The sequence below is a fragment of the Lissotriton helveticus genome, chromosome 12 (genome assembly GCF_964261635.1).
Source record: "Lissotriton helveticus chromosome 12, aLisHel1.1, whole genome shotgun sequence".
Taxonomy (NCBI): domain Eukaryota; kingdom Metazoa; phylum Chordata; class Amphibia; order Caudata; family Salamandridae; genus Lissotriton; species Lissotriton helveticus.
The window spans coordinates 806,630,195-806,702,283 of NC_136073.1; the positions used below are offsets into that span (position 1 = coordinate 806,630,195).

The 72,089-nt window shown below is 46.0% G+C and overlaps 1 protein-coding gene across 1 annotated transcript; it reads right to left on the reverse strand.

Moving 5' to 3' along the window:
- Window positions 1-5,197: 5,197 nt before the first annotated feature.
- Window positions 5,198-52,872, reverse strand: VPS72 (vacuolar protein sorting 72 homolog). Its single transcript, XM_078668305.1, has 6 exons — window positions 52,642-52,872; window positions 42,155-42,307; window positions 40,473-40,596; window positions 30,019-30,195; window positions 8,118-8,262; window positions 5,198-6,881 (listed from the first exon to the last, which is right to left on the reverse strand). Exons 1-6 carry the CDS (start codon window positions 52,756-52,758, stop codon window positions 6,500-6,502), a joined length of 1,098 nt encoding a protein of 365 aa, XP_078524431.1. The 5' UTR covers window positions 52,759-52,872; the 3' UTR covers window positions 5,198-6,499.
- Window positions 52,873-72,089: the final 19,217 nt, after the last annotated feature.

The window sequence follows — 72,089 nt, forward strand, 5'->3', positions numbered from 1 at the left end:
TTGTGGAAGGTTGAGTGAAAAGACAGTTGAATGCAGAGGGAATACACTGCAAACAACAAGAAAGTGACAGAAGTAATTATTAAAATATTCTCAACCGCTGAGTGAGCTACAGCTCGAGTCCATTGGCACATCGAGCGAGGGTGCTTTCAGTCACTTGGTCAGAAAGCAGGCATTCTGTAGCAGCTCTACTCCGAACCAAGGAGAGCCACGGTATAAGTACAGGAAGTCAGCACACAAGTCAGCACCAGTACTGTCCTTGGCTTACTGAGCCTCTGCGACGTGCGAAAGGATGTGCAACTTGTAGGCCTGGGCGGTGAACTTCCCCACGTTCGCGCAGTTTGCAGAGTTTTCTGCACTCTGAGCAGCTCGCGGAGTGCAGAAAACTCCGGTTCGCGATGTGCAGCGGAGTTTCTTCCCCGCTCGCAATTGCCAACAGTAGCTCGCGATCGTGAACGGTAAGTTCACGAACGGTAAGTTCCCGAGCGCAAGTTGAAGCTCGGGTAGAATTTCTACCCGAGCTGCAGGAATACCAGCACAAAGTGCAGTTTGCACTGCACTCCGCTACTCTCGGAACTTCGCAGTGTTTTTTTGTACCTTCGCAGAGTTCCGCGTAGCAAAACTCAGCGAACTACTCCCAGGCCTAGCAACTTGTTGGACAAGATACTGAAAAACAGAGGTCTACAATTCACACTAATCAACTGGAGCATAACTTAGTTCTGGTTCCAAAGAAAGATAGCACGAAGGTCTTCTCTGACTTAGAAGATCAAATCGTGCACATACATATTGCTAACAGGTGGCTATGTGGGCAAATTAGGCTCTGTCAAATAACTTCCATCAATGATGCAAGTCAACCAGTATGTGACGGGTTAGTACGTAGAAATTTATCGACCGATAACTTTCTGCGTACTCACGTGACTCATACTGGTTCAGGAACACTCTCCGTTATTCTGGCTTAGAGGACTTGGGCTCATTAACGGCCAGTAATATTGGACACAAGACCGCCTTAGTGCGGATATAATTTGCCATCGGGCTTGTCAGCAAACTCGCTGGACATTTTAATTTGTCTTTTTAAATGACCAAATTGGGGTTACGAGAACCACAATTATTACTGACGGCCACCTGATCTTTTATTATTTACAAAATGTAGAAACTCCTGCTCGAATTTTGGGTATATTTGTGCCTTAAAAGCAACGGCTGGGTTGGAATTAGAACCAGTGTACAGTCTTCTATTTTTCATGGAATTTCAAGTACACAGCCCTGAAGAAGTCATGAGGTACTCCCTCAGTGACAAAACACGTGTTGGCTGGCTCTAGAATACAAGAGAAGAGGCATATGGCCCGAAATCAATGATTAAAAAAAAAAAAAGGACTACAACATTAAGGAAAAAGAAACCTATTTGACCGTTTTACCACTGTACTTAATATATAGTATAGGCATTAACTGAAACACTGTGTGTGCTAGAGCCTTGTTAGTCTGCTGTCCGACCCTAGGGTATTGGGTTCGGGGAAGTAGGGGGATTAACTTCATCCTCAGTAAGCACCGCTAGCTGATACATATACATACCAATATATAGTGTGAACAGTCCATAAGCGCCATATACCCATAAAAATCATCCATTGAATGCTCATCTGTAGCAACGGTACACCTGCTTCAAGAACAGAAAACTTGCCTCATTGTTGGTAGATTGACCACTTAAAAAAGAAAATCCTCAAAAAATGCACGCGATTACATGAAGTTATACAACCAAACAAAACAGCAGGAAATAACATGGAATGTCCACATTTTATAATAAATTAGAAACTAGTTCAGAAGTTGAGCTGATGGAATGGAAAACAAAATGCCCTCCGCTACACAACTGCCATAATGATGTTGCCGCACTGCTAAGTACCCAAGCAACAAAAAAAAAACGTCAGTACAATATATATTCGCAGCACACCAAGATCCTTCATCATTTAATTTCAATACAAGTGTACTCGCAAAGGCCAGCTGAGCGGGGTGACCCGTACTACTTGAGATGGACAGCTACCTATTGACGTTAACTTCGCAGGTTTCAAAAAGGCTGCCACGTCATCTGTATGTATATATATATATATATATATATATATATATATATATATATATATATATATATATATATATATATATATATATATATATATATATATATTCTTTCATACCATGCTTGTACGATTGAAGAAGGCGCTGACTCTGTGGATCTGAATCCAAACTTTTATTAATAGATCAGTGTCTGCTTAGACGCGTTTCGGCGTTGCCGCCTTGTTCACTACATATATATATATATGTATGCTCTTTAATTACTTCTATACTGATGTTAAGTCCTTCACCGGACCAACGTACCTCAGACGACTCAGCTTCTACACCCCCACCCGCCAGCTCCGCCGACCTCACCCTCACCACAGTCCCCCGCTTCTGAAGAGCGACCTCCAGCGGCAGATCGTTCTCCCACCTCGCCGCCAAGACCTGGAACACCCTCCCAATCCACCTACGGCAGACCCAAGAGCTGCTGAACTTCAGAAAACTCCTCAAGACCTGGCTTTTCGAGCAGTAGCAGCATTCCCCACCCCAGCGCCTCGAGACCCTCACGGGTGAGTAGCGAGCTTTATAAATGATATGATTGATTGATTGATTGTTCTCTTGACAAGAGCTCTACACATGATGCAAGCCTATTCCACATTCGTCCCTGCAGCACACCAGTGGTCTGGAGTGGTCTAGACAGACCAGCACAAGCTGCTAGATCTGGTGCTTGACCCTAGCCACTCCAACTTCTCCCAAAGTCAAAGCCTCTACAGTCAGCCTCTAGCACCACAGCCTCAGTCACTAGAGAAAAAGAAGAAAAAAAAAACGAAACTGATTTCCACAGTTTTGAAAGCCAAATGTAGCAACATCCTCTTCCAACATTCCTGCAACAAGTAGAGGGGACAACTCATCCAGTAAGCGTGTGGCAGGAAAGCAATCCATCTTTTCTATTTCCAGGCTCATTCCAATGGAGGATCGCTTGAAGTGGGGATCTTCAAATGGCCACTACTGTGCCACTGTACCTGGACCCCAGCGCACTTCCGCAAGATTTTCTAGGGTTCAAATGATGCCCTCCACCTCAGTGTCAATCGGAAGCTTAGCAACCGCCCCTTTTCCCAGAGTCATTTGACAGGACTACGTTCAATGTGGTAAATTCTCCAGATGTAGTAAGAACTCTTCTCTGAGCTTCTTTTCAACACCAACCTGCCTGTCAAGTTCACAGGCAGAGACTCGCTGTATCTCGGAGAAAACCTCTGATGAAGGACAAGGAATTATGAGCCCGTTCACAATTCCTTTGGGCACATTCACTTCCAATAGTCCAAATTTTTTTCCCCATAGAGTCAGGGATATCGTCCCCTTAAAAACACAAAAATAACTCTTCAGAGGCAGTGTTGGAAACGGAGAGAGAGTGCCCCCGGCCTCCCTCCAACAGAGGGTATTATACACCGATTATGGACCACCTACTTTAGTTTGCATCAGGCAAAACGCCACATTCATAATCAAAATTGGAGTCAAACCAAATAAGTCTTCTGATTTGGCACTTTCAAGCCATACTAAATGTGGATTCACAGCTCAGTCCAGTTAGCCGCAACCAAGACCCCGAAAGCGAACAGTGTATTTTTACACAGAAGATAGGCTGCACACACACACAATATGTCAGTGAGTGGATCTAACCTGAACAGCTTGTAGTAGTACCAGCACCCCTTTCCTTATTCAGCCTGCTAACAAGGTACATGCAAAGGGACAGACTTTCTGTCTAACCCCTGCTGCTGTTCATTAGTTGGTTCTACATGTTTGCTTTCCCCATACATGCTATCAACACATACAACAGAACTGACTTAAAACAGCAGAAGCACCCGACAAAATAAAGCATGATCCATTTAAAACGTGTATCCGAGGCAAGGCAGAAGTCTGGAAAAACCCACAAGTTCATATGTAAAAAAAAAAAAAAAAAAAAAAAAAATCCAAGATGGATCAAGTTTGGTAGGTGGACTTCCTAGCACCAGCGAGACCTGCAAATGTTAAAGGACTGAGAGGGCTAAATAACATCTGTTCATAAAGCTTTGGTTCACCTGAAAGAAGGTGGCTGCTGACAAAAGAGCCCTTATCGAACACGAGTGCTGCTTCCTTCAAAGTCGAAGAAATATCGTGAGAGACTGGCATACCTGGAGAAGATATGGACTACACAAACACATTGGTGAAAAACTTCACAACTTTTGCAGGGCTTCAAAATCAGTATGCCATCCTTGAAAAAATGTGTCCAAACACACCTCAGATGACGATGAGATACAAAAGCTGGAGAAGCTTTTGTGTGTGATCTAATGATTGACACAGGTGTCAAGAACGGCCGCTTTGATTCAACACCGGAAGAGTGGGGTTGATTAATTACCAACATGATTCTCCACATCATATTATGATATCAATGGGTCAGAAGGAGTTAAGTTGATATTGCCTAAAATCAGACTCTTCCCAAATCCGCCCCCAGGAGATACAGCGATGGTGCCATGGGTAAACCATCACTGCTTTTAACACGAGAGAGACTATTTAACCACATTGGGTGAAGGGCTTTAAACAGTTTTAATACAGAGAAAACCTGGAAAGTTGTCATTTCTCGTTAGTGTTAGATATACACTGTGCTTTTCCGCACTGATGAATTGCTGAAAGAGTAGCAACAACATCGAAGGGAAAAATATGTTATTTATTAAGGATTTGCGTTCACTATAATATACAATTCCACCACCAAAGCTCTTAACCGCAATTAGTTATTTTTATTACTAGTGAGAAGAGGGGCAGCGATCCCATCCCTCCTCATCACTCCGCGCGCCCTTCAGCTCCGGATCGCAGGATATCACAACACACTCAAATACAGACAAGGTGTAGGTATGCACATTACAACTACCAGACTATTTTCAGCTCCTTCTGAGGAGGACTCATTCTGATGCACAATACCCACAACACCATACCAAACTCTGGAACCCCGGTGACCAAAACTCTGGCAAACATTGTGCAACTCTAGCGACGTGGCAACAACAAAGGGCCAAGTTGCCATTCTGAAAAGCACATATTTCCCAACCGAGCAAAATATCTAAAGTTAGACAAACAGTAAGCAACCAAGCAACTGTTAAAGACGCAAATATACTTTACAAATTCAATCCGATGAAACAATTTAAGAAATTCGATTTATTTTTCATGTTTGATCGACCTACTTGCTCTGCAAGTGGTTTAACAAAGTGTAGATTTTGCAATGACCATCCTGAGTACAAAAAGACTAAACTGAGAAGTCCACAAAATGTAGCAATATATGTCTCAAAAACATGTCCCAAGAATAAAAGCAATAGAAAATTAAACCAAATTATTCATGAACATGCCTTCTGCAATCTCTTTCCAAAGATTACTTGCAGGATTTAGCACTAGAACCTGAAGTACCATAAGCCCTATAGACCTGTCCACAAACATCACTGACCAGGTCTGTGCTGTTAACAGAAAGCCGGAAACTTTCTGGTTTTTCTACCTTTACATTGTTGTATTTATAATATCTGCACCTGTATGAGATGATGATGGACGTACTCGACTGTACACACTAAGATGAACCATGGAACAGGATCAGTAAACCCATATTCTAATCTAGATCAAGAGTATTTTTACTGAAAAACCTTTGCATTTGAAATAAAATTAGTAAAGGGGGTTAACTTGAAAAACATTCTCAAGAAAATCTTTTACAGTCTGAATTAGAATTAATACATTTTGGGTCCGGTCAATATTGTTTTGGGAGTCAACTTCTTTGGAACACCCAATGGTCCTAATAAACTTGCAGCAATAATCAATAATTCACCTAAAGAAAAGGCATTAAAAATTCAATAAAGAACCACTATCTTAAAAAATAATAATAATAATTTAAGTGCTCAGAGAGATGCACCTGAACTGCAAAATTGAGCTACACCCCTGACTGACACTTAATATTGATGCCGGAGACAACAAAAGAAAACATTCTTTCTGACGTCTTTACAGAGCAGGGAAACTTAAAAGGCTTTTTTTCCCCAAATTCCTATGGTTCAGGTCTGCTGAATGGAAAGTGCAGAAGTACATATGGTATACATGTTGCGCATGTGTTTAGATTTGGCAAAATTCTAAATGGGATGAAATGGTTCATGAAACAAAGGGAATGAAAAGCCTGGAGACAGACATCCTTATTGAAGTATGCACACATTTCTTCCTCACATCTATTATTCTTCTCTTGCACTTGCAAAGCACTGAATTTTCAAAGAAATAGTCTTTTACGTGCTGAAAGAACCGCCATGTCCACACAAAATATATGAAGAGACGCAAGGCCTGCCCAGTATCATTCGAGAACTACTTGCAGTGTTTTCCTGAATGAAAAAGATGTTCAAAGAGTTTTCGTCCAATAATTCAGGTGATTCTTCCCAGCATACTGGATAGACTCCTTTGGTCACTTCCCCAAGTTTCATGGCCCAGACTGCTTAATTATGATCTTCTGTCTCCCAGAGCGGGCACCAGAGTCAGTTACAGAAGGGCTGGTCCCCAGGGCTGCCGCCATCGCCGCATTTGGCAGGCCATGGGCTGTGATATACTTCTTGTAGGCCTCACGGATTATCTTGAAGGACCGGATGCTGGAGTAGGGGATATCCGTGATCGGGTCACGGTACTGGGCCAGTTTGTGGGTGACGGGGCAGATTTCCTTCACCGGGACCTTGGCCGGCTTGGATTTTGGAAAGAAATTTCTGAAGGTAACATCATCGCTGAAGGTGATGAAAGTGCGTGAGCATTTGCCAACAGTTGCTGAAACGGAGGAGCCATCTGCATTGTGCTGAGTATCTTGGTCAAGCCTGGAGGGGAAATAAATATATGAAAACAAATGACAAAATTGTTCAAAAGATCAGAATTTTTTAAATAAAGCATTTACAAGATATTTTGGGCTGGGTAGGAATCTGTACTAAAATTGTGATGATTTTAAGATTATGTCTTCAGTAGAGTATTGATGAACGCTGGACTTCATCAAGTTACGGAATCCACTTATAAAGAAAGAAGAATATGAATGCAGTGCACTGATTTTCATGAACATCTTGTTCTTGTTAATAAAATCCTGTTGTACACAACTTCAACAACAACGTTTGCCAAATGCCTGAAGTTGGACTCGCATGCCTAAACATCTGGAATTCAGCAATATGAGGAATGCATGTATTTTAAGGGGAGAATAGGAAACCATGATGTTTCCAAAAAAAGAAGGTCCAAGCAATCCAGTTTGAAGCAATTCACTACAATCTTCACCACTTATCGATTAAAGGTGAAACATGCAGCATGGTTTAGAAGAGCACAGATTTGCCACAAGCAGGGTGGTTGTTCGGCAGTGGTATACTGGATCATGACAGCAGAATTTAGCAGGTCAGAAAGGAGGCTTGGCTGCCGTGGTAATGAGATGGGGATTGTCACTGCAAAGATTCTCAAGATTCCCTGTACCTATGGTAACTTTATCTTGGGTCCCAAACATGCATTCCTCTTGGAAAAAATAGTATCCGATTAAATTAGGACCACTAGGATAGCAAAAAAAGAGAGGTAAAACTATTCCAGGAAAGGAGTGACATTTGTTGACAGTACTGCTATTTTTTTTAATAGGACTGGATGCCACAGCTGTGTCTGCAAGATGCAATATTGCTAATTCTTCTAAATATAGAAGTGCTCACTATAGAATGCACGAGGACTATTTACATCCTCTCTCAATCATCACAATGTTTGCCAGACTCCATTCTATATCGCCTATACATACTCTACACAGAAAGCAATCCTTTTTGCTACTTTTTTCACCAGCGTTGCGAAAGCCAGGAGGGTGGGATATAATGTGACTAGGAGCATTTTTGCATGCAATATTTTAAAGAGCATTTGTAAATGCATGTGTTTGTATGAGTAGGCATATGAAAACCAGACCTGCTGGCAGTGCCAATGCTCGAAATTATTGGGCCAACGTAAGCTGGATACATGCAAATCCTAATAACATTTATCCTACAGCAAGGGGACTATGAAATGTTTGCAGACATGGAGAATAGCGAGTTAGTATGTACACGTACCCTTCAACGTCTACGTTCTCGTCCTTTACATTGACTTCACCAATCAGAGGCATGGTTGTCGAGCAGTAGCGTATAGTCGGGCCATCCCACCGTTGCTTTTTATGAACCTGTTTTTTCTTGTCAGCTTCCAGCCTCTCATAATTCTCTGAAAAAAAACAATGAGTAGGGACAGTCACAATCGGGAAAACATCATGAAGAAGAAACATTCCTCTGTTGAGTTGATGCCACTGGGTGTGCCATGTATTGGAGTCTGCCCAACACTGAGAATTTTTTTTGATAGTACACGATCACCCCTGGGAGACAACTATCCGCCGTGTCTGCTGGTTAGTCAAAATCAATACCAGTCCAAGCAAGAGTCTTTTGACCAGATGAGCAGCAGTAGGAACAAATGGCTCTAAACAGCACACATTGAGTAATGAAACAACTCCAGAACGTATGTGGAATCTAGTGAATCTAAGCTAGTTTAAAGCAAATTGCTCAAAGGTTCGAGCAAGAAATGAGAGTAAAGCCTACTACAGAGAGTTAGCAAAATTAATTACAGCATTGTCTTCTCTCATGAGACATCCAATCAAGGGACCTCTTGATTGGATGTCTGGCTTAAGTCGCAAAGACGACGCCAGCCCACTGGGCAATAAATAATGAACACTCCGGTATTTCATTCTACCTAGTACTCAGAGTATAAACTTGAAAATGGTTACTACCAAAGTGAGCTTGAGTAAACCAGCAATCATAAGGTGAAGGCTTGGTAACCAAGCACATAAAAAATTGGCATAACAGACTGCGTTAAAGACTTTGGGCCACATGAGTGCCCTACAAACAACGTCTCTGCAGCAGTCCCTAGCCTTTGCTAGCAGCAAAGCACTAATCATACAGAGTTAAGTTTGATGGATTTTCTTAAACAGTTAAATTCTTTGCCTATATGTAATGTATCTGAATGAATTCATCACACTGATTAAAAGGGGTCATCTCCTTTGGAAGCACTACAATTTATTTAAATACAATGATTATGTTCCAGTCTTCCAACTACCCATCACCATTCGTCCTCTTTCCTTTCCTCTCAGCCCTACTCCCCCGTGTTTCCTCCTTCATTTTTATAGGCTCTTGGGTGCTCAGAAAGCCCAAAAGCGGCACACCAGCTATGCAAAAAAAAAAGTAAACAGCAACACAAAATGTGATCAATTAATAAATAGAATGCTCCATCGACAAGCCCAAGACTGTCAACATTGCTTGTTACACTGAAGACTTGCCAAATAACGACACAGGAATGTGTCTGCTGTCACAAAGAGGTAGAGTCACTAATAACAAGCTCACGTAGTGACGAGCTCGAGAACAATCGTAGGGTTGTATGTGATTCCATAGAAAAACAATTTAACGGTATACCATTACTGAGAAACCATTGAATCGAACAGTTTAATGGAAATTTTAAGAATGAATGGCATTTACCTTTTCGTAGAAACCAATTCATAGAAAGCCCTTTTGGTTGAAATAGTTTTTTGAAAACTAATGTGTTATGTGTAAATGCAATGGCTGCAGGTCTTAATTTCAGAAACATTTTTGACGGAGATATTTATTTCAGTGCTTTACTTCAGGGAACATTAGTTCATATTTATATTGTGTACATTGTCAGACAATTACATCGAATGCTTTTAATTCTTTGAACCATCATCACCCATAAACAACATCCATTGCTGAACCCTCACAACCCCTAAACACCACCAATCCCTGCCCCCTAAAACCCCTTACCACACCAAAACACAAATCCCTGGAGCCTGAAAGCCCTTTCTACCCTAAAAATCCACCATTCCTGAACCCTAAAATCACTCACTACTCCTAACCCCACCCATTTCTGACCCTTTTTACGCCTAACCCCCACCCATCCCATATCCCTTAATACACCTCAGCACACCCAAACGACACCTTTCCTTGAACACTAACTCTCATCGCCCTTGAACACCAGCCATCCATGCCCCATAAGAACTCACCCTAAACTACTCATCCCAGAACCCTAAAAACACCTTTCTACATCTTAACTCCACCCATCCCTGAATCCTTAAAACCCCCACTACCCTAAACTCCACCCCATCCTGAACCCTAAAAACTCTTCACCACCCCAGCCGCTAACCATAATTGAGCCTTAAAAACCCTCACCAGCCCCAAACTTCGCCCATCCATGAACCCAAAAACCATTCGACACCCGTACACTCCACCTGTACCTAAAAACACCTAACACACAAACGCCACTCATTCGTGAACCCTAAAAAGTCCATTCTATGCCCGAACGCCAATTATTCCTCACCTCTAAGAACCCCCACATCACCCTACACATGATCCATACCCGAGCCCAAAATACTCACTGCAGCCCTAGACTCCGCCCAAGTTTAATGTAATTTTGAATTTTCTTTAAAATTATCTTTCCTTTAAAATGCAAAATGTTTCCTTTAATATTCAATTTGTCATATTTCCTTAAAATTGTCTTTCCTTAAAATTGGTTTTCTCCAATGTGGTTTCTACGTTTTAGTGCTTCTATGAATTCACCTAATACCCAATTGCACTGCTGGTCATTCTAAACACTCATCTGGTGGGAAGCCCCAACGTCATCAACTTTAACTAGATATTACACTTCATGCTATCTGGAGATAGGCTCCAAGCCTACAAGTGCTACAGCGCACAATCTGACCATCAACGCTGCCCATCATGCTCCATACCCCGTGCCAGACTACGCATGTCATACTCATCTCGTGACAGACCCTACATTATCAGTAAAGTCACATCTTTTTCAAGCCTCTCCCAGCGCAAGCTGCAAGACTGAACTGTACATCAGAAACCTCAAGATCAGCCAATGCTCAAATATGACAGTCTCTCAACCTCAAATGACCAAAACAATGAGTGAAACTAGGGAAGATTTAGTTCACACTTTATAACATTTAATGATTTACTTCCAGTTACCTTACTGACCTGTTGTGTTTTCATTTCCATTTGACAGCCCCAGTAAATAGAAACCCAACTATGCTGACCTCGAACTAAATGACTCAATATCCCCAATGTTGACCTAATACCTGTCAAAGACCATCAATCAATCCAGACGCACCTATGAAAGGTCCCGGACTATCAACTTTGCCCATCATACGCCACCATCGAATTGTGGCATTGGCTCTGTCTGTCATCGCTTTTTTTAAAAAACTTTGTTTATTGTTTTTTTAACACAGAACAATACAAGGGTTTGGTCTTACAGTCAGTGAGGCAGCATCCGAAACATTTAGCATTTATGGTATATGGCAATTTAACAGCATTAATAGAGTGGTAGTAGGTCATCAGAGTGTGCATAATGTTCGTCAATCAGGAGTAGTGCCATATCGCTAGCATACATTAGGGGGGAGCCATGTCACAGCACATAACTAGGGTATGCAAGAGGTAACAACAGGTGTGTACAAGGATATCGATGGTGGGCAGTAGTGAAACGTGTTAGTCAGGGAAGTATGCAATCACATATAGATCAAATGATCGTGATCGGAGGCCATCCATTGGTGGTTTATCTGAATGGATAGACTCATCATACCTGGACAACCCCGCCGCCCCGGAGGCCACCCCCATCCAGACCTTCGTCCCGATCTGCCTGGGCTAGAAGATAGCTGACTAGGGGACCCCAGATGTTTATTTATTTATTTAAGAGGTTTTATATAGCGCTGGCTGGACCCAGGAGTATCAGAGCGCTTTACAAGGTGTTTCCATACAGGTACAGTGTGTATAAGCACAGACAATAGAATAATAAAAGAGCAAGTCCACATAGGATACATGACATCTAGATAAGAGAGTAAAAACAAATTGCTAGACACTATGATTAATACAAAATAGCGGTCACAGTTTGGCAGGAAGCCTCACTTAAGTATACAAAAAAAACATGCAAGAGAACTGAGGGTCATGAGGAGGGCTGCTAGAGATCGGGAGTAATTCAGTAAAAGTTGCGTGTTGTTCCTGACTATGTGTCATATCTGCTAGCCACTCCTTGAACTTCGGGGCCCTGCCACGACCCCCCCTACACGCAACGCGCCGTTTCGCAAGGAGCAGTGCAATATCTAAGAAATTCCTGCATGTCTTCGGGATGTGTGGTGTGTGTCCCAGGAGCATCAGCAGTGGATCAGGGTTTATGGATTCCCCAGTCATTGATTCGAGGGCGTCATGCACCTGTTGCCAATAGGCGTGAACAAGGGGGCACTCCCATGCAAGATGTAGGAAACCTGCATGTTCCGCGCGGCAACGCTTGCACCTATTGTTCTCAGACAAACGAAACCTGTATTTTTTTACCGGGGTGTAGTATAGTCGCTGCAAGAATTTGTAGTGGAGCATCTTGAGCCTGCTACTGGCTGATATTCGGGCCGTGAGGTTACAGCAGTATAACCACTGTTCGTCAGTAATCTCGATTGCTAGTTCAGCGGCCCAGTGTAATCGAGCCGAGGCCTCCGGGTACTGGACTACATACCCTGATATGGCGATACATGCCCGACACCAAATGTGAGCCGTCCTGCGAGCATAGCATGAAGTGAAGCGGAGATAGAACCTCGGGCTCACTGGGAAAATCAGGTAGGATTTCCCCCATCCCCTGGCGCAGTCGAAGGTAGTAGAATACAGCGAGCGGAGTGCAATTGTGCGAAGCAAAGAAAAGTTCTGCGGTTTTGTATTGGCCAGCGGAGAAGAGGTCGCCCCAGCAGGTGATTCGTAGTCCCTCACAGAGCACACGAAAGCCATGTTCCTGTAGGAGTTCAAGCTTAGGGTGATATGCCAGCGGCATCCGGGGGAATATAGCAGGCCGCAGTCCAGCCTTTTAGTCAAGCGGCACCAGGCATCTATAGTGAATGTGACGGAGGTATACGGTGTGGTTATAAGCGACGCCGGACAATAGAGGAGCCCATTGAGGGGAAGGGGGTTCGCAATCCAATCTTCCACCGCCAATTGAGACATCAATGGAGTGGGAATCATCCAGTGATAGGCATAATGTGCTTGAGGACACAGATAATAAACCTCAAAGTCGGGTATATCGAAACCCCCCTTATCATATGGTTGGATCAGCATGGACCATCGCAGTCGCGGGCTCTTACCCCCCCAAAATAAACGACAAAGTTCTGACTTCAATGTTTTGAAGAAGAAAGCACCCGGGTAGTAAGGGATATTAAGGAAAAGATAAAGAAAGCGAGGGAGCACCACCATCTTGATAAGCGACGCTCTACCTGCCATGGAAAGAGGAAGGGAAATCCATCGATCCACTAGTGCGGTAAGCTTCGTGACTGCGACTCCGTAGTTTAAGCGTAATGTTTCGTCTTTGTCATGCGAGACTTGGATACCCAGGTATCGGAGGTCTGAACGGAACCACTCCAAAGGATAGTCGAGAGGGAAGTCAGCGACCGCGTCTGTGAGCGGGTAAATTGTGACTTGGCCCAATTTATATGCACACCAGACATTCTAGCGAAAACAACAAATTCCCTGAGTAAGGGATTCAGGTTGCATGCCGGGTCTTTGACAAATAGCGTCATATCGTCAGCATATAACGATACATCAATCTGGCGCCGGAAGCAGCGAATCGCGCCTTCACGGTGCAGCTGACGGAGCCTACAGGCCAGTGGCTCGACGGCTATTGCGAACAATAGAAGGGATAATGAATATGCTACTTACCAGTATGCATCTGTTCCTGGCATGTAGGGCTGCTGACATTCATATCTATAGCATAGATCGCCGCCTAGTGTTGGGTCCGGATGATTGCACATTGTTGTCCTGGAAGAGTCTTCGAAGTATCACGAGATAGGTGGCTCCTCCCCTGGACTACAGTGCGCATGGGCATCGACTCCATCCTCAGATTGTTTTTAGCCATTGTGGCAAAGATGGAGTGTAATAGTGTAAGCGATGGCCATGCCTAAGAGTAAATGCAAGAAAGTCTGCAGCCGCTACAGGCGCCGGGGAGGAGGGCGGCGATATGAATGTCAGCAGCCCTACATGCCAAGAACAGATGCATACTGGTAAGTAGCATATTCAGTTTGAGGCATGTGGGCTGCTGAATTCATATCTATAGCATAGAATACATAGCAGTCCCTCCATTAACGGCGCCCGCCTGTGCCAGCTGCAGAAGTCTGAAATAGTGTCTTAAGAACAGCCTGCCCTACAGCTGCCTGCTGCTTGGAGTGCACATCTACACAGTAATGCTTAGTAAAGGTATGTGGTGTAGACCATGTGGCTGCTCTACAAATATCTTCCAAAGGGATATTACCAAGGAAAGCCATAGAGGCCCCCAACTTGTGGGTGGAGTGGGCTCTGGGAGGGACCGTTAAAGTGCGCTTAGCCTTGTGATAGCAAATCTGAATGCACTTAACGATCCACCTGGCTATACCTGCTTTGGTAATGGGGTTGCCTTTGTGCTGGGCTGAGAAGGCAACAAAGAGCTGTTGTGTTTTTCTAAAATCCTTGGTCCTATCGATGTAGTACATTAACGCCCTCTTGACATCAAGAGTGTGGAGCATTCTTTCTGCTACCGTCTCAGGGTTTGGAAAGAATGCGGGCAGTTCGATGGTTTGATTGACATGAAACTGCGAAACCACCTTAGGAAGGAATTTAGGGTTAGTGCGCAGCACCACCCTGTTGGAATGAATTTGAATAAATGGCTCTTGCACAGTGAGCGCCTGTAGCTCACTAACACACCGTAGAGAGGTAATGGCAATGAGAAAAGCCACTTTCCATGTTAAGAACTGAATCTCACAGGAATGGAGAGGCTCAAAAGGTGGGCCCATCAACCTGGTGAGGATCACGTTGAGGTTCCACACAGGAGCTGGCGGGGTCCTGGGAGGGATGACCCGCTTCAGCCCTTCTAGGAAGGCTTTAATGGCAGGCACCCTGAAAACAGAGATGCTGCCTGTTCTGGAGATAAGCCGCTATGGCGGATAAGTGTATCCGAATGGAAGCATATGCTAGATTGCATTTGTAAAGATGTAACAAATAGCAGATGATATTAGGAATGGCTGCATCTAGCGGGTTGATGTTGTGTTCTGTACAGTAAATGACAAACCGCTTCCATTTTGCCGCATAGCAGGCCCTAGTGGTGGGCTTCCGTGCCTCCCGTATGATGTCCATGCATTCAGGGGGCAAACCAAGGTAGCCAAACTCTAAGACCTCAGGAGCCAGATCGCCAGATTGAGCTGTTGCGGATCTGGATGCTGAATGTCGCCATGGTTCTGCGTCAAGAGCCTGGGTGTGAGGTGCAGCCTTTGATGCGGTACCATGGAGAATTCTAGAAACGTGGTGTACTATGGTTGGCGTGCCCACGTTGGAGCAACCAGGATGAGTGTCATCGAGTGTTGCTTTAGCTTCCGTGCCACCAGCGGTATGAGAGGTGCTGGGGGAAAAGCGTACACAAATCTGCCTGACCAGTTCATCCATATCGCATTGCCCTGCGACTGTGGGTGCGGGAACCTGGCGGCAAAGCTTTGGCATTTTGCGTTTTCCCTCGTGGCAAACAGGTCTATCTCTGGATGACCCCACTGCTGGAAGTACGGGAGGAGTACTGATGGATGTAACTCCCACTCGTGCATCTGGTGGCTGTACCTGCTGAGCAGATCCGCCATCTGATTGTCCTTGCCCGGGAGGTGTTCCGCCATGAGGAAGATGTTCCTCTGAATGGCCCACTTCCACATGCTCTGAGCCAGATGAGACAACTGTGGAGTGCGTACCTCCCTGCTTTTGGATGTAGTACATGGCCGTCATGTTGTCCGTCCGGATCAACACGACTTTGTTGCACAGATGTACTTTGAAGGACTTTAGTGCCATGAAGATTGCCATCAGTTCTAAGTAGTTGATGTGCATCCTCCTCTGCTGCGTTGACCATAGTCCCTGCACCGTGTAGTGGAGTACATGAGCTCCCCAGCCCTGGAGAGATGCGTCCGTCGTCAGGATAATCTGTGGCACAGGCTCCTGGAACGGTCGGCCCTTGCAAAGGTTGTGTGGATTCCACCAATGCAGAGAGTTGTATGCCCGACCAGTTACCAACACTAGGTCTTTCAACTGTCCGTGAGCCTGAGTCCACTGATGCGCCAAGCATTCTTGGAGCGGACGCATATGTAACCTTGCATACGGGACTATGAAGATGCAGGAGGCCATCATGCCTATCAACTGCATGAACACTCTTGCTGGAAGCGAGTGTTGCGGTCTGAATTTCTGGATCAGCGCCTGAATGCTGTCTATTCTCACTGAATTTGGCTGAGCCGTCGCCGCCAGAGTATCTATCGTCGCGCCCAGATACTGCCGCACATGGGCTGGCTGAAGGTGCGACTTCGGATAGTTCAGTGAGAAGCCCAGACCGTGAAGAAGGTGAATGGTGTGGGACATGTCGGCGGCGCACTGCTGGGCCGACTTTGCCTGAGCGAGCCAGTCGTCCAGATAAGGGTATACATGGACGTTCTGTCTCCTGAGGTGCGCAGCCACTGTCGCCAGACATTTCGTGAACACCCTGGGGGCTGTTGTCACTCCGAAAGGAAGGACCTTGAACTGATAATGCCGATTCAGAATGGTGAATCTGAGGTATTTCCTGTGGGATGGGTGGAGTGGAATGTGAAAGTAAGCATCCTTGAGGTCCAAGGTTGCAAGGAAGTCTCCCTGATTTAGCAACGGAAGAACCTGCTGCAGTGTTAACATGTGGAAGTGTTCTGAGAGAATGTACTGGTTCAGAGGCCTGAGGTCCAGAATGGGCCTGAGGGACCCGTCCTTCTTTGGGATCAAGAAGTACAGGGAATACACCCCTGTGCCTTCTTCCTCCACTGGCACGAGCTCTATTGCGCCTTTTTGCAGCATGACTAGAACCTCCTGGTGCAATAAGTGCAAATGCTCCGTGGACATAGGACGGTGTCTTGGTGGTATGTTGGGTGGAGTGGATGTCAGCTCCAAACAGTAACCGAACTGGATAAGTTTCCTGACCCACCTGTCTGTGGTGATGGATTTCCAGACTGGCAGGAACTGCTGGAGTCTCCCCCCGACAGGTGTTGGATGGTCGGGGGGCAGTGACAGGGAGTCACTGTTTGTTGGTGGCAGAGGAACGGGAGTTGTTGTTGCCTCTGCCTTTGGTGCTGTTGCCCCGGTATCCTCCTCTACTCTGCTTGGTGTACGAGGATTGTGCCCCACCTTTATTGAACTGTGTCTGCTGTGACATCTGGCCTCTGTTAACACCTCGATTGCCTGAGCGACGAAAAGTGTTCCCTTGAAACTGTTGGGACTGGAGAGCTCCCATGGACTTGGCAGTCTCAGTATCTTTCTTTATTTTTTCCAGGGTGGTATCCACCTCTGGACCAAACAACCTGTCAGGGTTTACTGGCTGGTTAAGGATGGTAGTTTGGATTTCTGGTTTAAAACCTGAGATTCTGAGCCATGCTTGCCGTCTGAGCATCACACTGGTATTAATTGCTCTGGCCGCAGTGTCCGCAACGTCTAGAGCGCACTTGATGGAAGCGTTAGAGATGAGCTTCCCTTCCTGGATAAGCATCTCCCATGCCTCTTTATATTGGTCTGGTAGATGTTGCAATAGGGTCTCTAGTGTGTCGTAGTGTGCCCTGTCGTAACGTGCCAAGAGTGCCTGCGTGTTAGATATACGCCAGATATTGGCCGCTTGAGCTGCTACTCTCTTTCCTGATGCCTCCAGCACTTTTGATTCCTTGTCTGGGGGAGGAGCTTCACCAGCGGTTTGCGAATTCGCCCTCTTGCGGGCATTAGAAACTACCAGAGAGTCCAATGGCAACTGGCCCTTGAGGTAGGTAGGGTCGCCAGGTGCCGGTCTGTATTTCTTTTCAATTCTAGGGTTGACCACCCTTGACCGCGTGGGCTCTTTAAAAATGTCTGCTGCATGTTTAATGACCCCCTTTAGCATAGGTAGAGTTTTTACAGTTTTTTCAGCAGTTGAAAAAGTGTCAAAAAGGAAGTCCACCTCCACAGGGTCAGCATGCATCTCAACTCCGTGGTTTTTTGCTGCCCTTTCAATTAGTGCATTAAATGCTGCAGCATCCTCAGTGGGAGAGGTTTTGACGTTGTACACCTGAGGTTCATGGGCAGTGTGCTGATCCCCTTGGTCACCTGCCTCCACCCACGAGTCCTGTTGTTCGTCAGGCTCTGTGTTATCAGGAAAATTGTATTCCTCATCTCCATCCCCAGCATCTTCCCCATCAGAATAAGTGGGTGATGGTGTTGTAATTTTTGGAGTCTGAGGAACTATTGGTTCTACCAAGTTTGGTGTGTCTGAAGCAGGCCTTTTGCGCTTCAGAGGAATGGTATAGGACTCCAAGGGTTGCGATGGAGTGATCTTCCGTTTGTAAATCATAAATTTTCCGGTGTCGGCATCAATGAAATGCTCCGACTCCTCTTCCAGCAAGGGTGTTCGATGCTTCAAACTCCCAGGCCGGTCCGTTGGCTTCGACCCCGCAGTGTCTTTGGGCACCGATTGCGGCGCGAAGGCCTCCGGTGCCTCCTTCGGCGGCAGCGTGAAGCGGATCGGCGCCGAAGTTTTTGGCTTCGGGACAGGTGGCTTCGGAGAGGCAGGCATCTGTGGTTCCGCCGCTGAAGCTTTTTCCCTGATCCGTCTGAGAGAGTCCGAGACCTGCTTCGTAAAGGAAGCGGACGGTTTCGTCGACCCGACAGCCGACCTCGGTTCACCAACATGGGAAGACTCGAGCGTCGATGACCTTGGTTTTTCTATCCGAGGCGTAGCAGCATCCGACGCCGATGGTTTCGGATCGGCGGGTCGTGCTACTTGTTTCGGGGTCCCAGCCGGGGGCTCGGCGCCCTTACTTGTTTTCGGCTCAACGCCTTTACTCGGTTTCGGCTCGACGCCCTTGTTGGACTTCGGGTGAGCGCTCTTGCGCGAATCCGACTCCACGCCCTTCTTGGTCTTCGGCTCAACGCCCTTGACCACCTTCGGGTCGACGTCCTTGACCACCTTCGGCTCGAGGCCTTAGCCCGACGCGACCGGCTCGACGGTCTTCGGCGGCCCCGACCCCTGTAAAAGTAAAAGTAAAGTCCACATTTGTATAGCGCACAATCACCCGTAAGGGTCTCTAGGCGCTGGGGGGCCGTCGGGAAGATTAAGCGAGCTATTGCCCAGAGTCACATGGTGCTGGGCTAATCTGCCGCCGGAGCCGGGGATCGAACCGTGATCCCCAGATTCCAGCGTCAGTCGCCCTGGCCGCGGCGCCACACCTCCCTGTGAAGACGATGGCGTCGAAGGGGGTGCCGACGTCTTCGGTGTCGATGGCGCCTCAACCGATTTTGTTTTTGTCAACACCGATGGTTTCACTTTCGGTTTCGTTTTCGACAATGGCGGCTCCGTCGAAGTGTCCGTAGCCGGGCCAGAAGGCGGGGCCGTGGATGCAGGTACAGGGTCTTGGGTAAGGCCGTGTGGCGATCCCTCGACCTGAGCCTTTGAAAGTGTTCGAACGGGGCATAGCTCTTCCTCCGAGCTATCTTCCACGGCCCCATAGGCCTCATTGTCGTCCCCTACCTCGTCGACGACTTCTTCTACATCAAGGCCTTCGACATCCTCTTCGTATTCGTACTCGACGTCGACTGTTGGAGGTGAAATCTGCATCTAAACCTCTTGTTCAACTGCTTCTTCATCGTCGAAGAAGTCCACCGGTGCTGGGGCCGTCCGCCGGGCCTCGAGGCGCGCCACGCGACGAAGCCGGATCGTCTTCTTCGATCGAAACCTGGAACAGGCCATACAGTTGGCTTCGTCGTGGTCCGGCGACAGGCATTTGTTGCAAACTGGGTGGACGTCAATGTGTGGGTACTTGGATCCACACACGGGACAGTGCTTGAACGGACTCCGCTCCATGCCGTCGAAAGTCTTGCTGCGTCGACTGGGCCTCGATCACAGAAGAGTCACACGACTCACCGGATATCCGACTCGACGAGAAGGAATAAAGTCGGGCACCGAACGCAAACAATACCGACGGTTCGAAAAAGGCCTTTTGGCCTCGAAAAAGTTTTATAATGATTCCGAACAGGAGATAACGAAATCACATCCGAACCCAATGGCGGAAAAAAACAATCTGAGGATGGAGTCGATGCCCATGCGCACTGTAGTCCAGGGGAGGAGCCACCTATCTCGTGATACTTCGAAGACTCTTCCAGGACAACAATGTGCAATCATCCGGACCCAACACTAGGCGGCGATCTATGCTATAGATATGAATTCAGCAGCCCACATGCCTCGAACCGGGCATCCCTGTCGGGTGCCCCTGGAAATGACAATAGAGGTTGAAAGGCGGCCGTTAATCAGGACTTTCGCTGTTGGTTGCGTATACAGCAATTGGACCCAGGAGATGAATAATTTGGGGAATCCCATACGCGCTGAACAAGTATGGCCATTCGACCGAATCGAAGGCCTTAGTAGCGTCTAGAAAAACCACTGCAACAGGGAGGTCAGGATGCACCGTGCGAAGTAGGGAAAACAGAGTACGTAGGTTATGGGAGGTAGATCGACCCGGGACAAACCCAGACTGGTCAGGTAATACAATCCGGGTCATCAGAAGAGACAGTCTGGTAGCCAGCACCTTCGCCAATATTTTAACATCGCAATTCAAGAGCGAGAGCGGGCGATATGAATCACAAGCGGTAGGATTCTTGCCAGGCTTTAACACCAAAGTGATTACGACCTCGCGCATTGAGCTGGGGAGGACTCCGTCAGCCAGTGACTCCTCAAAGACCTCACAGAGGACAGGGGCCATAATGTCTACATAAGTTTTATAAAACTCGGCAGGGATGCCGTCCAGGCCGGGCGCCTTACCATTTTGCAGCGACATGATAGCATCCCGGATTTCATCCAGCTCGAAAGGGGCGGCTAGGAAGGCCCTGTTGCCATCACTGAGCCAGCAGAGAGCCACATCACCAAGAAAGTCATCATATGGTACATCAGAGGTTGTGGCTGTGGTGTACAGCGCATGATAATGAGAAACGAAGTCTGTGAGTAGGTCATCAGAGTCTTGGACTGTATGCCCCTGGTCGTTCACAACTTCCAGAATCGTGTTATGATTGTGCTGGGTACGCGTCAACACTGCCAGTGACTTGCCTGGTCTGTCTCCCTCACAGTATTTTCTCGCCTGCCAGTGCTTCCCTTTAAACTTTACCTCCCTGTTAGCTTCGTCCTCGTATCGTGTCAGTTTATCCCTAAGCTCTGCGTGGATGTCAGCACTATCTCCCTCTACCATCCGAGCCTCCAAGGCCTTCAGCTCACTATCAAGTGTGCGAATTGTGCGTTGAATGTCGCGCAGGACCCCGAAGCACTTTGATATGCAATATCCCCTGACCATCACCTTGAATGCCTCCCAAATGCGTTCGGCAGAGTCAACGGAACCATTATTTCTGGGGAAGAAAGCAGCAATTTCCTCACCGAGTTCAGTGCGGAACATGGTGTCTAGTAGGGCTGCTGGCTGTAACCTCCAGTGTGGTCTGGGATTGTCCCATCCAGGCACCTGTAGGTGCATCAGGACCGGGCTATGGTCAGAGTATGTCCTCGGAAGGTGCACCACCTCAGCCACCCCTGAACAAATCTCTCTAGACGTGAAAATGTAGTCCAGTCTTGCCCACGTACCTGTCAGTGATGTGAAATGTGTGCCCTCCTTTCGGAGAGGGTGTAGATAGCGGCAGCCGTCCACCAGGTCACCTTCCGAGATCACTCTCCCCAGAGCCTCCCTGGACCTAGGTTTGTAATGCGTAACTCCGTCCGCCCTATCTAATTGGGGCACCAGTGCTAAGTTAAAATCTCCCCCCCAAATAACATGTCGAGACCCTACGCCCAAAATGTTGCCCCAGAGTGTAGTAAAAAATAAGGGCATGTCCATGTTAGGTGCATAACAATTTACTAAGGTGATAGTGTCACGGCCTAATCGTCCCCACATCAAGGCAAAGCGGCCATCTGCATCCGCCAGTTCACCACACGCTTGAAACGGCACAGTGCGTTTGATTAGGATAGCAACTCCTCTCGCATAGGTAGAGTAACTCCGTCCGCCCTATCTATTTGGGGCACCAGTGCTAAGTTAAAATCTCCCCCCCAAATAACATGTCGAGACCCTACGCCCAAAATGTTGCCCCAGAGTGTAGTAAAAAATAAGGGCATGTCCATGTTAGGTGCATAACAATTTACTAAGGTGATAGTGTCACGGCCTAATCGTCCCCACATCAAGGCAAAGCGGCCATCTGCATCCGCCAGTTCACCACACGCTTGAAACGGCACAGTGCGTTTGATTAGGATAGCAACTCCTCTCGCATAGGTAGAGTAAGAAGAGAAAACACGAGTACTAGCCCATTTGCTTGCAAAGGTAGGACGTGTCTGCGGTGATATGTGTGTTTCCTGCAACATGGTAATCTGAACATGATGACGATCTAAGTATGCAATCACATTTCAACACTTTTTAGCATTGTTAAGACCCCTTATATTCCATGACATACAACTCAATCGTGCATTAAGCCCCGGACCCGCCATAAAATAGGGTACATCATAGAAATGTAGCATGCCATAGTAGATACTAAAAAAGCATCTGCCCTCAGGTGATACCGAACACCACAACGACCAACCAGCCGCCCTTCCTCCCCGCTAAACCAAACTCCCTCCCCAGAAGAACTCAACCCCCCTCCCACTACTGCATCCCAATCATGCCAGCAGCCACCCATCCCCACGCCTCCCCACCCCCCCATCTTCCCACAACTTCCATAACTTGTGCCCACGAGTGCGGTATACCCGTAGGGGAAACAACATCAAGGGCGTACAGCCATTTCTCCCTCCGGTAGCCTCCCGTACTGTACCACCCTCGGTGGAGGCCAGGGCAGGGATAGTGGTCCCTGAAATACTTTACCACTGGAGAAGTCAATTAGTCCCATCCTGCAGCAAGGTGTTCAAGCTATCTGGTTCAGTGTCTTAAGGGTCAAGCCCCATGGGACAGAACCCAAACAGACTGGACCAAGAGGGTCGCGTTGCATCAAGTGCCATCGTCCGCCAAAGGTGGGTCGTCCTCGAGGTCCGCATTGCCACCCCGATCTTCCCTCTGTGCCCTGCGGAGCTTTTTCAAGTAATCTTCTGCTTTTTGCGGATTAGTGAAAAATCGCTGCTTTCCTTGGTGTGTCACCCACAACTTTGCCGGGTAGAGCAGGGCCTCTCGCAGTTTCTTTTTGACAGCTAGGAATTTGCGTCTTTCCTCCTGCACTAAGGGAGTGTAGTCAGGATAGATAGAAAAGGTGATGCCATTGTAATGCAGGTTTTGTTTGGTCCGAGCTGCTCTCAGCGCGACGTCTCGGTCGCGATAATTCAACAGGCGAGCGATGATCGGCCTAGGCGGCATTCCGGGTTTAGGGACGGGGGCCAGCGACCTATGCGCCCTTTCCATGATGAACTGAGGTGAGAAGGCATCTTCTCCCACCGACGCTCTGAGGAGCTTCTCCACATATATCTCCATCCTGCCAGTGTCTGTGGACTCCGGAACGCGGATGTTGTTGCGTCTGCTACGGGCTTCCAAGTCCTCGTTCTTGGCTGCTATTACTCGTAGTAGATTGTCCATGCGGGCTAGTTGAGATGTATGGGAGGCGGCGATGTCATCGTTGTCCGAAATCCGTTGCCGTTATCCTCTCCTCATGCTGGTCTACTTTATGCACTAGTGCGTCCATTCTGGAGGACATTCTGTCCACTTTCTCCACCACAGTGGCGAAACCCTGTCGCATCTCCTGAAGCAGACGGTGCATATCTAATTCTTTAGAGGAAGAGGCTGCAGCAGTAGGGTCCGCACCATTAGGCCCCGGCTCGGCTGGTACCGACTTCGACCCCTTCTTTGCGCCCTCAAAGTTTATTTTCGTCTGGCGGTTTTCGGGGCGCACCATCGTGTTTTTGCGCTTCTCACGGCCCGCTGCCCTGGGGTTCACTGATGTGATAGGGGGTGTCCCTTGGCCAAGTAATGCGTCGCGACTCCCTCTAGTCAGTCTCTGAGCAAGGGGCTTTTCCAGTATTGCGCCTCGTGACCCTTCACACCAATGTGTCCTCACAAATTAACGAGCTGCACAGCGAGGTACCAAGCCAGATCGCAGGTATAGGGGAAGCGACATATTGCAAGCAGTACTCCTAGGCTTCAGGCAGAATCGACCAGGGTCCGGTTGTAGCACTGAACAGGTAGGCGCAGCACGTGGTTGAAGATGCCAGAAGCGCCACACGCTGATAGCGCCTCCACGGCAGGCCAAGCTATGTGTTCAGAACCCAGTAGTACTCAGCCGCTCCAGTACCATAGGCCGCAGCGCCATTAGGGGCCAACAGAGCAGAGCCACGCAGAAAGCCCCACGGTAGGTGGCAGCCGCACGCGTGGCCCTCCCGGCGCCCCCACCAGCTCCAGGCAAGCTGATCTCGATGCTCTTCCAGGGGGTCGGAGAGCCTGCACCCCTCGCGATCTCCTCAGCACCGCGCTGATCACAGCGGCGCAGCAGGCATACGATCCCTCGCCGTGCACAGCCCCCGGTAGGACCGGGAGACTCCTCTCGGCAGGGCCGTCCCTCGCGGCCTCCGGCAGCAACCAGCCCGAGCCGCCGCACCTCCAAAGGCAACAAGGAGACGTTTCTCGCCCCTAGCAGTGCCCAGTACCTTCACGCCGCCGACGGGGGTCGGGACAGTAGAGGCGGCGGCCGCCTCACGCAGTGAACCTCACGGGTGTCTCCCGATCAGCTACGGTCCTCCTGTCGGGTGTGGGACCTCGATCGCCGCCGGAGCTCTGGGGAGGCTCCCAGCATGCAGGGGAAGGGGCCGATCGCTGGAATAGTAGCAGGGGGCGCAGCAGTCTCCGCAGCTGGGTCCGCGCCCGGGGCCCCCCGCCTCGTGGCAAGCACCGGTCTTGCGTAGCAACCGGCGCCCGATCTCGCCGCCCCGCCGGTTCCAGGGGCACTGCCGGCGAATATTGTAAGGACGTTATCTCGGTCCCGGTCACCTCCAGAGGCCCAGGAGTTGGACCGAGTACGGGCGATCCCACACAGCGGCGAAGCAGCTACTTTTGGGAGAGTTGACCCTCCAGCACTGTGGTTTCCAAACTGTGCGCCGTAATGAGGTGCCAGGGGCGCCGCGCACACAAGGGTGACCAACCGTCCATAAATTCCACAGACCCTCCCTACGCCTTTTATCTTTCATTTTGGCCATCGCAGGGAGTAGCTCTGCTCCCCTGTGAGAGGACATGCTCACCCCCCCCCCCGCTGGAGCCACCTCGCACTCCTCCAGGAGCACAAGAGCAGCCCCTCCCGCCCATTGAAATTCTGTATGGGGCTGATTGCCACACACAGAATGACAATGGGGCAGTCAGGGGTGTTCAAGCATGTGGTGGGGGCCTCCTGCCTCAGTGTACAGAAGGGCCTTCTGTTAGAAAACAATTAAAACGCCCATGCTGCAATGTTATAGAACACTTCATTTAAAGAAGCCTGTGAAATAAGTTTAAAAGAACAGGTTATCGTTCTTTCACTGTCTCATCATTTTTGAACTGAAGTATTTTCAATGTTATATTCAACAAAGCCATGGTTGCTGCTTTTTTATTTTAAGGAACCAGCAACCATTGACAAAGCCAATAGTCCTGGCTTGTTGTTGGTGCAATGATACTTGCTGTATTATATATCTGGATGCAATGACATAAACAACATAATACCAGTTGCGCGGAACACTATGCTAAGCGCAGATTTTTAGCCTAGGTGTTTTAAACTGCGCTCTTAATTACATCCAACAACTTTGAATAGACCCCCCAGTTTTTTTACACCGCTTAAAGCCCTGGAAACAACACCATGTTACAGTAACCTCACATCCTGGCACTGTGCATCATGCATGACTTCTACGTTTTCAGTCTGCCTATGTGCAGGGGCATAGTAAACTCTCCCCCACCGCACCCCATCCCTTACTGTAGTTGGTTCTTGATAGGCCTCTTCTGCCTGCAACTCTGCAGACAAAGGCTCAGCTCTTAATGTGGAAAGGTGGGTGAGTAAATAAGTGAAGGAATGTCTGAATGGCTGGATGGATTACTGAAAGGATGAATGCATGAATGAAAGGGGGAATGGATAGATAATGAAAGAAAGGACGGATGGCTGAGTGAATAAGTGGAAGTATGGATGAGAGAAAAGGTAAATAGATGGATGTATGGGTGGAAAGGTAGATGGATGGGTAAAAGTGTGGATGGGTGTGTGAAAGGATGGATGAGTGAAAGGGCAGCTGATGGGTGAGTGAATTGGTGGATGGGTGTGTGAAAGGATGGATGAATGAAAGGGTAGATGATGGGCAAGTGAATGGGTGGATGGATGAATTGATAAGTGAAATGGTGAATGGATGGATGAGTGAAAGGGTGGATGTAAGGATTGATGAGTTAGTGAAAGGGGGTAGATGGACAAAAGGATGGATAGATGAGTGAAGTGAAAGGGTGGATGGATGAGAGAACGGATGGCTGGATGAGTGAACGGATGGTTGGATGAGTGAAAGAATGCGTCCCAATTACTTTAAGGAAGATAACAGGAGGTACATACCACCCACCCACCCACCGGTAAAAAAAATGGTGATGAGCCACGGCCAACTGCCGATTAGGTCAAGGGAGCCACAGGTCAAAAAAGTTTGGGAACCACTGCTCCAGCAGGTTAGGATTATTTAAGGATCAGTGCTTCAGGGAACGGGAGCCACGCAGTTAGGCGGACATTCCGTGTGTGCGCTCTCTGTCTGTCATCGCTGGGTCAAAAGTCCTCAGGAAGGCTTTAAAAAGCTGTGACCCCCCTGCTAGGATTCTTTTCCCCCCCCCCCGTTTCATGTTTTTACCCCTGTGGACTGGACATGCTGCCAGACAAAAGAATGTGCTCCACATCCTCATTGTGAGGTGTTGAACAGAAGACTAGATCTTTGCTGAAAGGAGGTACAATCAAAATGTAACCCACCCACAGTGGGTAAAAAATTCCCTATCATACACCGCTATGAAGTAGCCGGTGGGAAACAGAAGATTATAGATGGCGTACAGCATATTAACACTGATCACTTTCAAAGGCTTCCTCTGCAAACGTTCAGTCCATCCCACATAAATGGGATCCATGCCTTTTGTCATTATTACAGTATAGATAATGTCTATTTTTTACATGTGTGATATTATGGAATGTGTAGTAGCACTGGTGTTCATCTAGAACAGCGTCTGCAACTTACAAAATATAGTCTTCATACAGCAGACATGCCCAAGCCAGGGTGGACTTAACATCATGTCTGTCTTTATGCTCAAGACCCTCTTTCTTCCTCAGAGGTGTGGCGCCGCGGCCAGGGCGACTGACGCTGGAATCTGGGGACCACGGTTCGATCCCCGGCTCCGGCGGCAGGTTAGCCCAGCACCATGTGACTCTGGGCAATAGCTCGCTTAATCTTCCCGACGGCCCCCAGCGCCTAGAGACCCTTACGGGTGATTGTGCGCTTTACAAATGTGGACTTTACAAATGTGGACTGTAAAAAAAGGGAGTGCTGTTGTAGGCTTGCTTGGGAGAATCACAAAACCTCCTTAGAGCAAGATGTCCTCCTCTTCCCAAACGCCTGTTTCATGTTTCATTGGATGCAGGCAGCATCTGTTCCAACAGTATTAGATTCACAATCTTTTAAGCCTTTTATAGCTCAACAGATAACCGTTCCTGAAGGTGCAGTTGGAGCAAAACCAGAAAATCCAGGCTCCCAAGCTGGGACTGGCTGTTCTCTTGATCCACTTGGTATCCCAGTCCCAATGAGGCCCTCGCCAGCCAATAATCTGAACTGTGACCCACCTGTTTCAAGTTAAATACCACTTAAGTTTGCTAGGCGTGTGAGCTATGTTAAGGATGATGACCTGCTACTAATCCTATCCCAATTCCAAACTTTATGAGAGATTATGGGTTTATTAACTTGTCTCTCAGAACTGTGCCCTGCTGGACAATTACCAGAGACGCTGGAAACTACTGCTAAACCCTACACTACATCTAGGACTTGGGAGGTGCGGAGGAATTTTGATATGGGTTCCGGGAATTGGGGATATTTTTCTTACTTCTTTGCATGAAACCCTGTTGCAGGGCTTCTGGGATGTCCTGCTATGCATTGACCACTAGAGATACAAGGGAAAACAGATGGCATACAAACTTCTTAACTTTCAGTCTGAGAACTATGCTTCACTGACAGTCCTTTTACAAACACGAATGTAAAATTCCTTAGACTAGACACCACACACTAGCCGTGTGCCACAGACATACATTGTCCCAAGCAGCTTCAACAGTTTGGCCATAGTATATCACTGGCTACTGGGACACGTGTTGTTAGTGTAGTGCTCAACGGCTATAATAGCTTAGAGCAGTGGTTCCCGAACTTTGTAGAACTACAAACCTCTTTATAGAACAACAAACTTTAGCGACCCACCTACCTTTAATGTACTTGAGGCAGGGGCAATTTTTTAATATAACTAAAGCATCGTGTTGTAGTGCATCGTCATTTACAGACATCACATTTTCTATTGAAATGGCCACTAAATTTGCACAGACATCCAGTTTTACTTTTTAAAATTATATAGCACACATGATTAAGTGTAGAAATTGCGGTTTCTGTGAATATTTGTTGTTTGTGCATCAGCAATGAAGTGTCTTGGTTTGTTATCCTATTAAATTTTTTTGTTTCAAGCACACTTCAGAATTACAAAAAAAAGTACTTCATGTTTGCTTTCCTAACTGCTGGATGCATACAGCAAATATACAGGTATTTATGTTTTATTGCGTACTGTAAAAAAAAAATAAAAAAAATAAAAAAAAAACATGCCACATTGCTACATAATCCAGTTTAAAAACTCCTCTCAATTTGTAGTCAGAAACAGAGAAGTAAACACCAATCCCAAGGTTATAATACTAAAGCAGTCTGACATTCGACCCCTGTCTTTGAATCACCGGCAAATGTGACAAGGTAAATACAGACTTTAAAGGCATCTTTATTTATTGCTTGAACTTTTGCAACCTGCGAAAATTCAGGGCGTGACAAAATTTGGGAAACACTAGCTTAGACTTCTATTTTGGCCCCAGGTGGTTCTTCAAACTTTTCGTTGTATATATCGATTTTTTAACTATTCTATACGCTTTTTTAGGTTTCACCTGCACAGCACTTGAACTGTGCTTGAGAAATCTATTGCTTTTTACCTAAACTTAAAAGGGACTTACATCCCACCTCTTCCCTTTCTTGATTTCTCATTGGTTCCTGTGCCAGACACTTACCTCTCCTCCATTTTTATTGGCTGCAGCATATTTTCCTGCAGTTACAAATACTTGTTCCTCGTCTGCTTCCCTTATCAGTTTCCAGCTGCGGTAATACTGTGAACATCCGCTTTGGTGGAAGTATATTTTCATGAAGTTTTGCCTTTCACTCGCCTAATATTTATATAATCATTTTTCACCTGGCGAGATGAAAGGATTTGCACAGAATCACAGGATGTTGCGCGGTGCCGCCGAGACTCAAACCGGGATCCCCCGGTCTCGAGTCAGAAGCTCTGGCCGCTGCGCCACATCGCCTACACTCCTGTATTATCTGTCAGGCAGCTCTTCCCTCTCCTGGATGATAATTGATCAAAACAGCTATTTATGTATTACGTAGGCAAAACCAATGCATGTTAATATGCCCTGTTCTCAGGAGCAAAAGAATAGACTACACAGCCAATGTATTATGTGTAAATTATGGTGGCATGCTGCATTGAACATTCTAATCTCCTACCACCCCCTACGTTCAGTTTGACAACCCCTGGAAAGTTAAACGCACCAATGTATCCATATGGCGTGCTAGTGTATTATTGTTAAACGTTATCAATAAATGCAATTGCTCTGAACCTCTAACAGCCCAAGACAAGGCCTCATGTTCATATTTTCAACGTACCTAAGGAGCGGATATTCAGCTCTTCTGTGATTTTGGCTTCTTCGAGAAGCTCCTCCTGCGTCAGTGGTCGGTCTGTATGCGGCCCCTTCTTGCGCTTCGTTTGCACCTGACGCTCCTGCACTCGCAGGAAGGTCTGGCGGGTGTGTTCTGTTGTGGTCTGCCGAAGATACTTGCGACCTTGGAAGATGGCAAAATAAGGTTAAACAATGCACCTACAACCATAATGCATATTTCTTTAACACTAGCCATAGACCAGTCTCCAAAAACAATATTCACAGAGAGGAGCCACAGAAAAGAAAAAAAAAAATCAACTTTCCAACAAGTAAGCAGCTCAAATAGCACAGTCACTCAGAGCTTGCTTCTGTTTGTAACAAGTCTGATTAAACAGGAGTTTAACAAGTCTGTTGAATACATAATCCTTCTGTTCTGACAATTCACTAAGTACCTTTTGTGCTATTTACCCTTCTTGAAACAGAAAAATCAGCAGATGAGAGCCTAAATCAAGCACAGCAAGCGAAATTCTAATGAAATCTCAAAAAAATAAGTTACAAAAAAACAAAAACATTTCACCTGAGTATTAAACAAGCATTTCCAATAGATCTCACTTTTGCGACCAATGGCTTTGCCAACACTTTTCAGCGATGCTGTACTGCATGTCTAAAAAGGGGGGGGGGCTATAATTGTTTAGCGGCCGCCACTAAGCATGTTCGCACTTCCAAATTGATGCAGGCACTTCTTATTTACCGACCTGAGTTGGATAGGAAAATAAAGAAAAATGATGGGAAAGCGTGGAAGTGTGAGCGCAACACCAAATGGTATGGAGCAGCACACGGGCAAGAGAGAGCAACACAGAGCATGGTTGAGAGGGCCGGAGGGGGGCAAGAGAAGTACACAAAGACAATAGCACATGTTCTCTTGTGGAGTGCTTTACCAAAAACAGGAGTGCCCAAAAAGTGAGCAGTGGAAGGACACAAGTAATGTGGAAAAGTTCCAGGAGAGAAGCAAACAAGTAGAGGAAGTAAAGCCCACTCAAGCTTACAACAGGTCTTTTCGCAAGCAGACCATTTGCACTGTGTGGTAGGGGAGAAATTAAAGAGAACTGCAAGTGTTTTTTTTATTTTTTATTAAGTGGATCAAAAAAAGACCCATTTAAAACAGATCATAACATACCTACAAACTTAAGATACAGAAAATAAAATACAATTTTACAGTGAAATTATCATGTATCCCAAAAACAAACCGCACAAATCTGTCTTTTTTGGAAAGGGGGTGGGGGTATTTCCATGCCTCTGGGCATCAACCAACACTCCCTCGAGTCAGGCACCCCTCATAGTGCCACCCAACCAGCACTCCCTCGAGTCAGGCACCCCTCAGTGCCATCCAATGGCCGGGATAATAGTTCCCCAGTGTAAAATGAATAAATAATTTCATGATGGCTAGAAAAATAATTCCCTCTACTGGAGAGAGTGTGTATGATTATAATTATATATATATATATATATATATATATATATATATATATATATATATATATATATATATATATATATATATATACATATACACACACACACACACATATATATACATACACACACATATATATATATATATATATATATATATATTGCACCTATTGGTTCTTGAGGTCATGTGATCAAGGCTGCCGTGGCGCAGCCGAAACGCGTCATGCTGGGGACAGACGAACATTAAACCTCTGTTGAAGTAAATTAGCGCTGTCTTGTGGTCTGTACCTACGTTTGGTTAGTTGGATTCCATTGCCGACTAGTAGGAGTGCTGATCAGATTTCTATTTGGTGGTTAACGGCCGTTGCCGCCTCTACGGACCCTCCTCTCAATTTTGGGCTGCTGTGTTATGCGGTCGAACGCGGAAGCGAAGCATTCAGTAACCCGGAAGGAGTAAAAAAGCATACAGCCCCCGCGCCGGTGAATCATACAGCAGCGTGCCGGAGTGCCTGAAGGTTTCTGTTACGGAGCATTGGAGAAGTCGGAGGACGTCTACGGAGCACCGTGAGGTCACTAACGGGTAAGCCGACTGGGTCTGCTGTTGCCCATTTTAGGGCACACCACTGTGCGGGAGAGAGGATTCAAGCGCTACCATTCACTGTAACTACTTGGAGTCGTATTTTCGATTTCCGGGTTAAGAGAATTGAGTTCATTGTTCGTTTAGAATGTCCACGCCAGCAGAGGCTTTAAAGAACCGGGAGGCATTGGCAGAAGCAATGTTTGTAAATTTGCCGGCGTTGAAGACCAGAAAAGACACTACTAAGGCAAATGAAAAAAGAATATATGATTATACCACGCTTTCAATTACCACGCATGGCTTTACCACACGAATTTTACATCGCAAGTGGCTTTACCACGCTGTAATTTACAACTAAGCATTTTACCACGCGTCTTACCTGACAACTGCACGTCTTTCACCAGCAGCCTTTACTTCATCCACCATTGAAACAAGCGTCAAAACACGTCTACCAAAATTTAAAAAGGACTACTATTTTTACGTACACGGCACGTCTTTGGGGGAGGCTCTTTCCTTTTACTTAAAAAAAATAAAGATGGTTTTTTTTTGTTATTTAAGTAAACCGCTCCATATTTTTTGTTATTTTTTGGGGGGGGGAGACCCCCCCAGCCCCCCCAAGCCCACGCAGAACAACTGGAAGGAATATCACGTCTCCCCCCAACCCACGCAGAACGTACTTGCGTGGTAAAGACGGTCGTGGAAGGCACCCGCGTTGTAAAAACGTTTACGTGGTAAGTGTAGCGTGGTAAACGTTATGCGTGGTGATGCCTTCGGAGTAAATGATGTTTCCCATGAAAAAACAACCGATCTTAAAAGTAAAATGAAACGCCTGGAGAAACTGTTGAGAACTGAAACCACCAAGTGGTGGGAGCACCGGTCATTGCAGAAATACAAAGATGTGGGGCGAGTTCCAAGGGGATTGAGGGTGCTTATAGCGCCTTCTTTCGAAAATCCTAATCCCCATACTCTTGAAAGAATGGGCCACTTTGAATTTAGACGCGTCCATGAATATGGTTTGTCTACTGATAAAGTATGCAGAAATTGACCGCATTGAGATCCTTAAAGAAATTGAGGATTTAAATAAAGAATTGGAAAATGAAGAAGACAAGGAGTTCATCAAAAAACAAAGAGAAGAGATTGAGGCCAGGTTGGCAAAGCACCAGGAGACGATCAGCACTCGCAAACAATACAAGTTTGCGCGTGACAAGAATGACTATGAAACGGGAAGGATCTTCACGTTCGCGCGCAAATTTGATAACGCAAAGAGACAGGCCTTGGTAGCTAAAAATGTGGACCCCACAGTTGGAAATGATCAAAGAACGGAAGTGTCGGAAACGGAATTGAGCTCAGTAGCTAGTAGTTGTGACTCGGATGAAGGAGTAGCAGGTGGTTCAAACCTAGGAAGAGTACCCACTAAATACACACCCTCTGAGGAATTGGGTTTTCTCGTAGAGGACAGATACAAAACACTGCGACCGCTGACTCGCCAACAGCGGAAATTAAACGAAGAACAGCAAACAAAAAGCGCAGTACAAGGAGGAAACTCAGGAGGCAGAGGCTTTGTAAAGAGAGGCAGAGGGAAAGGGAAGAAGTGGTAACAACAGCAGTAAACTTGACCACTGACAATTTAGGGGGCAGTCATGACCAGGTTCCATCATCAATCTCGAGCGAATCAAAAGCACCGGATTCACAAGACAATACAGTCATCAATTTATCTGACACTACCTTGTCTAAAGCAGAAATGCAGCTCCTCATTAGGGTTGTCCTTCTGTCCAAGGAATTCATTCAACCATGTGCAAACACACATAGATGTGTTCAAGTTCATCCGCAAACTTAAATTAAAGAAACATTTCAAATTAAATAACTCCCAGGCTCGGGCATCGAATATTTCCAAGAACACTCAACCTTCGAGAATGTTTCAAATTGCGGACATTAAGGCTCTCCGTGTGGCGAATGAATTAGCGCGAGAGGAAGTTTTTGAACCAGGAACCACCCAGCAAAACTTAGCTATTGGGGGGATTTCAATGAATCATCCATGTGTGACCACTTTTAAACCTCCATCCACATTCTATCCAGTAATGCCGAAAGATAACCGACGCTTTTTGTGACATAGTGGTTGAAGATTTGAAAGGACTACAAACAAGCATCACTCGCAGAAAAAAGAGATTCAAATATATGGAAAAACAATACCGCATTTTGATGAAAAAACTAAGGAGTGATTCAAACCTTATTATCAACAAAGCTGATAAGGGAGGTAACACGGTCATCTGGCCTCGTAGCCTCTACATGGCGGAAGCAGAAAAGCATTTAAGTGATACCACATGCTATAAAAAGGGCAGTTTTAATGACCTTAAGTGCTTAAAAGACAAAACCCACAAGGATTTAAATCAGTGGAGACAAATGGGCTTATTGAGCAAGCAAGAACATGCTTTCCTAAAGAACGAATTCCCTGTCACACCCTTCTTCTATCTAATTCCGAAAATTCACAAACAAGTATCTCCGGTGCCTGGGCGACCCATCATCTCTGCCCAGGGGAGTTTGTTAGAATCCATTTCTAGATATGTGGATGAATTCCTGCATGAATTTGTGGAGGACTTGCCATCTTTCATTAAGGACACTGGCCATTTTCTGTCTAAAATCAATGGCATCACATGGGAGAATGATTATGTACTCATTGCCTTAGACATCAATTCACTTTACACTAGTATCTCTCACGTGGATGGGCTGAATGCAGTTAGATACTATTTGAGTAAATGCAGTATTTCTTACAGCCAACACAGTACCATGTTGTTGAAAATGTTAGAATTGTGTCTTAACACCTTAGGAGCTTCGTAAATAAACCTCCCCAGTGCTGCGCTGTCCATTATCCAGTGCTGAACTGGACGTCCAGCGGTCGCACGCAGCACTGGGGAGGTAGTGCCCGTGACGACCGTTGGCCGACGGCAGCACTTAAAGGGTTAATAACAATTACTTTCTGTACAACAGGGAGGTTTACCAACAGTTAAGAGGAGTGGCAATGGGGGCATGCTTCTCTCCTACCTATGCATGTTTACATGTAGGGTGGTGGGAGGAGCAGGTCCTCAAGGGAACACTCGATGAACTTTTCCCCAATTGCATGATACACTATTGGCGATTCATTGATGACATCTGCCTGATTTGGAGGGGTTCAGTGGAATCAGCGAATGAATTTGTCGATAAGATCAATAGCAACAGTCTTAATTTATGTTTCACCTCCCAGATTAGCACCCATCTTATTCAATTTCTTGATGTGGAAATCTACATAGGGGAGGGGAGGCTTCATACCCGCTTGCACAGGAAAACTACAGCGGGCAACGCTATTTTGCATGCCAGTAGCTCTCATCCCAACCATCTGATTAGGAGCATCCCCTACGGGGAGTTTTTAAGGATGAGGAGGATCTGTAGCACAGTATCAGATCTTGAGCGTTGTCAGAATGAGGCTATTGATAGATTTCAGGCTAGAGGGTACGATACTTCCCTGTTGCTAGATGCCAAGGAGAAAGCCAACTGTTTGGACAGGGAGGTTTATCTCTCCTCAATCAATACTGACGTCACTGCAAGCCCAGATGACATGGAGGATGAGACAGTGAGTAGGGACATCAGTCTGATAACCACATTCAATGAGGATCATAAAAAGGTGAGGGGGATTCTGAAGAAGCATTGGCCACTTTTAAAAACTGACATCAGCTTAGCTCCTCTTGTATCAGAAGAGCCTTCAGTGGTCTTTAGAAGAGCCCCGTCCATGAGGGACGTTTTGGTTAAATCCAGCCCTGAGGTGGTAATTAAACCTCATCGGATTTCCAACAAGTGTGGCTTTTTCAAACGCATCTCGTGCAGAGCCTGCAAGTTCGGCGTGAATACTAGCGAGTATCTGTCGGCTTTTGATCCCAATCCTATTAAGATCAAGGAACACTTCACCTGCCGCACTGAGTTTGCGGTTTATGTGCTCCAGTGTACCTGTGGGCTCAGGTACGTTGGTAGTACCAAATTACAGGCCTTCAATCGCATCCTTCAGCATCTTCGTGCCGTGGTAAATTCTGATGTTAATTACCCTGTCGCCCGGCATTTTGAATTAATTCATAACAAAAATCTCAATGACCTGAGGTATTTTATCATCGATGCAGTGCCCAAGAACATCAGGGGGGGGCAATAGGGAGAAAGTCTTAAGACAGCTTGAAAGTAAATACATTCTGCTGTTAGATACCAGGATCCCTAATGGATTAAATACAGGGGAAGATCTCCATTGCTTCCTATAGCTGGGTAGATTAACAATAATTTTGGACACCCTCCTGACTCGTTACCATCTTGTAGTGTTCTAAGTGGACAGAAGTTCAGTGAGTTAGGACATTGGATTGTCCAAATGGCCCGGTTATTTAATTTTATATTTGTATTCAGCATGCATGAAGGTTTTTTGAATAACTACACCTCCCCTGCATCATCCCTGGGTCACTCTATGAGACAATAGGATATAAGGTTTTGAATTTGCCTGTATTCGTTAGGTTGTTTTTTGTGTAGAAATAAGGGCACTATGCCACAATGTTCAGCTTTTGACTTAGTACAAACGTGATCTGATCAGGTTTTCAGCTGTGATTTAATCATAGTACAATCGCTTCTGTAGTTGTGTTGGCATGTAACTCTTCATAAATAGAGGTTTAAACAAGCGTGCCATCACCAATGTACTCCCATGTTTACATGAATTTATAATTCTTGATTTTAAACTCACTAAAAAGCACTTTTGCACGAATTCAGCACTTTATTTAGTTAAAACATAAGCACTTTCCCGAAGTCTTGAAACGTTCACAAGGTTTGTGACTGTCAGAGTAGTCAGATCATGGGGAGTTAATTTATGCTCACCGCTGACTAATAGGAGAAAGAAGGATTAATGGCTGTATATATTTTTTTAGTTTTTGACTAAAAGCCATGAGGTAAACAGTTTGTATGATATATTGTGTAAAATTTATGAATATTTCATTTTACCTGTTCCTTCTGTATTTAGACCGTTAATTATGTGGTTTCAGACAATATCTCCTTTCATTCAGTATTTTCTTTATATCTATGCACTGCTGACGTTTCTTTAAGTGGGACACACACAGTATAAAATGCACCTATTGGTTCTTGAGGTCATGTGATCAAGGCTGCCGTGGCGCAGCCGAAACGCGTCATGCTGGGGACAGACGAACATTAAACCTCTGTTGAAGTAAATTAGCGCTGTCTTGTGGTCTGTACCTACGTTTGGTTAGTTGTATTCCATTGCCGACTAGTAGGAGTGCTGATCAGATATATATATATATATATATATATATATATATATATATATCTCAACAAAAGTGCCTTCTGCTTAAGGACGCCACTCCACGAAAAATAAGTTCACAGAACCCTTTATTTTTTGAAACCAGCTCAGCTTTCCAATTATTCATTGCCTTCCCTGACGCGTTTCAAAGCACCAAGCTTCGTTTTCAAAGGGAAAACACAATCTGTCAGCCACAGGTCTGCTCAGCACATTCTCCAGCCTTCAATACGTTTTTTTCTTCAATTAACCTCACCAGAGGCCTCGCCTTATCAGGTGTGTAAATTCGTGTGCATTCTGGGGCTGGAAGTCTTTGTGCTGTGCCCAATTCTTCCCCACCAGTGGGGTCTGTGTATTTGCTTGCAGACGAAATTTAAAGCAGTGTTAATTATTCGGTTGTTTTTCAAGCCCTCCAGTGGGCCTCAGAAAGACATGCAGGTTCCTTTTAATTATTTTATTTCTCATGCTGCAGACAGGTTAAGTTCAGTCCCAACAATGCAGACCCATCATTTAATGGCGGTGCATCCTTCACGACGAGGCTGCCATGTATGTAAATCTCAACAAAAGTGCCTTCTGCTTAAGGACGCCACTCCACGAAAAATAAGTTCACAGAACCCTTTATTTTTTTAAACCAGCTCAGCTTTCCAATTATTCATTGCCTTCCCTAACGCGTTTCAAAGCACCAAGCTTCTTTTTCAAAGGGAAAACACAATCTGTCAGCCACAGGTCTGCGCAGCACATTCTCCAGCCTTCAATCCGTTTTTTTCTTCAATTAACCTCACCAGAGGCCTCGCCTTATCAGGTGTGTAAATTCGTGTGCATTCTGGGGCTGGAAGTCTTTGTGCTGTGCCCAATTCTTCCCCACCAGTGGGGTCTGTGTATTTGCTTGCAGACGAAATTTAAAGCAGTGTTAATTATTCGGTTGTTTTTCAAGCCCTCCAGTGGGCCTCAGAAAGACATGCAGGTTCCTTTTAATTATTTTATTTCTCATGCTGCAGACAGGTTAAGTTCAGTCCCAACAATGCAGACCCATCATTTAATGGCGGTGCATCCTTCACGACGAGGCTGCCGTGTATGTAAATCTCAACAAAAGTGCCTTCTGCTTAAGGACGCCACTCCACGAAAAATAAGTTCACAGAACCCTTTATTTTTTTAAACCAGCTCAACTTTCCAATTATTCATTGCCTTCCCTGACGCGTTTCAAAGCACCAAGCTTCTTTTTCAAAGGGAAAACACAATCTGTCAGCCACAGGTCTGCGCAGCACATTCTCCAGCCTTCAATACGTTTTTTTCTTCAATTAACCTCAGTAGTGTTAATTATTCGGAAACGCGTCAGGGAAGGTAATGAATAATTGGATAAATGATGGGTCTGCATGGTTGGGACTGAACTTAACCTGTCTGCAGCATGAGAAATAAAATAATTAAAAGGAACCTGCATGTCTTTCTGAGGCCCACTGGAGGGCTTGAAAAACAACCGAATAATTAACACTGCTTTAAATTTCATCTGCAAGCAAATACACAGACCCCACTGGTGGGGAAGAATTGGGCACAGCACAAAGACTTCCAGCCCCAGAATGCACACGAATTTACACACCTGATAAGGCGAGGCCTCTGGTGAGGTTAATTGAAGAAAAAAACGGATTGAAGGCTGGAGAATGTGCTGCGCAGACCTGTGGCTGACAGATTGTGTTTTCCCTTTGAAAGCGAAGCTTGGTGCTTTGAAACACGTCAGGGAAGGCAATGAATAATTGGAAAGCTGAGCTGGTTTAAAAAAATAAAGGGTTCTGTGAACTTATTTTTCATGGAGTGGCGTCCTTAAGCAGAAGGCACTTTTGTTGAGATATATATATAAAATTTCAAGTGTGATTCACAGAAATCAAAATTTTCTGAATCGTGCTTTAACATAGCAGATAACAGTGTAATCACTTTAAACACCACCTGGCAATCTTTTTTTAAATGTTCTTATCTCCAGAACAGACCGGGCCACTTGAATTATGCAGCATGGGAGGACCAATTTTTGCACCAGAGTGGACTAAAATATGCAAGAAACACAAATTATGCTGCATACTATGCACTTTTTTTAGCATTACTTTATTTTTTTTAATTTTTACATGTTAACACCATTAGGACGAAGGTTTCACCTCATTAGTACCACTCTGACACCCAAATAAATAAAACAGAAAGGTGAGCAGTCAACCGTTTCAAAGGCTCTTCCACAGTGAACTGCTACATGTTTAGTAAATGTTGACCCATTTGAGCCAGAACATTATTTTTTAGTTAAAATCAGCAGATTATGTGGCAAATGAGGCAAATCTATAATAATGTGGAAGCCGCCACATCCACAATATTGCAGAAATCCTGGGGCCCCAATTATAGAACAGATTTAAGCAAACTAATTAAAGCATTTTTTCTAAGTCAAGTTCTACTTTCGTGCCAATTGTGATGTACATTGAGCAGTTTTTGGTTGTAGGTGCTAAAATGGGGGGGGTAATTATCTGCCTTCACCTTTCCCTTTTAACTATTTCCCCCTGTATAACTAGGGGTACCATAGTTTACTATGTCAATGGAACGCTAATTTTAGTTCAAATCCATCCTTAGGGTCAAATGCTACATGCAAATCAAAAATGCCTTGTCAGTGGAAAGTGCTTCTGAACCACAACTACGAAGTGTGGAGAGATTTGTATCCAATATAGATGAACATCTATATGTGGTTTTTGGGGCATCTTATTTACCCAGAGGTGAGGAACATATGATCATCTTCCCGTAATGCATTCATACCCACTGGAGCGAATACATAAAAATCTGCAATACATTCATTTCCTGTATCAGCTCCAATGGGCACTAGTATTCCCCAGTAACCAGCTTAGGCAACTGGCTGTGTTTGCCCAATAACCTAGAAGATATCGAATCAAACCAGACAAGATTAACACACAGACACACACATATATATATATATATATCCCCTACGAGGCCTCTGCTCGTTCTTTTGAAGGAGGGTTGTGGTGATATATACACATATATATACATATATATATATATATATATACACACACACACACACACACACACACTAAAGACACAACTTAATTAAAACCCATCCACTTACTATCAGTAGTATCATCCTGCGGCTGCGGGACAGGTGGTTTCTCCTGCCTGACCTTTGGTGCACTGCTAGCAGAAACTTCTGGCTTCTTGACTTTTGGTTTAGGTTTTAAGCTTATTATTGGTTCCTAAAAAATAAAAACAAGTAGAAAAGGATGATTAACGGATGGACTCACTCTAAGAGAAAGGCTACAGCAGGCTATTTTATGGGGAAAAATCACATCATATTGTCTGGGGGGGAAATGGAACTGTATCTCGAATTTTAGAGATGGAAGTTAATTCACACTACTTAGGTATAAGTGGGGAGTGCAGTGCCTTGTCCATCATTTATTGCATTTTAAGGATCTCCAAACGCACCAGATGCAGTCAAGTTCATTACAAGTGGAATGGTTAATGCAAAAGGCATGAGACCTTATGTAGGATTAGTTAAAATGAAGAAATATAACTGGTTCTAAGCAAACTAACTGCAGCCTCTAGTCCTCTGGGGAGGAAGAGGACCAAAAGACTCAGTCACTCTGACATTAACCATGATGGGAGCAGGACTGGACGCTAAAAATGAAGAAATGTAAAGTAGCCAGCTTCCCCTTCCAGGAGCGAGGTCTGGGGACTAGTCCTTACAAATAAATTGGAAAGCAAAATAGTTAAATCTGTCGATCTATAAGGAGTACTCTGCCACAACCCTCCGTCGTCAAACTAGTCAAAGGAGTGTCTACAGTTCCTCAACACAAACAAAACTGTACATTCTGACCTGGAGGCATACCTCATCTATGCAAAGGAAATAACTTTCTATAATTTCTGAAGTTGTGCATCGATAGCAAATAACACAGTATATGGGATCTGATAACCGGGGCCAAAAGTTGTACAGGCCTACACTGCAATCATGCAAACAATTAGGTGCAATGAGGGGGTGTGGTAGGGGATACAGAATTTGATTAGCCAAGGAACAAGAGGTAATGGGAGATCGATCATGATAGAGGAATATGACCGAGAGAAAGATGCTGGGGGCATATTGCTCCAACTGGACACAGCAAAGGCAACCAGTCACATACAAATACATTTCAATGCCAGGTATACATAAAGACCCCTCCTTCAGAGTTTAATGCACAGAAAACAGTGTGGAGCATGTCATGAGATCAATTTCTAACAGCTGATGGTTCAGATTATGTCCTTATATCGATTGAAGATGCAGACTGGGGTGCTGTTAAAACCTGACAATGGTTAAGTTGGCAACACATTTTCTGGCTAAAGGTCCATTGCAGAAATCTGTTCAAGATGTTTTATTTAATGCTGCTTTTAATGCTCCCGATGCAGATCAATAATCACCTGGAAAACCCATCCAAACGCTGAGCACATGGCCAACTTCAATCATTTTAAACTGGCAGGTACAGATATCAAGCAATATGTGAGGAATGTAGGTCTGTGCCAATCTACAGCGGAGTTAAGTACACGGAGAAGGATAGCACAAAGTCCAAACTAACTTTGCGGAGTGCTGCCATTTGATACGCGTTTTTAGCTGTTGTGATCTTTTATTTTACTTGTGTTAGGTTAGAAAGGCCATTATTGAAGACAAAGTACCAGTTACAATAGATTCAAATGCAACATATTTAGAGTCAAAACAAGGAAGTCTGCAATGAGTGGAGAGAAATGCATGGTATTTGTGTATGTCAAAAGCAAACTGTGCCTTACCCTGTATGCCTTGGTCACCACACGGCGTTTTCTTTTCGGTTCATCATCATCTTGATCACTAGTCGGATCATCCCCCTCGTCAATGTCGAAATCGGAATCCACCTCATCCTCACTATCTGAATGCTCCCCTTTGTACTCGTCATCGCCGGACTCCTGACAGAAGACAAGCAGACAAAGTTCAATGCGCAGCAGGCTGTGAATGTACATCTACAAAACAGCTCATTGAGATTAAGAACCAATCGGACACTTGTGAAATGAGTACACTTATCTCAGGTCCTGCAAGTGCTACTGAGATTCGTCTTTGCAACTGGACATCTATACCATTGGGACACTTATCCTATTAAATTACCTAAAATTTATCAGAAGACAATGGAGAATTGTCATCCCCTTGATAGTTTTCCAATATAAACATTTTTTTTTAAACGTAGTTTACCGATTTTCGTACAGAACAGACATAAATACAGGTGACCCAATGGCCTCAATATTACCTTCCCAATGGCTGGATATCCCCCGTCTAAATCTTGCTGTGTGTCACATCCATGTGTCAACTGTAAACAATCAGTGCCCCCAATAAATCCCAATAAACCCCGTTAGTTATACCCTCAACTCCCTATTCTAACACCAGTTGCCTCCTCCCAGTTCTCGTCACTGATGCATGAGCTGTAGCAATCCCTTATATCATTCGTGTGCAGGAAAACACTATATCTTAATCCTATCGATGTTCCTGTTATGCTACGGGGCTTCACCTGTATGGTGTACCACTCTAGCTAGTCCTCCTGTGTCTCATAATCCCGTAATGCCTGTACTAGCGCTTCCCACGCTGTCGCTGCTTCTAGTTCTTTATCATTGCCTCGCCTTAGCGCTTGTTGAAATCGCAGCACGCTCTCACTATTCCCCCACTTTACAAACTCATTTCTCCATCTCTTGCTGTTAGGCCCTACTGTCGCTTTCCAATGTCTCGTGATTTCCCGTTTCGCTAATATGAGCCCCATGTCAATGAATTTACTCGTTATCTTATTTTTGGATGTGTGGGGGAACCAGTGTAGGACGCTAGTGGCCATATCAAATGTCAATGGTCTCTCGGTTATCTCATTTAGGGTGTCTCCCACTTCCACCCAGTAGGATCCCATCATTGGGCAAGACCATAGCATATGTTCTAGTTCTACTCCGGCTCGTGTGCACCAGGGACATGCCGCTTCAGCAACTTTAAAATATTTACAGATCTTTCCAGGCGTCAAATACGCTCTGTGAAGGATGTAGAAGTGTACTAACTGGAATCTTGCATTTCTTGAACTCTTCCATGCTCTCCGTATTATTTGCGTCCAGGCGGTTTCAGGGATTTCTTTCCCTATATCGACCTCCCACTTCCCTTTCAGCGTCTCCTCGTTAAGCATTCTAGAATAAAGACACGTGACCGCCTTGAAGGTCCCAGCCGCCATCATGGTATATTGGCAGGCCATCGTCGTCTTGGGTTCCGTAAGCCCTTCACGCCAGTGTGCCTGTATTGCCCTCGTCAAGGCTGCATGCAACAGAAATCCTCCTCTCGGAAGATCAAATCTATCCTGTAGTGTCTGGTAGGGTAACATGGCTCCATCTTCGTATAGATCTTCCAAAACTTGGAGACCTGCTTCCTCCCAGGCTTGCAATTGCGAGCAGTCCCCGCCGTGTGGCAACGCCGTTATCATTCCCAGCGGGATCTCGGGTGCATATGGGTGCAGGACTCCCGCTCTACGTTGGGAGCAGTTCCAGCAGAGTCTGAGCGTTCTCTCTTCCAGTAAAAGATCTTTAAGGTTCAGCCTCTGTTGCATTGTTATAAACTACAGGATATGTCGCAGTATTCCCCTACCTTTTTGTTGTTCCGGCCCTCTGAATTCCCTCGCTATTGCTTGAGTGAAAAGCTGCAGCTGGGGTGCCAGATAGTACAGTTCGAAGTCTGGAACCGCCAATCCTCCTTCAGCTTTAGGCCGGGCGAGCGTTGCCAGGGCAATTCTACACCTACCCATACCCCAGAGGAAGGCCACTACGAGCGATTTCAGTAACTGAAAGGTCGAACCTGGTATCCATATCGGCAGTGTTCTAAAATAATACAGGAAGCGCGGGAGCGCTATCATTTTCAATAGGGCTATTCGGCATGTCACCGACATCGGGAAGGTGGCCCAAAAAGCCATGCTGCCCTTTAGCGCTCTTATGCCACGCCCCACATTCCCTTCTAACATGTCTGCCACTGTGTGGTAAATATGTACACCTAGGTATTTTAAACAGGTGGGTTCCCATCTCACCTCTAAATCCGTTACAGGCTGTGTCTCCCCCTGCTGTACTGGGAACAGGCATGTTTTCGGCCAATTCACTTTCAAGCCCGATATGGTGCCAAATTCCGAGAGCAGGGAGCCGGCGCCCACCAACGCTATACCAGCATCTTCCAGTTAGAGCAGCAAATCGTCCGCATATAGTGATATGTATTGTTGACCCTCTCTGCTTTCCAAGCCCCTATAGTAGTCCCCCATCCGGGCCTTCGCCGCCAGAGGGTCTACTACCAGGGCGAACAGCAGGGGGGACAGCGAGCATCCCTGCCTTGTTCCCCGATTGACCGGGTATTGTGTCGATATCAGCGTTCCCACTCTTACTCTGGTTAATGCTGATGTATACAACACCTAAGTCCATTGTAGGAAGTCTGTTCCTAGATTTTCCAATATAAACATGTAGTTCTTTCATTTCTATCTTCAATGACCGGTAAAGGTATTCTGGAATCCATTATAAGGAATTACACACATAAGTTAAAGTCCTCAAATCTTTGAGTGAAGTCCTCGAAATTTCCAAGTCTGCAGACTGTTTTGAACTTCACAAACTTACAAAGGACACACTGTTTTGGCAAATAAGGTCATTTTTGGATCAGCCGCTTAGTCATTTTGTACCTAAAAGAATCCCATGGATGTTCTTTTTGAGTCTTTTATATGAGGGATATTGAGGACTTCTTATGAAATTCTGAAAATTTCAAACATGGTCATGTTATAGTGTTAATTTCCATCAACCAAACAGCTTCCAGTATAGATCATTAAATCTACATGCTACTGTTGTTCTGGTTAAGATATATATACATATTAAAACACTACTGAACAGAATTACACCAAATTTACAAAAGCACACCAAATAATCTGTGTGAAGATTAATGTGGTTATCATTGTGTACTGTTTTTTATTTCTTTTTATTTACATCTCTCAAAAATTGAGTGGACTTTGTACACATTGTATTGTAGAATGATGTTTAATGAAGCTGCCAAACAAAGAAACAGCATAGTCCTACAAGGTCACTCATTCAAACATAAATAAACCCAACAGACACACTTAGAAACAATATGGTCAGGCAGTCTCCATTTATCGAACAGGATCATAAACACTGAAAAGACCCATTGTTAGACATGCAAAGAGTTTGATGAGAGAGCGAAAGCCAGGAACCATAAAAAAATCTTTACAATCTAGTGAGCGCTATACGAGATTAAATAAGTGTCTGAATCCCGATATACTGGTTCTGATGACATAACTTTATACTTAACTACCATTTGCTGGTCAGACACACATGACCTTTGAATCTGGTTACAACCATGGCATGAACATGCATTTTTTTTTATAAAACAGATTTTATTCGTTTTTCAGAAGCAAGCAAGGCATGTAGTACAATCAGCGTGACGTATCCTAGCACATAAAACATTTACATAGTGAGTAATGAAATCTGTTACTGTTAATCAAAAACACCAATCAAACAATCCCTCTCACATCACATCTCATATCAGCTATACTTGGTACACAAAGGAAATGCAAGGTATAACCTCAGCAGTAGATTTCAGGTGGGGAGGGCGCACTTCGCTCTGCGGAAAACATTGTGCTGGGTCGCGGGACATAAAGACAATTAGTGTGGTGGGGTCACCAGCTATGGAGCATTTAGGTCACCGTGGTGACTCTAGAGGAGAGCCCGCTGGAAAGTCCATGTCTGGGTTAGTCTTGTCATCCACCAGCGCACTCCAGGCTCAGGCTATGTTCCCCACGTCCCTGTGAGCCTCTCTCAGGAGTATCCGTCCCTCACAGCCCGCCCATTTTTTTAGTTCCCTTCTCCACGCTGATAATTGCAGGCCTCTTCGTGTTTTCCAATTGCGAGATCTCTCTTGTTTGGCAAGGATGTATGCCAAGTCCTGAAATCTCCCAGTTATCTTTGTCTTCGCTGGGTAGGGGAACCAGCTCAGGAGGCAGGGCCCCAGTGTTCGTGGGATCTCTCTCCCTATGCACTCTTCCATCGTTGGTATCACTCCCTCCAAGAAAGGGCGTAGCTCAAGACATGCCCAGAACATGTGAAGAATATGGGAAATCTCGTCCCCGCAGCGGGGGCATGTTGCGCCTGGTATATGGAAATATCTGCCTATACATTCGGGGGTCAAGTATCCCCTGTGTTGGATATAATAATTGATATGTTTAAAACACGGAAGGAGACTTTTGAAGTGTATTCTAGTATCCTATCCCAGTCTTTCTGCCCGATGGGAAAGTCAAGGTGAACTTCCCACCTAGTCCTCAACGCGTCCAGGGGCAATTGTCGGTCTGCTCTCAGCGCCCGATAGAGACCTGACACGTTCGTATGACCCCGGCTGAGAGCATCATGTATTGACAGCTCTGGGATGTTGCAGGTTCTATAGTTTCCTCACCCCCCCCCTGGTTTCTTAAAGGGCGACGTAATTGCCCCATGGAGCAGCAAATGCCCCTGGGGCAGGTAAAATTCAGCTCTAAATGTCCCCTAACAAGAGCAGTTCTAAATTCCTACTAAGGTCCCCCACCTTCGTTGCCCCCACATCTACCCAATGGCCTAGGTCCCGCCAATTCCCTCCATGAGGGAGTGAGTGCAGGAAGTCCAGAGGCAGGTCCCACGAGTAAAGGATCTTGATGGTCATTCGTTGCTGGCCTCTATTCTAACAGTTTGTCAGTATGCAGACTTCATGTGAGTCATTTGTGTTAGGTCGACGCACTTTAAGAACCCCAAGAAGCTCAGCATTCTGTGTTTTCAGTTCCCTGAACCTACCGGGATCCATATGGGCAGTGTAGAAAAAAATTAAGAAGTTGTGGAAGGGCCACCATCTTTAGGAGAGCTATTCTTCCCATCACCGACAGTGGGAACGGCCCCAAAAATTCATAGAGTATCTCAAGGAATCAATTGCTTGCCCTATATTTCCCTCCAGTAGGTCATCTTTGTTGTGATAAATCCTGACCCCCAAGAATGTCAGACATCGGGGGTTCCCATTGTACCCCAGCTTATTTCTCCGGAGGGTCTTCTTTGCTTATCATGGGGAACAGCCTGGATTTCTGCCAAATATCATGCAGCCCTGATAGAAGGCTGAACTCCTCCAGCATGGTTCTGGCCCCGCTCAAGGCCCCTTCAGCGTCGCACTAGAAGAGTAATGGACCATCTGCGTTTAGTGCTATTCTATGGCAGTGCCCCCATACTGTCAAACCCCTAAACGCTTCGCCAGCTTGTGCCGACATGGGTTCCATAGCTATGGCGAAAAGCAGGGGGGACAAAGGGCACCCCTAACGCATCCCCCTTTCCATCAAACAGCTGATATAGTGCTACCGGTGCACACTCTGGCAGTCGGTCTTCAATATAACAGTTGAATCCAAGCTATAAAACATTCTCCCAATCCCATGTGTGCTATTACCTCATACAGGTAGTGTCATTCCAGGCTGTCGAATGTTTTTTTGATGTCGACAGCAAATATGGTTGGGTCCGCTTTGCTGTAGTCATCATCCCTCATAACAGCTAAAAGAAGTCTAATATTAGTCGCCATGCTATGGACCCGGATGAATCCCGAGTGATCAGAGTGGATGAAGGTCGTCATGTGGGGAAGCAGGCGGGCTGCTAAGATCTTACACAAGATCTTGTGCTCAACGTTTTACATTGACAGTGGCCTGTACACCGTGCGATCATGCTTTGGATTGCCCGGTTTCAATAAAGGGACGATTACCGCCTCTCTAATGGAATCCGGTAAGAGGCCAGTAACATTGGCCACATTATACAACTCCAACAGCTTGGGCGGCAATTCCAGGGTATGGGTGGCGCTGAATTCCACCTGGAAGCCATCAGTCCCCGGGGTCTTATACGCGCCATATGTTTGATGGGGCATGCTATTTCCTACGAGGAAATATCATCTCCCAGTGCTCTCGCCTCCTCCTAGCCCAGAAGTGGTAAAGAGTTCGCTCCCAAAAAGGCACAAGTGTACGCGGTATTCATTGTAGTAGCACTCGTATATAAAGACAAATAGTACAGGGCGAAGGTATCATCAATACCCTCCTAGGAGACTATTCTACTGCAGTCCTCGTCCTCCAAGTCCAGTATTGTTGATTCCCTCTTGGATTGGTTAGCTAGCCAGGCCAACAGGGAGCCAGATTTGTCCCTCTCAGCATGTGTCTCGTCCATGTACTGCTAACAGTCAAAGCCTCCAAGGTGTTCAACTTAGGTGGCGACCAGCTCCTGGGCGTCCAGGTGCGCCACTTGTAAATCAGGCTGCTCCGGGCGCTGCAGCTCCATTTTTCTAAGCGCTTCCCCAGACCTCTTAACCTCCCTCAGCAGAGTGTTTGTATACCATTCGCATACACTAGACAGTGATCTCGGAGCACAACCTTAAAGGCGTCCTACTCTACTTGAGGTGAAAACGTTGTCCCAGTATTATTGTCACAAATTGGAGTATTTTCTCATGTATCGTCTCCCTAAAAACTTGGCCTTCCAGTGCTTCAGTTTGAGTTGCCAGGTGAACGGTAGGGGTTACGCCCACCTCAGTCACAAGACGACGGGATTATGGTTGGATATAGTACAGGCCAGGTATTCAATCGCCTAGAAAAGGCTAAGGACACCTGGGGCACACAAAAAAAAAATTCTAGTCGAACATGTACCTCGTGGAGTCCCGAGAAAAAGGAGTAATCCTTCCCAGTCTGATTCATCTGCCTTCAAGTGTCTGCCAGTCCCCAGAGTTGTTACCAGTCATTAAACATGCCTTGTGTGTGTACTGTCTGGGAGTCTCTTAGAGGGAGGTGCGAACGATCCATGTGGATGTCAGCAACACAAGTCACCTCCTACAATCGTCGGAGGGCATCAACATTCAAGATGTAATCTTTCTTTGTCCACGACTTTGCTAACTTATGTTTACAGCATTTGTCTAGTGTGTTTCAGCCATTTGTATGTTCTTACAACACTCTGCAGTATTCTTTCGCAATGATCTGAGTTTTGTTTTTGTTTGTACCTCTTGTGAAACGTGTGATTTTGTGAAGTTTCTTCATTAATGGTTCAAGACAGAATCCCTGATTGTTCAAAGTTGTAGTCTGAGGTTTCCATTGTTCTATGGCGAGTGCACCGTCAAACATTCCCTCCTTTCGTATTTAACAGAACGAACAGTAAATTCTATGGAGTTGGTCTTGATGATGGCTTATCAAAAATAAAAAACCTGTCCTCACAAGCACTCAAGAAACTCAGTTACGTCTAAACATCTTCATGGAGGTTGCTACTCCCCTCTTTTTAAGCTTAAGACTTTATTTAGCATTGGGTCAACTTGAACAGTCTACTACTGGCCTCAATAGCTCTACCATGGAATGGGCCTACTCTTCAATGGTCTATCAACTAAATGTAGGGGTGTACACTACCTCTGGAAGGCAGAAATAATGAACCGACATTCCCAGACATATGCATAGCATCCAGATAACAGAATGCAGAAATAAACTGGCATTAGAGTCAAGTCAAGTCAAAAAGTGCTTTATTCGAGTTATTACTCATAAAAGCATAGTATACACAAGAATTTTAATAAGCGAATTAAATTTACAGTCAAACACATTGACACAGCACTATAGGTTACACATAAAAATACATTCGGTTAAAAAAGAGATTAAACTGGCATTATATATTCACATGTTGAAAGTATATGCATTATGCTAATAAATCCATTAACGTTTTTAGTTAAAAATACAAAGAAGTACTAGTTTTTCTTATTATACCAAAAGTAAGAACTATATTTCATGTCTAATATTGCATTTCTTACAAAGAGGTTTAACAAAGCCTAAGATCATCAATGTAATCCATTTCAGTGCACCAGTTTTTACCCTCAGACTTCTATGGCAATAGACTTAAATCTGCAACTACCTTCTATTCAGTTTCCTTGAAAAAGATATCCACATATGTGTCCAATTGCCTGTATTCTCATGGAAAGATCTGCCAGTACCACGCTGCTCTATCATTAGGAGACAACCATATAGATTCTTTTATAAACGGTGGAGATTCTGCTAAATTAATCCATTTGATGGACTTCTCAAATCTTGGTTTCTCAGGGTCAGAGCCCAAGGCAGTGTTTTACATTTGTAGAATTCATTTCCTACTTTTCAAAGCAAAGGGTTAATTAACATCTGTGAGGGAAATAGTTGAAAGTAAAAAAAAAGAAAAGTGATACTAAAAAAATATATATAAAAGTCCCTGCTTTCTTTGTAGCTAAAATGTATTTAAAGGAAATGAGGCACCTTTCACCTTATCTAGCACCATCAAAAATATACACATTCTTGTGGCATTCTCACTGTTGATCCAGACTTATTGGGCTGTTAAGAGTATAAGCTTTGGCAGTTTACAACAGCCTTGTATACCTCGTCTTAGACTGCATCCAAGCTTTAACCTGCACTATTATACACAGTGATTGTGGTTTCCCCTATAATTAGCAATCCAAGGGGGTCGTGTGCTGGCAATAAACAGGAGTTGGATGGGGTAGTCGCCCACCTTCTGGCATGACAGCAGGTTGGATTACATACACACAAAGAGACAGGAGATCACTGGGAGACAGACATGCGAAAACACTAAAATGGAAGACACAGACACGAGGTAATGCTGTAAGATATGAAGTGGTAACAGGAGACACTCAGAGTAACTCCAGTCTTCACGATACTGAGTCCATAAAAATCCCAGTGTTACAAAGGTGCAACAATGGCAAAAGCATGCTGTAAAAATAGAAGCGAGCATAATATATGCAGAAAACGTCCAATATTGTCCACCACAGGTGTTCTCTCTCTGTATATTACGCGCTTAGGCCCCCTCTAAAAGTCCTTTCAGATTTATAATGTATTTGGAGTATTTCACTTTACCTACAATAGGGCCAAACTGCTCTAGATCGAATCGTGCATTTTCAATAATGTATTTCATCCACTCTAGTAAGCAATGTCTCCAATGTTTGTGCTGACAGATATCGAGTCAGACATTCAATACACTTTATTTCATAAAATTATACAGATCAGTTAAATTTGTTTACAGCACCTTCAGCAAAGTGCAAGAACCCGCCCTGTTTGACAGTGGAATGCCCATTATGCAGGCCAAAACCTACATGATGAAGTAGAATAATCGCAAGCCTCACAAGTCAATCTTTCTTTGCATGTTGCTGCTAACACAGCAATGCAGCTTAACACAGAGTTTGGCGGATGATGGCTTCCAAAAGGTCTCCTAAGGCTGCCACCAACAATGCTTATCTTGGACACACTGAGGCATAGTTTGAGTAGTGGATGGGTTGTGCATATCCAAGACAGTTCTTTGGTCACTCGTTCTCTCTCTTTAAAGTGAAATAGGATCACAGGAATCAAAGCCCCAATGATATTTCTTATCCCCGCAGATGGACTTGTAAAGGCTTTTTTGTTCAACATTAAAAAAAATCCTGGCATGTTTAAATGTAATGGAAAAAGATGGAAATACTGATTGGGTCACAAAATTGTTTTGCTTTACTAGTTCTGAAAAACCATGACCATCAATTTGTTCAGTGTGACATTCAAGATCAGAGAAAAAACTCCAATGCCGGATATATAGATATATATACATACACACACATGAAGAACAAATCTAATACATAAATGAGATACGCAAAATGAAAGGTACGACATTTAATTAATGAAGAGTACACTTGGGCTCCTTTTGTGTCAATGGCATATCGAATGTTTACCATACACCTTTTTACGATGTGAGCAAATGATAAGAGTTAATAAAACAGTATTCATGTGCTTCCAAACATGACAAAGTTAGTATATGTCGGTGAATATCCTTTTAAATAGGAACTAGGGACAGTTTATATTTGTGTTCCTTAAGCAACCTTTTGATTTTTCACAGTATATGTACCAAGGTGTGCTTGAGTGACAAGCTAGAGAGACAATACTGCCACAGGAGGTGCAGCACACCTTACCGTTTTTGACACATATATTTGTCAACTATAACTCGGCCCTCCATTGCGCATAAATGCGTTGGCCCGGATTATAGATAACCACAGGTTACGCTCCGGGGGGGGGGGGGGGGGGGATTGTTAAACCGTTTTCAATGCACCCCCATGGGTGAGTAGGCGTCTTCTTTGTACTGCCCCCGCAGCTGGACTTGAAACCCTAGTCCGTTATCACACAGAATGGCCCATTCAAGCACCTCCCGCCCGCCCCTTGCTCTGACCCCGGTTTCACCTCGTTGAAGCCGCCGTAGGTGGTCTTGTAGAACTCGTCCTCTTCCTCGACCTGCAGCAGTCCGGAGAGGCGGTTCCCCGCCGTCTTCCGCGGAGCGCGGCCCACCACCAGACTCATGGTGCCTCGGTGCTCGAATCCGAGAGCTACGAAAGCCTCACCGGAGCCTTGTTCTGTTGCCGGTAGCTCATCCGCGCCGCTGTGCTCGGCTATCGACTTCACTGGTCTGGCAGAGCTGCGGATATGAAAGAAGGACTATTACTGCACACAGCTCTCACACTTCATGGCGCAGCTAGAGCGCCGACTTTCTGTGCGCGTGACATTAGCGAAGCAACACGAACGTCAGGCAGCCAGTACAGTGGTGGCATTGGAAAAAGATTTACTCCGGGATGTACCACTATGCCTACTTTACAGTATAAACAGATTACAACACATCTCCCTTTGCTAATGAAAGGAAAAGAAAGGAGAGAGGGGAGGTAGGCCAGAGGGGGGAAAAGAAAGGAGGGAAGGTCTAGAGAATTGCATGCGAAACAAGGGGAATATGACAGGAATCCAGCACGGGGAACGTAGGTGTACCAGCAACAGGAAGGGGGAAAGGGGCAAGGCAGGACAAGGAAAAGGTCCCAGGACCAGAGGAAAGGACGGCCCAAGGAAAGAAGACCAAAGAAGAATAAGCATACATAATGTCGATGGTAAGGTACATATGCACAGACTGCAACAACCACTAATGATAGGACCTGAGGAAAAAATACATGAGGAATGTACTTGCATTACCAGAATAACAAATATGTAATTATGACATGTCGCAGGCCAAAGTAACCTGGTGCACATGCACCCCTGTACCAAGGAAAGGAAATAAAGGCACAAACATAGCTGCCAAGGTTTCAAATTGCCATGTGTGACATTTTTATAATCTCAGTGAAATTATGAGTGACATTTCAACGACTATGAGTGACACTTTCTCGCAAGCAAAAAATCATGCAATGAAGACGAGGGAAACTTCTAAATATCAGAAATTACAGCCATTTGAGCAACAAGAAACTCCAAGAAGTTCTAGAAACGGCTGCAGAGCACCAGTAAAGGAAGGGCACTAACCCTAGTGCTCCCTCCTGTAACCTGACTTACTGTAAACGAATGCATAACCATGATATTAAACAAGCCTTTCAGTAGCAGTACTTTATTAAAATTCTGTGTACATATGCGGACACATGCACAGTTAAATACAAAAATACTTACTGGATGCAACAGATTGTTATTTGCATAAAACAAATAATATTCTTTTAAAGTCCATATGTACAGGAATAAGGGGGGTGAGAGGATTTAAGCGAGTCATAATGACCGCCCACAGGATGATGAGAGAGAGTAGAGAGCCCTGGCAAAACACACACCACCCTTTGTCTGAAGATAAACACTCTCAGTTAGTACTGGTGCCCAAGAAGGATGACCAGACATAGCAGCCCTGAGGCCTGCTGAGATTATACTGTGTGAATTTGAAATTAAATCAGATCTTGCAGATAAACCTCCGAAGGATGACGAGCCCAGAGCAGCCCAGTGCCTCAAATTATCACATCTCATCTGCAGCGAGTGCGCTCCGCGCTGAGTGACAAGTTACAACTGATGAGAGGCCTCTGAGGAATGATGCCAGTCTGTCATAACGAACCCCCCACAACTCCCGCCCGGCGCCACAGGATGAAGAGAGAGAGCATAGACCCCTGGCAAAACAAGCACCTCCCGTAGTTTGGAGATAAACCCTCTCAGTTAGTACTGGTGCCCAATGATAACCTCAGTAGGATGACAAGACAGAGCAGCCCTGCAGATTACTGTGAATTTGAAATGAAATCAGATCTTACAGATAGAAGGATGACGAGATAGAGCAGCCCTACCTGCAGATTTAACTAGTGTGTCTGAAATTAAAATGATCAGATCTGCATAACTAAAGCAGAAAACAGGCTACTTGTCTGCATTTGAAATTCGTCCTTGCATAAGAAACCTAAAGGCTGATTGAAACAGAGTGCTACTTTCCTGCTCCTTAAAAGTTGGGCAGATGATAAAACTAAACTCACAGTATCATGGCCCCTGTGGCGTTTATCATATTTACCTCCTTTTATTTAGAGCTCTCAGAAAATATATTGTTGCAAACCAACTACATTGGTTTATGAATAATATTTCTTAATTGTATTTTTAGTCTGGCTGTTGAGACCATCCCATTCCACAATGCCCTACAGGTAATGCAAGCTCTAGGTTCGAGGAAGTCTAGACGTTCCATTTATCCGGTATGTAAACTTCTGTGACGACAGAAGAAGGACCAGAATCCGTGTTTATGACTCACTGGCAGGCGTACAGAGGCCTGGAGGTGCCCGGTACTAAGGCAACAGTTTAGTTGTAGCAGAGGGGTTCGTGGGTATTAGCAGACCATGATAGATCGGCGGGCTCAGAATTGTAAACAATTAAAGCTTGCATATACTGGAATACTAATCAGACAGCAGTGCGTGCGCTTCAGGGCGCTGTTTGACAATTTACAACATACAGTATTTATAGTCAGTGGCAGCAGGCTGCAGCCTGGTGTCAGCGTGGCCAGTGCTTACTTGAACTTCAGTTTAGAGCTGACTGTCTCTGTCTACCGTGTCCCGGTCCGGCGGCCGCAAAGCACAGCACACTGCATGCACTGAGACTGACTCCACGATCCTGCCTATGAGGCGCCGCGCGGAGGCTGGCCATGATACAGAGAGTGAAGTGAGTAGTCTGCTCTGTCGATGCTGACCTCGGCTCCTGTGCTGGTCCAACGCGGCAGGGTATAATTTATGGGCAGACAGCAGCACTGTGCACTAGGACTGATTCGAGTCCCCCGCGCTTCTGTTCAAACATCACTTCCTCCTGTGTTCAGGGCGTGACGGAAGTCACATCCAGATAATCCCCCACGGTGCCGCAGCCAGTAGCAATCCCTGCTGAGGGCAGGCCCTGCCCCGGGTGATTCTCGGCAATTCGTCAGCCGCGCCTCGACAAGATATGCGGCCCGGCCGCAGAGAAGATATTTAATTTGAAACATTGTAGCTAGCACTAAGACTCAGCCAGAACTGAGCTGACATGATCAAACAGTCAATTCAGCATTCTGAGCCCGCTGGCAAGTCCGGGGAGTACAGAGCTGGTGCACTGTGTCATAGGCGCGAGCTTCAGGAACCAGTTTCAGTGGCATTAAAAATGCGTGACAACGCATTTCAGTGCGGTGATGCGGAACACCACACTGAAATGCGTTAGTGTCACACCTGATGCGTGACACTTGTCAGGCCTGCACAAAAGGACAAAGAAGCCTGTCCTCCTGGGCTTAAGCTAAAACAGAAGATCACCTTGCCACCCTTTAGAACACAATATTGGGAGTCAGTACATCTTCATTGTGTACCACCTTTACCCGATTCATCTCCCCTTCTTTGCACACTCTTGCAAAGTGGCCCTTTTTATTGCACTTAATGCAAGTGGAATTACGTGCGGTGCAATGAGCACTGTTGGCAAGGCGATTGCTGCTCCCGCATCTGAAGCACTTCAACCCTTCTGTAACACTGATCGGTTTCTCACCTTTAATATCCTTGGACCTGATCTTGAGAACTTCCCCATCTCTATAACCCTCAAGATCATTACCTTGAATTTTGTTCACACCACTGACAGGTTCTTTAGGTTGATTCATTTCCAGAATACACTTCGCAGTGTGTTCGATGGATTGAGCCATAGCCATGGCTTCTCTCAAGGAGGGATTTTTAGCAAGTAATTTCTCTTTCATTCGCGGGTTGTGTGTACACCTCACCAGCTGATCCCTTATAAGGGAGTCATTCAAATCTCCAAACTCGCACAACTGAGTAAGACCCCGGAGTGCGGCTACGTAATTGGTGACTGATTCATGCTTGCCCTGCACTCGTGAAAAAAACTTATGCCGCTCTAGGACCACATTAACTTTGTCCCCGAAGTGGGTTTCAAGCTTCAACATGGTAATCCTAAACACATCCATGTCCAACTCATCATCCTCTAATTCTAGATTAGGAAGGGTGTCGTAGATTTTTCTTCCCTGAACTCCAAGGTTATGAAGTAACACATGCTGTTTATGTAAGGCCGAAAATTTCCCCCCCCCTATAGCAATGAGGTAAGAATCAAATAAGTTGATCCAGTCTTTCCAGTGGATATCTGGATCCCCAATCTCGTTTAAAAAAAGAGGGGGGAGGGTTCATGGACGATGCCGCCATGAGACAGGTACTACAGTGTATTACTTAGATTATACTTGAGGCAGGAGGCCGAGAAATGTAGAATTTAACCTTGGCTCTGGAAACCCGCAAAAGGTATATTCCCAGATAGGCCTTACAAAAGTAAATGCAATGCTGTAAATGCGTCCCCAATGCACACTAAGGCTGTAACTGGTGCCCTTGAGGTACAGAATAACTCTGGAATAGTACAGAGGAACAACTGGACTGTTAACAAAATGCAGGGTACTTACAATCACAATTGGTAATACTACGCACTCAATTGCACTACAAAAGGTACCTAGCGCACTAAGTAAATGCGTCCCCAATGCACAATAAGGCTGAAATTGAGGTAAAGAATAACTCTGAATAGTACAGAGGAACAACTGGACTGTTAACAAACTGCAGGGTACTGCAATCACAATAGATAATACTACTCACTCAATTGCACTGCGGAAGGTACCTAGCACACTTAATTGTCACCCTTACCCACGCACACTTTGACCATGTACAGGGTGTACAGAGCCCCTAGATCTAATGTGACAAGAATAAGAAATAGAGGGTTAATGTAAACCACTTAAATATAGGGTGCGCCTGTAACAGTAGAACAAGATATTGTACAGAGGTCAATTGGTGTGTGGATCACCGTGCAGATTGCAGACACACAGGGAAGGAGGGAAGGAGGCGCTGTGCTTTTGGAGGTTTGTATAAGGGCACCTAACCAACCAGGTTTCTGTGATGATTAACGCCCTTGTAGAAGTACATGAAAGCACAGGGAACAACAGTACTCTTCTATGTTTCCTGACGGTAGTACTAAAACCTCTTAGAGTCACTGGAGATAGGTAAATGCCCTGTGAAATTAACCCTCGCCTTGAGTTATGGAGGGTTCCCACTTGTTCTATAATGAAGCACTTGCCCGTAGAAGACGATGGATGATGGCAGAAATGTAGTCCGGGACCTGGAAGTAGTACCGGTGTTGAAGCGGCGGGGGCGCCGGCAGCCTGACGAGAAATGTGCTGAAGGGAACGGACACACCACTCTGACGAGAAAACCGCCGAGCTGCCCCCTGTAGGAATGGAGGAACGCAGTCGAGTGGTGTACAGGAACCGGAAAGTGGGACCGGTGTTGAAATGGCTGGTGCGCCGGCAACCTGACGAGGAGAGTGCTGAGGAGAAATAGGCAAGCAGCGCTCCACAACGCACTGCCGAAGATTCACCGGTGTCTTGTGAGGAAACGGGGGCGTCAACCAAGGCAAGGACAAGCACAACCTGTGCTGAGGGCGACAAAGGACACACGCACTGCAGGTCCCGAGGCAAGACACAATGCTCCACGGCCCCTGCCACACCAGCGCCGAGCAGGACGACAAAGCTGGCTCCCTCCTCTCAGCTCCGGGCCGCCGACGAGAAGGAACACGAAGCCTTGCAGGTCCGAAATGGAGATGGCCCCTCCAGTCGGCTCCGGGCAGCACGGCAGACCAATTACTCCGCTAGGCAGCCGGCAAAGCGGAGAATCTGACTGAAGTTACCTCCAATAAGCCACACACTGGAACACAGAAGGGCACCACAGGCGATCCGGATTATCAACCACAGCAGGCGATGAGATGTAGTCCATCCCATCTGTACTAGGACAACTCAGCACCAGGAACTTAATAACTTCACAATCCGCATGGATCACGCTTGATTCCAGTGGACTCCAGGAACCTCCCGCTAGCTGGACATGTCAAACGATAATCCTGTAGACACTCCTGGACAACCGTGAAGGATCTCACCACATCACCAGTGCACAGATTGGAGAGAGCACCAAGAGGGGAGGTGACAGGATGGCCCCCTGCGCCAAAATCGTCGCCAGAGTTGTAAATAAAGACTCTTGAAGCGATAGCAAGAAGAAGCAGTTTTTATTCTGTCACCCACTCTCCAGACTGCCTGGAGGATCCCAACATTCCAAAGCTGCCTCCAGTGGAACACACCAACAGGTAAGGGTCCGGGGGGGATGTACCACTATGCATACTTAACAGTGTAGACAGATTACAACAGTATCAAAACCAATGCACTCAGCAGGACACACCCTAGACCCCATCTTTACAACAGTTAACTCCATCACCTTCAGCCACACCTCCGAACTCTCATGGACAGAACACGGCTACTTCCACTTTACTTTCAAAACAAACATCCCCCCAGACGCCCACACCAGCTTCAGCACAGGAATTAGAGCAAGATCTCCAACTACCAGCTTATTGCCTCCCTCAGCAGCCGCTCCCACCACCACAGACGACGACCCTACCACAGCCGCCTGTACCCTTCACAACTGGATCACCAGCTGCGCCAACACCATCACCCCCTCAAGAAAACGGCCAACCTACATACCAAGAAAGCCAGCTGGTTCTCCACTGAACTCGGAGAATCCAGACGAATATGCAGATGCCGCAAAAAGCTATGGAGTAACTCCAAAACCCCAGCAGACCTCGACAACTGCAGAGCAGCCATCACCGCCCACCAGAAACTCATCAGATACTCGAGGAAGCAAGCTCTCCAGGACAGAATCTCCACCCATGCACACAACAACAAGGAACTCTTCGGCATCATCAAGGAGTTTGCCCAACCCAACAGTGAGAATACTGACATCCCACCCTCCCAGTACCTCTGCGACAGACTCAGCGACTTCTTCTATCACAAAATTAAAACCATCTGTGACAACTTCAACGACAACCACCCTCCCAAGGAACCCACACCCACCGTCCCCCACACCACGCAGCTGACACTGGAATCTGGACCGCCCTCAGCATCGAAGACACACTGAAGAATATGAAGACAACCCACTCCGGGGCCCCCACTGACCCCTGCCCCACCATATCTGCCACAGACATCATCGCCCCCAAGCTTCAACGAATCATCAACCGCCCCTTCGAGACCGCCTCCTTCCCTGACGACTAGAAACACGCCATGATCAACCATCTACTGAAAAAACCCTCAGTGGACCCCACCGACCTCAAAAATTTCAGACCAATCTCCCTACTCCAACAGCCGGCGAAAGTCATGGAAAAAGCAGTCAACTCGCCTCCTTCATCGAAGAATACAACATCCTCGACTCCTCCCACTCAGTCATCAGGAAGAATTACAGCACCAAGACAGCCCTCCTTGCCGCAACAGACAACATACGCTCTCTCCTCGACAGAGGAGAGACTGTGGCCCTCATCCTACTGGGCCTTTCCGCCGCCTTTGACACAGTCTCCCACCGCACCCTAGCCAGCAGACTCCACGACACAGGATTCTGGAACAAGGCCCTCGACTGGATCCGCTCATTCCTCTCCGGCAGAACGAAGCGGGTCAGACTCCTTCCTTTCCTCTCGGAACACACAGCGACCACCTGCGGAGTCCCCCAAGGATCCTCCAATAGCCCCACCCTGTTCAACATCTACATGGCCCCACTCGCTTCTATCATCAGATCACACGGACTCAACATCGTATCGTACGCAGACGACACCCAACTCATCCTCTCCCTATCCAACGAACCCAACATCTCCAAACACAATTTTCAAAAAGGAATGGAAGCAGTCGCCAGGTGGATGAAGAACAGCTGCCTACAACTCAACACAGACAAAACAGAAGTGCTCATCATGTGCCCACACCCCGATGCCTGGTGGCCTCCGCCCTCGGAAACCCTCCCTCCCCCACAGACCACACGCACAACCTCAGAATCCTCCCACACTCCGAACTCAAAATGTACCACCAGATCAACACGGTCCCCTCCTCCTGCTACCAAACCCTCCGCCTACTCCGGAAGACCTTCAACTGGATTCTCCTCGAACACAGGAAAACCATCACCCACACCCTCATCAGCAGCAGACTAGACTACAGCAACGCACTCTAAGCCGGGATCAACAATAACCTCACCCGCAAACTCCAGTACATCCAGAACGCCACTGCCAGACTTGTTCTCAACCTACCGTGTCACTGACACATCAGCCAACACCTACGGTCACTACACTGGCACCCAGTAGATAAGAGCATCACCTTCAAGCTTCTCGCCCACTCCCACAAGGCCCTCCACAACTTCGGACCCGCCTACATGAACCACTGCCTCACGTTCCACGCACCCCAAAGATCACTCCGCTCAGCCCAGCTCTCTCTTGTGACAGCACCACACATCAAGAAGTCCAGAACAGAAGGGCGCTTCTCCTCCCTCCTCGAGGTTAAGGCATGGAACACCCTCCGTCTCCACCTCCGACAGACACCTACTCTCCTCCATGTTCTTGAAGGACCTCAAGACTAGACTTGGCTCTTCTGAGAATCACCATGATCATCCAGGAGCTCCACACCATCCCCCCCCCCCCGCCTTGAGACCCACTCTGGTGAGTAGTTGCGTTCTACAAACCCCTGTTTGATTGATAGATAGACATGTGAGTCTGTTGGTTGGTTGAATAGGTTAAAGGATGGATAGAGGGAAGAGTTTAGAAAGAATTATATGAGAGTTCATAGTGGTAAAAAAGGTTTGGGGGAGCCAGAGAGCCTATTGTTAAATGGATAAAGGATGGATAGAGGAGGGAAGGGATTGTGAAGATTGGTAAGTGGGTTACTGCTTTCGGCTGACTTCAGTTCATCGGTTGCAGTCCTAATAGAGCACAGTGATCTATTTACTGGTATCAAGGAGATGCATGCAAACTGTAAGTCATGGGTTTAGATCCTTACTGTGTATTTTTCTGAATCTGTTATCCTAAAATTGCAAAGGAGGGCTCCCTTGTGAATTAAGTCTTGTTTATACAGACAACCTTAATCACTGTGTTACATTTTATATCCAGACTTTGTGTTTCTCCCAACAGTTCACTAGTAACATATAATGTCTACTAGTATGGGCGATATGCGATTCCTATACTTTACTACCCTCACTGTCTATAGTAACATTTCCTGTACATTGATTTACACACTTGTATTATTTATGGAGTCTGTGTGAGACGTAAAGCGCTTTGAGAACCTACTCTGGGATGAGTAGCACTATAAAAGAACTAAAAAAATAAGTTAGTAGGCGCCATAATCTTTTGTTTAATTACTCACAAACATTAATTTTTCATTCTTACAATGCATGTGCATCTCTTACATGGGGTGAACAAAGTCAAAAACCTGCCTTCAAATCATAGTTTGTCTGTATGTGTGAAATGATTAGCTATGTGCCTTTGTTTCCTTTCTTTGCAATTGGCATCTAGGTGCTAGGCTCCAGATGGCTACGAGCCAGGATGTTACAGAAGAAGGCCTGATCTGAAGGCAATTTAAATCAAGCCTTTGTTTGCACCTGGATGGAAGTGAAAATATGAAAAACCCCTTGCTGACTGTAGGTTGCTGCATGGTACAGAATGCAGACAACGTGAAGGTACCTCTGAATTGTCCCAGTGTCAGAAAATGACACCAGAACCAATTTAGGATATTTCCAAGGGTTTGCCTGATCCCACATCTGGCCCAGAAATAACTTTCAGAACCGGGGTGCAGCACAATCTCTCTAATTTCCAACAATGCAAGCAGCATTCATTTTATTGTATTTATTTGGAGATATGTTTTTATTATACTTTTATTGTTAATACACATTCTACACTGGTTGTTTTGAAAGGGAAAGTCATTTTTTTAATTAAATGATTTAGTACGACAGATATTTAGAACCAAGTGCAAAAAAACTGTTTTTTAAACTCATTTTTGCTTTAATGAACTATACACAAATTTCACTTGTGCATGCAGTTATCACCATACCTGCCACAATAGAGAAAAAACATGGGAGATCAAGAGCAAGCACTGATAAAGTCAACAGGTCTTGCGTTAACAATGCTAGTGCATACATGTCAACAGACCAAATTCAGGCGGAGGACTTCCAATTTCTGAAGCCAACATTTTTTTAGCAGTCTCCAGCCTAAAATTGCTTCTGATTCCATTTAACCCCTTCGATGCTTGTGACGGAACGGTTCCGTCATGAGCGACGGTTGGGCTGTGCTTATGACGGAACCGTTCCGTCACGGCCCGCACGTTTTTTTTAGAACCTTCATCACAGCGCGAAAATTCACGCCGCGATGAAGGTGTTAAGTGAGGAAAATGCATTCCCAATTTTTATTTTTCAAAATCTCCCACTTGCCACTTTTTAAATGTTGGCAAGTATGTTAGTGGCAAGCTATCCGTTTTGGCAAGTATTGATTGTAAAGCACTGTTTAACCGCATCGCTGCGGCGGCTATTCTGCCGCAGCGCTAAGGGGGCGGGACGGCCGCATGCTGGTGACGGAACCGCTCCGTCATCAGCCGCGGTTGGGCTGTGCTCATGACGGAGCGGTTCCGTCATGGCCCCGCCCGCTCAATAGAATGCGCCGCGCAGGCGCAAAATCAGCGCCACGCAGGCGCGGCGGGCGGGCCATGACGGAACAACTCCATCATTAGCACAGCGCCACCGCAGCTGATGAAGGAGCGGTTCCGTCATCAGCATCGAACGGGTTAAAAAAGGAGAAGGAAAAAAAAAAATCAAAATACTCAATTCAATTGTTCAATCTTTGTAGAGAACATGGTTTATTTTTCAAATCACGTTCACACAGGAATCTCTGAACAAAATAAAAAAAAAATGTTAATGGAAAACCACTGCCAATGCCTTATTTACTTTCCACAGGACTTGTAACTGAAACAGATGATTTGTGGAGAAGTGTGGCTCACTGGTTAGAAGCAGCAGTCCCTGATGCAGAGGTCTGGCCCAGGACCAGGGTTCAATTCCTGACGCGGCAGGGTCTTGGGCTTAATGTCCGCGGACTCGATAATTCTAGCCTCAGTGCCTACTCTAATCATGGGTCTCACTCTGCAACTCTGGGCAATAGCTTGCTTAATCTCCACAACGGCCGCAATAGCGCTGGGATGCATGGCTTCACCTTGGGGGTGCCCAGTAGGGAGCATCTCACAGGGAAAGCCAGGAAGGGTTCCACAGCGGTATACAGCGCCAGGATGCCCCGAGTGGCGGCGGCAGTGCGCTTTACAAGTATACCCACATTTACATTTACATCTGGTGTTCTACAACATCCGAGGGAGCAGATGAATAGGCTTCTAGGAAGACATCTCCTTTCTAGTCATGCCAAGTACCTTTTATGCCTCCAATGCCAGCTGAGTGAGTGCATTATATGCAAAATTGACAGTTAACTCACAGAATTTCACACATTTAACCTTTTTTCCAACCTCCCACCACCCCTCACTCTCCTATACATTTGACTCTTTTGTCGCAAGTTTATCCTGTCAGGGGAAAAACAGAGAGGTTGTGATCATTTTCACAAAACTCGTATTTCCAATCACTGTGCAACCCAAGAGCAGAATTTACTCCAGAACGTTTAATCAGGGTCAATACATGACAATGAGATATTAATTCCCTGTGATTTATTTCCTCAAGCTCCATCTTATCTTCAATCTTGGTATGTATGGTTGCTACCAAAATTTAGCGGGTGGTGTCTGCCTGCACAAAAAAGTACAACAAGATGCCATATCAGGGAACATAAAACCTGTGCCAAATCAATTTGTGCATCTTGCTATTCAACTTTGAACTTTAAATTGCTAAACGATTAAAGAACACATCCGATGCCTAAAGTTACCAGGTCAGTCCAGGACTATAGGAACACAATTTTAGTGCAGAGACCTTCTTCAAGACCCTATTGCATTTTAAGTGTTGTATTAATAGTTCATATCAGCAAACCAAATCGAATACATGTAAACAATGCTTTGTTAAGGAAAAGCCCAAGCTGAAACAAGATCTCCTTGAAGGCATGCAGTCATTGCAATTTAATGCCAAATATCTGGCACAACTGTTAATTCCCTTGTGGTGTTTTTACATTCAGGATTAACACTGAGAGCTGAATTACTAAAAAAGAGTTTACATAGTTAGCATAATTATTGCCTAAATTCACCACTTAAACTGAACACTGTGAGAAGTTGGCCTGGCATGATGTCCACTATTCTAGTTCGCACCTTGCACCAGTCCAAACGACCCTTATTGATGGTAGGTTTAAGACAACCTTTATAGAAAGCTATCCTAGTGGTAGCTGTGGAGAGCAGCCTTCAGGCTAAGTCTTGAAGGAATGTAAAGCAGCTTGTTTTACCAGTCTATAATCTCTTGAATGATCAAATGAAAGTACACCACACAAGGTATATATATATATATATATATATATATATATATATATATAAAATAAATGTATTTATTCTAAACACAACCCCTCTAGTCTCTTTATGAGACTAGAGGCCAAAGTACAATACAAGAACTTAAATAACACACAGTAAACTAGCACAGTATACATTTTGCCCTAGGGGCCTCACAAACCATATACTAAAAAAGTGGTATAAGAACCACGTGAGGGATAGAAGTGAGGCCCAGGGCCTATAGAACCGCTGGGGCAACCAGGAACCAACCAAGGTAGGGACGCAGGAGAACCACGGGGGACGCGTGCAGTGTCTAAACACAGTCGCGAATCACCATAGACTTCTATGAGGAAAGTTTACGTTACAAAGTTAAAGATGTAGGACACTTAGGAGTGGAATGCGAGGGAACCCCTTCAGTACTGAACAATTCGAGAGTCAAGACGCACGGGAGCACCAAAGTACTCGTGTTACCTCACCCAGGGAAGCCAGGTGCATAGGTGTCCTTTCGTGTCGGGTTTCTTCGTCGATTCCTGTGGAGAGCTGCAAAGAAGTGCTGCAGGTGACCAGGAGCAAAGTGTCCAGATGGATCCAAAGGTGGATCGGAGATCTGAAGAACCTGAAAGCAGAGGGGACAGAGTCTGGGTCACTAGCCAGTGACCAGGCTGGCGACAGGAAGATGACAGCCGATGTCGGGTGCTTTCAAGTGAAGTAGGTGAAGCTTCACGCTTTAGCCACGAGGACCAGAAGGCGTCGACGATGACCAGGAGCTGGATTCAAGCTGTCCCACGAAGGATGTCGAGTGCTGCAGCATCGGAATCTGGACTGGACCCAACAAGCCTTGGCAACAGCAACCCATGCAAGATGACAAGATTTGTTTCGGTGCAGACCAGCAAAGTCTGAGGGCCTGACCCTTTGGAGGGGAGTCAGAGCCCGTCTGGAGCAACCAGGAAAGCCCTTGAAAGAAAGGATTGTCCTTCGTGGGGACCCACTAGCCAACGGACTAGAGATCGCGAAGGAGCCTCGAGCGGAAATGCAGGAAGCGGGCCCACGGAACACTCGTGGAGTGTAGGTCTCTGAGCTTTGGTACAAAAGGTGCTCGGGCAGGGGTTTCAAATAGCCCAATGCATAACTACGGGAAACTTTGGGAAGTAAGTGCACTTGCAACCTTGCAGGATGTCCAGGAGTTCTGGTCCCACGTCTCTCGTGATAGCTACAGGTCTCAGCTTTGCTGGGGACTCGTGTCAGCCTCAGAGATGTCTGGAAGTCCGTGTCCTGTGTTGCAGATTCTTTGGGATCCAGCGGGAGCCTCGAAAATGCAGACCGGCAAAATGCTTCTTTGGTGCCTGTTTGAACAGGGAGGTCACTTCTTGACCCCAAGGGAGATTTCTTCCGTCTTCCAGTCGATATGGAATGTCGAAGGTCCAAGATTTCGTCTTCAGAGTTTCGTCCACGATAATCTAAAGTCCTAGTGACTGGGTTCCTATACTTATACTAAGTTTAGGGGTTGGACTAACTCTAGGGTCCCACCTATGGGAGGACCTGGGGAGGGGGTGGTTACACCCCTTCCAATTTGTCCAGTTTCGCGGCAGAGCTGGGGCTGACTGCCCCAGAAACCGGTTTGAACTGGGAAATGCATGGAACACCTTGTGTGCCCCAGGCAGTGTCTGAAAAGCATTCACTGAATGCAACCCACCCTACCCCAATACTTGTCAAACTCGATAACTTTATTTTGACCTCAAGGACCATAAAAGCACAAAACAATATGTGCAATACAAATATTAAGACAATAAATATGAAATGCTTTTAAAATACATTAAATATGCAAAAAAATCAAATACATAATAAAATGGGATTAAACAATATTTCATTATCGAACTTACATTTGATTGTGGCGAGAATACATACTAGGCGCTAATCAGTTTCCTACGCCGATGCCACATTGTATTCAGGAAACGCGACACAGCATAAAACAAAAGGGGGATGGGTGTCTTATTTTAGGACTCTCATTGCACGTGAGCACTGGCGAAATCCCAAGTTTCTACAAATAGGGATTAGCCAGTACTTACGTGCGCCCTGATACCCTGGGCAAAAGAAAAAGACATGTAGGTCATTTTCCACAGAACGTCCACAAGCGGGGCATTCTTTCTGATTGCTTTTGTCCCATTTACTAGAGAAAACTCTAAGAAGCAAAGTGCCCAATATGAATTGCATGTAGAGTTTTCTTGCTGGTGCGGGGAATATCACGTCCAAGAATTCTTCCCTTTTATATTCTGCCTTGAACTCAAGGAACTCTGTGGTCAGTCTTCCCACCCCAGAGCTCGCCTGAAGGGTGGCTAGATTGTAGTTCTTGTAATGGCGGATCACCTCAGCCTTGTTGATCTCCGGGCAGGCGACATCCGGGGTCTCCCAAAGCTCAGGTAAGCCTATCCTACTGCTAATGTACTTTATATGAGACAGCCACCTAATGTTCTTGCATCTCAAGGCATCCCATATATCTCTGAATTCATTTCTATAGGACACGAGTTCCGGGACAGACCAGTCTTTTACAAAATGTTAGAGGGCGTGATGACATAACCTCTTCAATGGGAAGCAACCCTAGGTCCAGATGCAGTGGGACGAGTGGGGTGCTCACAGGGAGGCCCAATATGTTCCTTAGGAAGGTGTGTTCCACCTTCGCCAAACTGGGGGAGTTTTGATGCCCCCAGAGTTCGGCCCCATAAAGGGCTGCTGCTCTGGCCTGCAGACTGTGTAAATTTCTATAACTGGGGCCGCCGGTTTGAACTCGGACTCTCTATGGAGCTTCTGCATCCCCCCACCACTCGTTAGTTTGAGTGTAGCTTTGGCCCACTGCGGTTCCCATTGGAAGTGTTCACCCAGGGTAATGCCCAAATATTCAAAGGTTTTAACTCTCTCTAGAGGAGTTCCTCCCAACAGCGGATTCGGGCGTGTCTGCCTCGGGGGATTGAAGATCATAAACTTGGTTTTGTCCAGGTTTATCTCCAATCCCCGCAAGACACAAAAATCCGCAAACCCATCCAGGATACGCTGGATGCCCGTTGATGTCTTGGACAACAGCAAAGTGTCGTCCGCAACATCAAAGCGGGCACCCGGCCCGTGATTAGCCTCGGGGCGTCAATGTTTCCGATCCCAAGCAGGTGATCTACCAGGCCATTGATGTACAGGCAAAAAAGGGTGGGTGCCAGTACACAGCCCTGGCGGACCCCCTGCCCGACCGGGAAACGTGAAGACAGTTCACCCAGCCTTCCGCACCTCACCTGGGCGAAGTTATCGGAGTGGAGCCTAGCTAGAACATTGAGGAGGTAACCTGGTAGACCCAACTCATGCAGCACCTTCCAAAGTTTGGCTCTGGGCACCAGGTCAAATGCTGACCGCAGGTCTACAAGATCATGTAGAGCAGTGGTTCCCAAACTTTTGACTCCTAAGGACCCCCATTGAGTCACCACTGGAAGCCGGGTACCCCCAAGCAATTTGTATGATTTAAATTTCAAATATTAAAACAGTAATTCGAAGAAAAAAAAACACATGTGTGCACACAAAACAAATGCTCAAATTACTAAGGATTTTGGGGACAGATGTACGACCATTTCATTTAGCGCCTTGCAATTGGCGACACAGTGCGAGTCGCTAAATGAAATGTACAACAGTGTGTTTAACACTGTTTGGGATTCCAAATGGGGTCGCAAATTGCGAGGCTCATTTATATTAATGAGCCTCTCGCAGTTTGCGAGCCCATTGGGAATGCCAGCCCTCCCAGGGATGGTGGCCTGCTGGGCTCAGCAGACTACCATGTCTGGGACTGCTTTTAAATAGAGCAGCTTTTTTTTTTTTAAATGCAGCCTGTTTTCATGCATTTAAAAAAAAGAAAACAAAACGTTTTCGATTCATTTTTTAAGGGCAGGCAGTGGTCCTGGATGCATTTGCAAAGGGGTAGAGGTCCCCTGGGAACCCCTTCACATTTGCGAATGCAATACCATCTACTTGAAGTAGGAGTAATTGCGAGTATTTCGCGACCGCAATTGAGGTCGCAAAACATTTGTACATGGTTTTGAGACTCGCTATTTGGAAGGGAATGCCCCTTCCAAATAGCAAGTCGCAAAACCTATTTAGCGAGTCGCAAAAAAATTGAGACTCACGAAATAGGCTATGTACATGGCCCAATAGGTTTTTGCATGCGCAAACGGGTTCGCGAACCCGTTTGCGCATATGAAAACGGGTCGTACATCTGGCCCTTAGTATTTTATATTTTGGAATTTGCAAAGCAGGAAAAAATGTAATCGGAAGGTTGGTGCTGCATCTCCGTAACTTTTCAATTGTTGGTTTTATTTCGCTGTACGGGGCTTTTTAGCTTTTTAGCAGCATCAGGTTAATGAAAAACTGGGAAACAAACATAAGTAACTAACTGGTACCAATCAGTTTGCATGAAGCTCTTTGATGACAGTTTATAGGCCCCTCTGCTAGATTACGATTGTCACTTATGAAGTGCACAGTAACAAAAGAATCTCTGTGATGAAAGCAGTAACCACGGACCTATGCACATAAAATACTGCTTCTTAAAATGCATGTTACACGTTCTTTGCAGTAGGCATGTTAACCCTCTGTGCTACATTAATTAAGTCAAAGCTGCCAGTGAACAAAACTCTTGTCTCTCTCCAGCAGGTACATTAATCATGCCATTATCTTGACACTTTTATTGTTGCTCGAAAGCTGCTCATTTTACAAGAAAGTTGCTGTGCTTTTAAAACTGCTGCCTACGGACCCCCTGGGAATGTGTCACGGACCCCTGGGGGTCCGGGGACCCCAGTTTGGGAAACACTGATGTAGAGGCTGCCACCCTCTACAGTCACTGTTCTCCAGTATAGAACCTGGAGTCTGAACAGCTGGTCCACAGTTGATGTTCCCTGCCTGAAGCCAGCCTGGAAGGTAGACAAGACCTCATGTTCCTCCATCCAAGACTGTATTCTGCCCAGGATGATGCGTCCCATCAGTTTTTGGGTGACGTCTATAAGGCTAATTGGACTATAGGTGGACGGTTTCAGAGGGCAACCTTTTTTGTAAATAGGGACGATTTCGGCACCCCGCCATGAGTTCGGAGGATCCATGCCTTTTAGAATGGCTTTATCTAGAACACAGAGATAGGGGGCCCATATGTTCGTCTCTGAGCGATACAAGTGACCCGGTAGCTTGTCCAAGCCAGGGGCTTTATTTGGGGACAGGTTCAAAATGGCAGACTCAACCTCCGCCAGTGTGATCTCCCAGGCCCCCTCCAGTCGATGCTCGTGGGGGGGGGCATGGGACAGGGGTCTCTAGTCCATCATTGCTCGGGAGGCAATACAACCCCCTAAAATGTGACTCCCAAGCCGAAGCAGCTATGTTGGGTTCATTCGTCAGTTTTCCTTCCTTACTCACGCAACTAACAATTGACCAAAAGGATTTGGAGTCTTTGGACTTGAGTGCAGTTCTTAAATCTTCCCAATTGCCCGCCTCCCATTCCTTCCTAGCCATCTTCATAGCCAACTTGTGCAAACGCCGGTAAAGCTTGATATTGTTTTTGTCCTGGAGCCTGACCGCACAGACCAGTTCATTTTTAGCTTTCCTACAGTTGGCGTTGTACAATGGTTGGACTGTGGCTGTTTTTGCCTTAGGTCTCCCCACTGGGTAGAACACATCTCCAAGGTCCCGCACGACCCCCTGGTGAATAATTAGGGGCTCCTTGCTGTCTACTGGGATTTCCTCCACCTCCGCCATGCCGCAAAGGTGGGGCAGGGCCCTTTGATAGACATCAGCCAGTTTGTTGGGAGAACCCAATATATATGGCCACTTAACTCTCCGCCTGTTATTAGTTAAGATAAGCGGAGGGGCGATTGAATTTGAATTGGAACCTGGGTTAAACAGGCCCAGGCTCCCAGGTTTCAAATACATGACCAGGGGATTGTGGTCACTGTCCTTCCTAGGAAAGATTTTGAAGTCTGAGACCATACCCCATGTTCTTGCTTCCACCAGGATATAATCCAGGATGGAGTTTTGGCCCTCCCTATTAAATGTCATTTGGGCTGGTCTATCTGAGGTAGTCCTCCCATTACAGGCTCTGAGGGAGGTCGAAAGAGTAAGGGAATTAATTTGTAAGCCCAGAGGAGTCCATGCTCTCACCACCGGAATCTGTGGTTCCGGGATGAGCCATAGCTGGTCCTCTTCATCTGGGCCATCGTGAGATGAATCAGTGAGTGGCTCAAAATGGCAATTAAAATCACCACCAACAATTAGCGTTACTGCTGGGTCCAGAGTTGGAATGAACTGCACAAGTTGGTCTATAGTTGGAGATTCCTTCCCACTTACAGTGGGTCTCGAGTAGATATTTATTAGCGCAGCTTGCCTGTTTCCAGGGAGTGTAAGTAACACACACTGCACATCTCGGGACTCAGTGGGAACCTGGACCGCCTGTGCCCCCAGGTGTGTGCCGATCCAAATGCTGAGGCCCCCAGAAGGTCTACCGCTCCCCTCCTTAACTGCCGGTTCGCTGAAGGTTGAGGACCCACACCTTTGTTCGCCTACCAGTGCCCAAGTTTCCTGGAAAAGGCAGACATCGTTACTTTCCACAAAGGCTTCCCAGTCTGGGCATAACAGTTTGTTTTTAATTCCAGCCACGTTCCAGGAGAGAATTTTAATAGAATCCTTTCCCAACCCCACCCTGTTTTCAGAAACCACTAAGTTCAAGGTGTCCCCCTGAGTAGGCCCCTCCTCTGGTGTGTTTGTAGGGAGTGATTGCCATGCCATAGGTGGCTCACTGTCTATGGGCCCATCCTCAACCTCCGAGGTGGCCATAGACTGGCCCTTCACTCCACCCGGAGGGGTACGACCTGGGCGTCAATCAAGCTGCTCTAACACACTGAATCTATTCGTGAGGGGGAGCAGATCGCTCCTAGGGCCGTTGTTATTATTCCTCATCCAGGGGATCCGGGTATCATGTGGGCTAGATTCCAGAATACCCTGATCGCCCCTGTTGTGTGACCCTCTCACCCTATGTGACGTAGGATAGAAATAAGTCAGGTGGAGAGATTGAACTTGTGATCCGGAACAC

Excerpts from the sequence above, each read along its gene's own strand:
- VPS72 (XM_078668305.1), bottom strand. The coding sequence starts at position 52,758 with ATGAGTCTGGTGGTGGGCCGCGCTCCGCGGAAGACGGCGGGGAACCGC. Across the intron at positions 42,308-52,641 it reads CCTACGGCGGCTTCAACGAG|GAGTCCGGCGATGACGAGTA; the intron begins GTGAAACCGGGG and ends GTCTTCTGTCAG. Across the intron at positions 30,196-40,472 it reads GCAGGATGATACTACTGATA|GTCGCAAGTATCTTCGGCAG; the intron begins GTAAGTGGATGG and ends CCATCTTCCAAG.